At 44.8% G+C, this 72,089-nt stretch overlaps 1 protein-coding gene across 1 annotated transcript; it reads right to left on the reverse strand.

Moving 5' to 3' along the window:
* Positions 1-19,944: 19,944 nt before the first annotated feature.
* On the reverse strand, positions 19,945-47,519 carry LOC142829316 (uncharacterized). The gene is made up of 4 exons (XM_075928785.1): positions 47,070-47,519; positions 42,176-46,454; positions 22,009-22,112; positions 19,945-20,006 (listed from the first exon to the last, which is right to left on the reverse strand). Exons 2-4 carry the CDS (start codon positions 46,387-46,389, stop codon positions 19,945-19,947), a joined length of 4,380 nt encoding a protein of 1,459 aa, XP_075784900.1. The 5' UTR covers positions 46,390-46,454; positions 47,070-47,519.
* Between the last annotated feature and the right edge of the window lie 24,570 nt (positions 47,520-72,089).

A 72,089-nucleotide genomic window follows, 5' to 3' on the forward strand; every position in this document is an offset into this window, starting at 1 on the left:
TAAGCGCTTTGTTTAGAACAGAATATAGTCTAGGTATATTTTTGCACAGCTTTTAGTTCAATGACCTGTTCACATACATTTGATTTAAGTCAAGCAAGAAGTTTCTATTTTATGACTTTTGAAATTTGCTTACTAATTTCTTTTTCATCCACTCATTCATAATGAAGAAATCATTTCTTTCCTTAATTGAATTCAGTGTTCATATTTTTAAACTCTGACCATTCCTACCATAAGGCCAAAAATCATGATTGAAGGCACTAGACAAATATTCAGCATATGTTTCATATACTTTTTTCCCCTAAAATAAAGCAGACCTACATTTGAATAATTTCTCATCTGCACTTGGGTAGCTTCACCCCCACCATCTGTGGGGAATCAAGCTACTTTACCCACAAACATTGAACTTTATTTTCAGAAAAACTCAATGAATGGGTCTATGAATAGATCTTATGAATAAGTCATTATGCAAACATCTTTTTGCCCCAGATACATTTCCTACAAAAATGCAAGTTTCCATTTTGCATGATAAGTCAAATAATATCTGATTGTCTCACAAATAAAATTCTCTGTATAAAGAAATCAAGCAATGTATTTATTTAGTGGGTGAATTGATTAATGTATGATGTTATGCCAACTACTGTGCACAGTAATGATGTATGCTGTGCCAAAAGGAATGGCAATTTCTGTAAGGAGTAGAGAGAAAGAATTGGAAGAGTTTCCATTAGTAATCAGTGTACCAGTACAGTTTCACAGCAATAAAAGCAGAGAGGTGGTCCTTCACAAAAGGAGGCCCATACCACCAATCTGAAAGGATTTTCTTTCTATGCTACATACTTCTAAGCTCCAGCAAACACAGAACAGTTGCCAAACAAAGTAAATGTCAAACTCTCTCACTGAAAGAAGTTATTGGTCTAAAAATCAGTTTTGTGCTGCTATAAAAGTTGAGATGAGCACTTTTGAATTGTACTTATAGGAAGAGTTTAGCCAATTGTATGACAATAATAAGCATATGTTGGTTTTCTATTGGCTTCTACTGTAGTTTTAAAAGCACAGAAAATAAAAATCAAATTAAGTAATAGCAACCATTAAGCATACAGCTATTTTATGTTAAAATATGTGAGATATATTTTACATTGTTTTTGCCTTTCTAACATTGAATTTCTCACTGTATTTCATGTATATAGATGTGGTCTTTTCCAAACAAGAACATACGTGTGTGTGTGTACATTATCCATAGTTCAGATTCCATCCAAGTTTCTATTACAAGCTCAATTTTGGACCACACTAAAATTGACACTAGATAGATAGATAGACAGACAGAGGCTCCAGTATTCTGGAAAAGCTCTCCTGCATCCAAGGAATGCGTCTGCTTTTTCGGAACAGTTTCCAAAAAAGCGGACGTGTTCTTTTGGCATCCCTATATTCCTCTCAGGGTTCATCTAGACTACGAGGGGGGGGGGGGGGGGTTGTCAGAAAAATGGTCATTTTTTTGAAAAAACTTAATCTACAACCATACTGCAATTGCATTCTTTCAAAAGAAAATCAAAAGAACGCAGAGGGGTTTCCAACATTAGTACAGCTCATTCTACAAGGAAGAATGCCTTTTCCGAAAGAGCTCTTTTGGAAAAAGGCATGTGTGGGTGGGGAAGAGGGAGTTTTTTGAAAAAAGAGGCTTCCAGGAAAAAGCACGTGCCCTAGTGGACACTCCATCCACACTAATCACAGCTCTATAGTTGCTGTCTCCAGCCACCTCTTAAAGCTGCAGGCACCCGGGGCAAGCGTTGTGGCAGGAAGCTGGCCTCTGAGCAGCACCCTGACCACGTGGCTCTCCCTGCCACATGAATTAAGAGCCATGGCACAGACACAAGCCCCCTTGACACCTTCCTGGCCCCAGGAACTCCAGTCGCACCACAGATGTCCGTGTCTCTCGCCCAGAGAGGACACCCCCTCTCCCCCGTACACTTGACCAAGTGAGGAACAAGGTGAAGGAGCTGCAGAAAGGCTATGCATGGGCCAGGGAGCGCAGCTCCTGCCCGTTATGAACAGATCCACCAGATTCTGGGTGGTGGGCAAGCCCTGTCCCCAGCTGCTCTGGTGGACTCAGGCTTCAAGACACCCAGGGTCGCCCAGCCGGAGCTGCTGGAGGAGCAGGTGGAGGAGGAGGACAAGGAGGAGGAACAGCAGCTGCTGGTTGAGGAGGACAGCTGCAGTGTCGTCACCACCGCCCTCAGGCCAGTACCCCAGGGCCTGGACATCTTCCAGGCATCATCTGACACCAGGGAGGGAACATCAGGTGAGTGCTTTCAGGTTGGCACACACACAGGGCAGGGGAGGTGGAAGCACAGGAGATGGGGCACGATCGTTGCTCGATGTGTTCAGCTTGGACAGCGTGTCACTGGCTGTGCACATGCAAGTACATGCAGCAGCAGTGTGCACCATGTGGTCTCCAGAGCCAGGCACAGAGCACATATGGGCTGTTGCTCACAGCCTGGGGGGAGGCCCCACACACATCCGACACCTGGGAGGGGCACTGCTGGAAGCAGACTGGCCAAAGGGCGCACGCATAACCCCACACAGACCAAGGAGAGTCGCATATAGCACACGGCCATTCCTGCATGCACGAGGCTCCCGCAGACAACGCTGCCAGATGAAGGTGTGGGGGAAGAGGGCAGAGAGGGCCAGGCTACTTCAGGCCCCTTTCCCACCCATGGGAGGCCACTCTGGCTGGACACTTCTCTGGCTGCTTGTCCATGGCAGCAGAGGATGGGGGGGAAATGGGCAGGATGATCCCCTGGGCACTTCGAGGCCCCTGTGAGGCTAGGTGTGTCAGCAGGCACCTGAACCAGGCGTTGAGGTGCCCGAAGGCACAGTCTACCTGCAGGCAAGCCCGGTTCAGGTGTGCATTACTTTGTTCCCTGCTCGGGTCCTGGTGGCCAGTGTAGGGATTCATGAGCCACGGCATCAGTGGATATGCCTCATTGCCCACAATGCAAATTGGCATCTGCACGTCCCCAACCGCAAAGTCCCACTGGAGGAAGAATGTTCCAGCTTGCAGCCTGTGGAAGAGGCTAAAGTTCCTAAATATGCGGGCCTCGTGTGCCCGGCCCAACCACCCAACAAATATGTCTAAAAACTGTCCCCAGTGGTCGACCAGGGCCTATAGCACCATTGAGAAATAGCCCTTCCTATTAATATACTGAGCCACTCGATGGTGTCGTACATGGATCAGGATGTGTGTCCCATTGATTGCTCCTCCACAGTTCAGGAATCCAAGGGCAGCAAATCTGGCCACGATGGGGTCCAGGTCTACAAGGCGGATGACCCTGCCTAGCAGGATGGAGTTGATGACCCTCACCACCTGCCGAAGGAGACATAGAAACACACAAAACAGGGAATGAGAGGGGGTGCCTGAGCCCTTGGGAGGTGCCCGGCCCCCGCCTCCACCTCCAAACGCTCCCACAGACACCCTCTATGAGGCTGCTCGCCCCCCCCCCCCCCCCAGCATCAGGGCTGTGTGAGGGCAGGATGGCACAACTCTCCCCAGGGATGGGCCTTACCCCACCCCCACTCCACCTCTCAAACTCCCTCCCCTTTCCCAATGATCCCCCTTTTCCAGTCCCTCCCCGAGGGAATGTACCCCGAGAGTGCCTTACTTCCATAAAGACCCCAATGGTGGACTTCCCCACATGTAACTTGTGTCCCACCGAGCGGTAACTGTTGGGGGTCGTGAGCTTCCACACAACAATTGTGACCCTCTTCTCCAGGGGGATGGCGGGCCACAGGTGGGTGTCCTGTCGTCGGAGGGCAGGGGCAAGCCAGGCACACGGCTCCAAGAAGATGGTCTTCTGCATGCGGAAGTTGCTGAGCCACTGTTGGTCGTCCCACCGCTCCATGACGAGGTGGTCCCACCAGTCAGAACTGGTGTCCAGCATCCAAAATCATCTCTCAACCATGGGGTACAGGGGCAAGGTCCTTGCTCCCGCATCCAGACAGAGGTTCTCAATGATGAGCTCAGATTCAAACCGGGGTAGGACCATCATGACGGTCTGCTGAAACTGCTGCAGAAGCTGTAGCATGACAGTGTGGGGCCATTGCCTGCCCAGCGGCAGCTCCGGCTCCATGGCAAAAAGAGAAAAGAAATGCTGTGGCATCCAGCAAAGCTAGGCAACCAAAGCACACACTGCAAAAGCTTTGCTGTCCCTCAGAGAGATAGGCAATCCCGCAGCAGAAGCTGAGAAACGGCTGTCTAGGAGGTTCTTTTAGGCACACATCTCTGGGTACGTCTACACTACATGCCTCTGTCGGCAGAGGCATGTAGATTTGTTTATTCAGCAAAGGTAAATGAAGCCGCGATTTAAATGATTGCGGCTTCATTTACATTTACATGGCTGCCGCGCTGAGCCGACAAACAGCTGATCATCTGTTTGTCGGCTCGCCGCTAGTCTGGACGCTCCCCCGTCGACATCAAAGCCCTTTGTCGGCAGCCCCGGTAAACCTCATTCCACGAGGAATAACGGGGCTGCCGACAAAGGGCTTTGATGTCGACAGGGGGAACGTCCAGATTAGCGGCGAGCCGACAAACAGCTGATCAGCTGTTTGTCGGCTCAGCGCGGCAGCCATGTAAATGTAAATGAAGCCGCGATCATTTAAATCGCGGCTTCATTTACCTTTGCCTACAACCCTAATCTACATGCCTCTGCTGACAGAGGCATGTAGTCTAGACACAGCCTCAGATAGCCTTAGGCAACAGCACCAGGAAGTAACAGCTGACATAATGCCCTGCCAGAAATGGTTCTGGGTAGCCTTTTATGTGACAGAGCATCCAATGAGGGTGGATGCTTTCTTTTGAAAAAGCAGAATGCTTTTTCGATGCACTTTTGAACTGTGGATGCTCTCTTTTGAAAGAAGATTTTTCAGAAGATCTTTTCCAAAAAAGCATCTTTCGAAAGAAGCTGGCAGTGTAGACATACCCTCGGTGAGAGGAATAAAAGATATTCTGAATGAGGTTTTTCCAAAATTTGGCCCTGTGTACACGGGGCCAAATTTTGGAAAAGCCTCTTTTGGAAAAAAAGCTGAAAAAGATACTCAAATTGCGAGCCGCAATTTGTGTATCTTTTTTTTTTTACTTTCCTCTGCAGTGTAGACATAGTCTCTAGACAGACATAGTGGCAGATTATTAGAGTGTGGGAACGTTAGATTGTAAATTAGTTTATTCAGAGACGATCTTTTTTGTTCTGTGATTTTAAAGCACTCAGCACAATGGGGTCTGAATTCATGATGAGAGCTCTTAAGTAGAATGGAAGTACAAATAATAAATAAAAAGAAGTAAGCTGCAGAGACAACACCCTTCAAATATAGAACCTTTCTACATGACTGAGTTTTAAATGAATGGGAGGTAGCACTGGTAGAAAGCGAGAAAAATAATTTCACAATAAAGTGTTAAACTTCAAAGCATTTATCATCTGTTTTCAAAATGACCCCTTTTTCATTTTTGACCAGAAAAGGCATTCTTCATTTTCAAAAAATAAAACTTTCAGAGAAATCTTAAAATAAAATTCTATCCATGTAACCGAGCTGATGAATCAAAACCAGCAATCCAATTTATACATAAATAAACCATAAAATTATTTAAAACATTTTGCAAAACCAACTATAATTGTTTTTTCCTTTAAAGTCTCCACTGAAGATTTTCAATATTTACCAAGCATTGAGGAGGGGTAACTCACTGATTTGAGCATTGGCTTGCTAAACTCAGGGTTGTGAATTCACTCCTTAAGGGGGCCATTTAAGGATCTGGGGCAAATCTGTCAGGGATGGTACTTGGTCCTGCTGTGAAGGCAGAGTACTGGACTTGATGATCTCTCAAGGTACCTTCCAGCTCCATGAGACAAGTAGATCTCTCTCTATATATATATGTGTGTGTTTGTGTTTTTATTTTCAAGCTACATCCATTTTATAATGAAGGTCTCATTCACTGAGCAAGTTTGAGCCATTTATGGTGTTATTTTATTTTTCTTTCTGTGTTCAGTCTGACAAAAGTAAGGTCCTAATTCTGTAAAATCTTACACACCTGATTAAATGTACTCACATGCTGAATCTCTTTGAAGGTAATGGGATTTTTCATATGATTAAAATTAAACATGTGCTTGTTTGTGGAATAAGGGTCTAGTAAGTCGTCATAATTAACATTAAAAAAATTAGCTTATTGGCTTTTGGGAGAACAAAAAATTGTAGGTGGTGAGGATAGGTTTGTGAATGAGAATGCTTTGAAGCAGCAGGAAGGATGATGAATGTGGCAATCAACAGGGAAACCAGAGGCCTCTTAAAAAGAAACTTACAAATGTCAGTGTTGGGAAAATGAACGAATTTTACATGTCTCTGTTACGGCTTCAGAAATATTTTATGCCAGTGACCTTGGGGAGAGTTATAAGAATCACAATATATTCCCCTGACTTTAACTGGAAAAGAAATATTTTGGGAGCGCGCACACATAGGGTTTCCAATGTGTCCAGTATTCACCCGGACAGTCCGGTATTTTCGGCTCCTGTCCAATAAAAAAATTCAGAGAATACCGGACACCTAAAATGTCTGGTATTTTCTGAATTTTTCCCCAGCCATGAGGTGAAAATGCTGGGCACCTGGCAATCCTACAATCACTCAGTGCCCAGCCTCCCCCCACCCCCGATCCCTTCCCCGGCTCCCAGCTCCCCGACCCCAGCCCCCATGCTTACCTGGTTCCCCAAGGCTGCCGGCACAAAATGGCTGCTGGCCAAAAGATCTAGGGAAAGCAATGCTTCCTGTGGGTCTTAGTGCTCAGCTGCTCCCCTGTTCCTATCCCTGCACTCACTCTTAAAGGAGACATGCTGTTTTAATGTTGTTTTATTTTAATTTTTGGACTTGGGGGCAGGTTAGAATTTTTGGAGTCCTTTTTTTTCTCAACAACTTTGGTCTGCCCTTTTCCCTTCAACAGAATTTTTTACCATTATTTTGTGGGGGGGTCGGTATTTTTGTTTCAACCATCTGGCAACCCTACACACACAACTCATAATAAAGAGCCAGTAGAGGGTTTCCTGTGCTACTCAGAGTAAGGATGTGAACAGATAACAGGTTACCTGGAAGCAGCCCCCTGTCCATGGAGTAGGCAGCTTCATACGGGGTTGGGGGGAGCTAGCAGCCCAGCACAGCATCAGAAATATAGTAAACTTCCGATTATCTGGCACCTTTAGGACCTAGGGGGTGCCGGATTATCGGCTATGCCAGAGTACCGGAAGAGGGGCTATGAGGGGTCTGGGGTGAGGGGAGGGGTCGGCGGGGAACTGCGCAGTGTAGGAGAGGGCAACACTACGGGACCAACCTGGCAGCACCCCAGCTGCTCTGCCCCTGGCTTCCGCAAGTCAGCCGCTGGTCAGTTTCAGCAGTGACTGACTTGGGGAAGCCGGGGGCAGAGCAGCTCCAATTGTCTGGCTGGCCGGAGCACTTCCAGGCTCCAGTTGGTGCCGGACTATCAGGAGTGCCGGACCACTGGATGCCGGACAGTTAGAGTTTTACTGTATCTGGGGGTACAGGTTCTACTTCCTCCTCCCTGTTTAATCAGTTAACTGAGTAAATGTTAAGTTTAACCAGTTAACTGATTAAATGGAATGTCACGTCTCTAGGTCCTAAGCAATTTCTTAATCTGCTTATTCCTAGGGCAGGCTCTGAGTGAGGATTGCTATCTGAAAAACAGCCACTCATTTCTCACATGCACTCAGCTGCAGGTGACAAATTTCAAACACAAATAGTAGAATTTAGAGGTGAAATCCTGGCCACAGTGAAATCAATGGCAAACTCAAATTGACTTCAGTGAAGCCAGGATTTACTGTAAGTGCCTACCTTATTGTACTCACAAATTGACTAGATAGCTAACACTAGATTCTCAGCTGAAAGTAAACTGATATACAAAATGAAAGTGCTGGAGCTATGGAAATGTACATCAGCTGAAGCCAGCAAGTCTTAAGATTTGTTGCTAGTTCATTGTATCTGCAATTGACTGTGGGTGGAAAATGAGAGGCTGAATTGAGACCCTTTTAAAAAAATTGGCTTGAGAGTAGAACAACCAGCAGTAAGTGCATTCATATGTTTCTGTGATGATAGAATAGAGTGTATATTTTTTTAAAAAAATCCCCAAAGCCAGAAAATAAAAAAGTTAATCAAATCTACCACTAAAGTCACCCCAAAGTGAAAAGTTGTCATATTAATACCAGCATGAACATGAAATATTAGCCAGAGCTAGCTTCCTCAGCCATCCATGTAGGGCATCAAAAATAACAGCAACTAAAAATCTATTTCAGCCTTGCAACTGTTTCATACACTGACCCTAGGAAGTCTTGGTGCGCTGTTTGCACAGCTTGCTATAGGACCAGGGAGAAGGCACACTAGAGGACTTGATTCTTAAGACATTGTTTAGGAAATGAGAGCACTGACTTTGGTAAAAAGGAGGACAGTGGTGGTGAAAGAGAATGAAAGGGTTATAGGCTGGGAATAAAAGTTACCCAAAAGCCCAAGACAGAAGACAAGACAAGAGGGATTTCTAAATCCCTCATTCTCCCAATCGTTCTCAGCACTCCACAGAGGTCATTCTAATTTGACACTCTCTCAGGCCACATCTACACTGCAGGCTTGCGCAAGAAGCTTTTTGCAGAAGAGATCTTCTGCAAAAACTTCTTGCGCAAGAGTATATCCACACTACAAAAGTGCATCGCAATAGCGATGTCCTTTTGCGCAAGAGAATGTACAGATTGCATGGATGCTCTCTCCCAAGAAAGCTCTGATGGCCATTCACAGAATGGCCACCAGGGCACCTGTGCTTCTTTCAATAGGTTGATTTTGCGTAAAAAAATCCCTGTTTCCTATCCCCACACACCTTTTTATGGAAGAGTTCTTGCGCAAAAAGGAGTTATTCCTCATAGAAAGCGGAATACCTACACCACAAAAGCCCTTTGTTCTGTCAATTCACTGTAAATTTACTTGCACAAAAACGCACTTGAGGTGTGGATGCTCCGTGGGCTTTTTGCACAAAAACAACTGCCTCAGGCTCAAATTCTTTCCTCCATGTGAGGTGGAGGCCACTGAGAGAAAGAATTGAAAGTCAAAAATAAAGTCTCCCAGATGATGATGATCATCTCTGAACTGCCTCCTGACTTTGGAAACAAAACAGATGACACATATGTCAGAAACCACCCATCTACCAAAACAGAGAACAAGAAAAGTGCATATTACACATGATTGGTCTTCGGCTGAGAAAACCAAGGCCTACACGTTAGTAGCAATTTTAGAATTTCTTACAAGATTCTTTTCCAGGTTACACAACAGTTTAATAAAGCTAATGAAAACATACAATGATGATCATGGATTGATGATGATGACAGCTGAATTGAAATAGTATAGGAGAGCATGAACAATGATTCATAGTGCACAATATGGGACCTGTTTTTATATCAGCTACCCTAGTAAAAATCTGAGTAAATCCATTGAAGTCAATGGCTATAATGGCCGAGGTAAGTTTAGGTCAAATTCTGCCCTCAAGGATGTTTTGGGCTTTCTTTGGCATCAGAAGGTGTCCTGCATATACACCCAAGGGTAGCGCTTGATCCTTAAGTAGGAAGTGTATTCACAATGCAACCACTTGCCTAGCTAAGTAGTAATGGCTCAGTCTTAAGAACCATTTAAGGCAAGATGAAATAAGCTGAGGGAGGAAGCTTTATAGAATCTTTCCTAGTTACGGCAGGCTCCTTCCAAATTAGTATTCATGATTATGGTGAACAGCTGCTCCATGACCTGCTTTAAACACTCTTTTATTAAGACAAAAAGGAATCAGCAGGATGATGCCAGTTGCTTCTGTTGTGCTAATCGCCAAGTAATATATACACAGAATGGTATTCAGCAAAGGAGGAGGCAAATATTCTCCATGTTATTTTATGAGGGTAAAAATTACTTTGTGGCTTGTCACTTGGAGATTATTCTGCTTTTGGCACAACTTCAAGCTGTAGCAGCTCAGGCACATTGTAATCCAGATGTCAGGTTTACTCCCGCAGAAAGGCTGGGTCAACAGGAACAACTCTGCCATAGAATCTCTCACCAACTTCATTTCAGACACCAGCAGCAGTTCTGCTTCCATTGTTGTGGAAGGGGGATTAACTGGCTGAGCTTTTCAATGCTGATGAGGGGCAGTAGCCACACATCCTCTCAACTGTCTTTACAGAAACAAGCACAAGAGGAGAGTGTAATAGTTTAGAAAAAAACAGAATGCATTCTGAACATCCGTCATATTACATTATTGGTAAGGTCAGTTGGGAGATGGATTATTTGTCTTACAGACAGCAGCGGAGGTGAAGATGTACAGATCTGATGAGTAAAGTATGTGACTCATGTAATTCATTTGACTTTCCCATTATGTTTGGAAAACACAAGTTAATTTATTCTCATATGTCTGCATAATGTTAAATATGTAATCAGGAACCAAGAATCTATGAAAGTCTATGGGAGATTTTCCACTAATCACCACAATTGCTGGATGAAGCACAAATTTAGTTTAATTGGACTGCAAACAATAGTTAAAACTTGAGATAATAACTCTTATCAGTATCCACAATTATAAGTTTGAAGCAATCATTTATTTTCCCAGACATACTGTAACTCTCTAGCCAGTAAATCTGGACACCATGTGAGAACACCTCATTCATCACAGCATGAGACCATTGCCTTCTTGCATAGAAAGAGCATGATTTGAGTCCAAAAACCAGTTAAAAAAGAGTTACTCTCTCTCCTCCTCCTCTTTATAAATGAAAGTTTAACTTTGAACAGATAATTGTTTATGGAAAAGTGCTGCCAATAAGACTGTCTGTGAGCAATCATGCTCACTTAACTGTGCCATGCTGTCTGATACACAAAGTTCTAAGCTTTCACAAAATAAACATTTGTAAAATACATACAAGACTTTTCTATGTATTTATTTTCTCAAACACATTGTAAGGCTAAGTGTGGTAGTGTGGACATTTGAGTTAGTGCTGTTTATTTAACACAGCCAGATCCAGCTGCCTTTAGAGAATATTATATCTGGATCCTTTCCGAAGTACAACAATTGACCCACGACAGTTAATTTATAAGTCTAAAAATAGATATACCTTCTGTTTTGTGTAAGAAGCTATCTTTGTACCATTAGGGATGTTTGTGGAATCTATAGAACATTGTCAAGCCATGGCTGGCTCTCCATCCCTGTTTGTAAAGAGAACTAGAGCTCACATAACAGCTCTATATATCAATGAGCTGAGACAACAGGACTCTTAAAACTCACTAAATTCCAGCCACTCCCTTCTCCATGGAAAAACTGACTCTGTCTGCTTGTATGTTTATGAAGAGTGAGGCAAAAAAGATTTTTATAATGGAATTCCCAAGGGAGTGGGAAAATTCAGTAGAAAGTAGACGATGGTTAAGAGAAAGCTACTGCAGGAATGTTTTGAATTTATCGAGATGGGTAAATTCTGATCACACATGCAATACACTTTTTTTTAGACGTGCGAGAGATGTATCATCATCATGAACATTATTTCTGCAGCTGATCTAGGTTGGCATCCCATGGTGTCAATCTCCGTGCAAACATATTGCAGACGGCAGGCCTTACCACAAACCACTTACAGTAAAAATAAGAGATGAAACTGGTGGAAATAATAAACAAACAAGTGGGCAGAAAGGAGATTGGGGTGACAACAAACACACTTTTGAGTACAGCCACCAAGCCTTGTTCCACAAATAAAGGAAGCAACTGCACTTCTTAGGTAAGTCACTGCAGGAAGCTATTTAAATAAAAGAGGACAAAATCCTTATGCACAATGGGTCAAATTCTGCAGTCTTTGCTCAGCCAAAACTCCCACTGAGTTCAATAAGAATTTTTATTGACTAAAGATTGAAAGATTTGCATCAACAATTATTTTCCATTAATGCAAACTTTCAGAAAGTTACCATGCAGTATGCAGGCAAATGTAAATGTGCTTATCCAGCATACTGATTCATATAGAAGATACTGTATTCAGTAAGATGAACCTAAATTCTGTGCCAAGGTCTTACTTTGGATTCTGCATACAGGAAACTGAATTTGCTACAGAAGCTTCTTTTATATTAAAAAATTACATAGATTATATTGAATTAAATGTAAAATGAATAATGCAATCACTTGGGCACCACTCGTGTTATTTAATGTGGTATTGAATTCAGGATACTTTGTGCTGTGCCTGCATTTTCAGGGGGAAACTCATTTTTGCAAAGGCAATACATGCTTCCATTGTAGGAACTGTCAGGCAAAAAAAGTGGCAGGTGCCAACTGGTAGACAGAAGTCAGTTGGATCTTTTGACATCTTGGGAGAAGGTGGCAAATTGGAATTGTGACATAAGCACGATAAGTAGATGTTTCTGCTAAAATGATCAGCAATTACAGATAAAAATGCTGGTGTTTAGTCCGTATTCCTGAAATTGGATGGGTGGCCTGGGCTGATCTCACTGAAGATCTGGGGCCTGAAATAGTCATGTGTTAATTTCAGAAGTCTGAAATTATTGCAATTAACAGGGCAAGTCAGATCGTAATGGAACTAGTGCTGCAAACTCAAGGAGGCAACACTACATCAGATCATGTGTTCAACTTCTCTGTAAAGAGGGCTGTCTCTCTCTGGCTGCCTCCCTCTTTCTCCTTATATTCACAGCTATCCATAGATATTAGAAAGCTTTGTTTCTGGGACCCAGATCTGCAGCAAGGAATTAACAGGGGGTGGAATCAATAGCAAATTCTGCAGCTACAGAATTGCTAAATGCATTGAGCACCAACCATTGATCTCTAAGGGTATGTCTACACTACAACGTTAATTCGAACTAACTTAGTTCGAATTAGTTAATTCGAACTAAGTTAATTCGAACTAACGGATCCAGACTAAAAACCTAGTTCAAATTAGCGTTTTGCTAATTCGAATTAGCATGTCCACATTAAGTGGACCCTGAACCAGGGTTAAGGATGGCCGGAAGCTGTGCCGGCAGGGCATCAGAGGAGAACTTAGAGCGTGGAGATGCTGTCTCAGGCTAGCCGAGGGCTGTGCTTAAAGGGACCCGACCCCCACCCCGGACAGACAGTTCTCAGGGGTGCCCCGCTTGCAAAGCAGTCCTGGCTTGGAGTGCCCTGAGTGCCCACACTGGGCACATTACAGCACTCGGCCATCAGACCGGCTGCACTTGCCGCAGGCTGCCATCTGGGGAGAGGGGGCAATTGGGGGGCTGCAGGAGAGCTTCCACCCCCAGAAGCCCGCGGAGCCAGCCCAGTCCTCCCCATCGGGGTCTCGTACCCCATTCCTCCCTCACCTCCTTCCACTTACCCTTCCCTAGCCCCCCTTCCTGATGTACAAAATAAAGAAAACGTGTGGTCAAAAATAGAATCTCTCTTTATTGAACAAAACTCGGGGAGACTGGGAAAAGGAGGTGGGAGAGGGGAAAAGAGAGGCTGGGAGAGGGGAGGGCAACTACAATGATGAGGGGTTTGGAACAGGTCCCATATGAAGAGAGGCTAAAGAGACTGGGACTTTTCAGCTTAGAAAAGAGGAGACTGAGGGGGGATATGATAGAGGTCTATAAAAGCATGAGTGGTGTGGAGAGGGTGCATCAAAAAAAGTTCTTCATTAGTTCACATAATAGAAGGACTAGAGGACACCAAAGGAAAGGAATGGGTAGTAGGCTTCAAACTAGTAAGAGAAAGTTGTTCTTCACAAAGCAAAGAGTCAACCTGTGGCACTCCTTGCTGCAGGAGGCTGTGAAGGATAGAACTAGAACAGAGTTTAAAGAGAAGTGAGATAAAGTGAAGGAGGTTGGGTCCATGGAGTGCTATTAGCCAGGGGGTAGGAGTGGTGTCCCTTCCCAAAGTTTGTGGAAGGCTGGAGAAGGATGGCACGAGACAAATGGCTTGGTCACTGTTTTTGGTCCATCCCCTCCAGGGTCCCTAGGGTTGGCTGCTGTCGGCAGACAGGCTACTGGGCTAGATGGACCTTTGGTCTGACCCAGTACGGCCATTGTAAGCTCAGGGCTCAGGGTCGGGGGTCTCAGTGGACCCCCTTGATTTTCATGCACACCTGCTCCTTGGTGGCCAGGCTGGCAGCTCTCCTGCCCAAGCCGGCCACTTTCCTGTGCCTAGTGCGGAGATCGTGGACGAGGTCCACGATGTCCGCACTAGACCAGGCGGGTGCCCGCCTCTTGCGGTCCCGGGCAAGCTCCCGGGAGCCGCCAGCCTGGTCCCGGGAAGAGGGGGAGGGCTGGGGGGCATCGGGTGGCTGGCTCGAGCCGTTCCAGGTGCAGGGTCTGCTGGCTGGGTGCTGGCAGGCTTGCACCTGGCACGGGCATCGAAGCGAGCCCGTGCCCCTTTAAGGGGTCCGGGGCCGGGAGGAGGGCAGTAGCGTTTCCCTGGTGTTGGCCAGAGTGGCCACCAGGGAAAGCTGGGGAGGGCTAGCCTCCCATTAGTTCGAATTAAGGGGCTACACACCCCTTAATTCGAACTAGTAAGTTCGAATTAGGCGTTAGTCCTCGTAGAATGAGGTTTACTTAGTTCGAACTAACGGAGCGCTAGTGTAGTGCATATCAAAGTTAATTCGAACTAACGTCCATTAGTTCAAATTAACTTTGTAGTGTAGACATACCCTGAGTGCTTTAGGATAGGGGAAAATCAACCTTTCTAATTTTAATGATTAAAATAATTAAAGTATGTTCCCTATAAGGCATGAAAGAGAACAAGAAAGAGAGGGATGTTTTTCTCTGTTTTATTCACTGATCACAAGCTTGTATGATCTTAGAGTGCACTGAATAGTTCTGCTGATAATTATTGTAGTTCAGTATATACAGATAAGAACATGGTCTGATGTTTACAAATGTTGGCTTCCTGCAAAGGCAGACATTTGGTCATTATCATTGAAGTGATCTCTTTTCCTATTTTAATGAATAGGAATTACATGAATTTTTTTAAATAAAAGTGCTCGTTACTGTATGTGTTGCCTTGGGGAACTCTAGTCCTATGGCTGAAATAGCAACAGTCAAGTTTAAACAAATAGAAACAAGGATTGTAGCACAAAATAAAACTTCAGGCTGACCGCATTTCATGCTCTCATAATGTGTGAGTCTAACTGCAAGGATATCACTTGGAGGGATTACTAAAACAACCGGTCAGACCCTTTAGGGTTTTGTCATGAAGCTAAATAAAAACAACAAACCTACAGTAAATAGCTGAATCCTGGTCAGGGGTATATCTAGGTAAGCACTGTAAATGGATCTCACCCCCGCCCTCCGCCGCCGCTGCCCCATGCTCATTGAAGTTAATAGTAAAGCTCCCCTTGACTTCATAATCAAGGTGCACAATCAAGCACTAAATAAATTATCAATAAGAAGTAGAACTCCTTGCCAGAGGATGTTGTGAAGACCCGGACTTTATCAGGATTCAAAAAAGAACTAGATACATTCATGGAGGTTAGGTCCATCCATAGCTATTAGCCAGGATGAGTGGGAATGGTGTGCCTAGCCTCTGTTTGTCAGAGGCTTTAAATGGGTGACAGGAGAGGATCACGTGATGATTACCTGTTCTGTTCACTCCCTCTGGGGCATCTGGTATTGGCTACTGTCAGCAGACAGGATACTGGGCTAGATGGACCTTTGGTCTGACCCAGTATGGCCGTTCTTAGGACTTGCTATTTGTAGTAAGATGAAGGCCTAAAACATAAGCGCATGCAGCACAGGCCTGGTTTGAGGCCTGAGGCCTTGGTAACAATAGGCAAAACATGGCTAACGTAAAGCAAAGCTAAGCTATGAGCAAGAGGCAGGCCCTTGCTCACAGAATTTGGCAAAGCTGAGAGCGCAAAACATTAATTGGTGCTAGGTATGGACTGCAGAGCAATAATTTATACTGGTCATAAGCTGAAATCACCTGGTACCACCAGCTCATTAAAAAAGACCTTGGTACCCACTCCTCACAGATACAGACCCAAGTTCATGACAGCATGATGGATAGAGATGATCTAATCAAACCACAAGGTACAGGTGGTATCTAAGTAGTGTCAGTGGGTGGTAACCTGACGTCAGAGGGTGGCAACCTGATATGTAAGCAGTGAGGTGTGACTTGTTGTACCTGTGTATAAGGTGGTGTCTTGGGGGGACAACTTTTAAATGACCTAGGGGGCAGTGGGACCTCCCACTGATTGAGTCATTCCATTGTGGCAAGTACATATACGTAGAGGTTCAATAGCATCTACTAACAGCAATGACTCTACTTCGCTCTACAGTAAACCTGGCCTGGCACCTTTGATCCTTATCTGGTTTGTGGTCTTTTGGGGGCTCTCTTGGGGTCTGCTGTGGAGACTAAGTGCATGAGTCGACATGGCACACATCACTGAGCACACGCACAAGCAGACTCCTGGTTATCATCATCAAAGGAGCCAGAGACCTGTGAAGACACCTCGGCAGTAAATCCCAACCGGTCCCTGAATAACTACACTATTGTTCTCTAACGTTCATATCTCATATACAGATATATGCATATCCTCCTGTTTGGCTGAAAATACTAAAGCTCACACAAATATAACATTTGACTGGCTTGCTGTTCTTCATCCAGTGCATAAAACAATGGTATTGTTTGAGTAGCAACTTTGTTAGTCTTGGAGTATTTTGGAGATGATGCTCTAAGACTCCCTGCCTTGCAGCCTATTTTATAGATGTGACTTATGCTCCTGGCTTCAAGATTCAGATAAAAAATACAAATTAATATCAACTATTTGATTTTTTTCACCTGAGACTTCTGTATTATTTTCTCCATAGTCTGAAGAACTAAGGCCGCATCTCTACTTATCCACAGATCAACACACTGGAGATCGATCGCCTGGCATTCGATATAGCAGGTCTAGTAAAGACCCACTAAATTGAACACTGAGGGCACCCCATTGATGTCAGTACGCCTACTCCTCGTGAGGAGTAAGGGAAGTTGATGGGAGTGTATCTCCCATAAAAATCCTGCTGTGGGAATGCAATTAATGTAGCAGGAGTTACATATCTTAATTTGCACTTATCCCTTAGTGTAGACCTCACCTAAGATCCAGATAAACTTGCTAAAATTCATACCTTACCCCATGACTAATCCCACTGAAATTAGTGGACCAATTTGTACAGTAAGGTGCTAATCAATGGGATTAAGGCAATCAGAATCTAGTCCTAAAGGTGAAATTCACCTTTGTGAATGGGCCTTGTGCAAGTTATCTGCACAGGAATGAATTTTACTCTAAATTATGATACCGATCAAACCGGTCCATCTGTTTAGTCCTGACAAATAATAACACTGACCAAACTAGATGCAAGAAGAATAGACATTAAAGACAACCAGTACCAATCCAACACTCAGGACATCTTACATAGGGTTAAGCCTAAATACAATTTTTCGGTTCCATCCAGCCTTTACCCAGAGGCTATGGTTTAATTAAGTTACCCTTGAGCTGAATTTGGCCTTTACTTTAAGTAACTGTATAATTAACTGTTCAAGTAATCAGTACCTCAAACACAGAACAGAAACAACCAAAATATATTTAATCAGAACAAACCTACATTACTTCTAACATGAATGGAAAAATATTGAAGCAGCTACAGATTAATACTTTCCTTTGAAATTCTAAGAGACTGACTGCACCATTCTATATGACTTACTCTAACCCTTTCTGACATACATGTATTATCACTTCTTATTTGCATGGGATGGCACTACACAGAGGCCCCAACCAACCTTGGGGCCCCATATGCTCAACACATGGCAAACTTAAAGAAAAAGGCAGCCCCGATCCCCAAAAGCTTCTTACTCTAAGGGTATGTCTACTAATGTATGCATACCGAACTTGCTAACGAAGCCCGGGAAATTCAAATCCCGGGCTTCATTAGCAAGTTCGGTATGCATATATTACCCCCCTAGTTCGGACTAGGGGGGTAGTGTAGACATACCCGGATAGAACAAAACTCAGCATGTGGAGGGAAAGGAACTATCACCCCCCCCCCCACACACACACACACCATTTTATAGATAGAGAAATGAAACAGACACATTAAGGGTGCATCTACTCCGCACCCTTACCGCAAAATAAGCAATTTTGTAGCTTATTTCAAGGTAATATCAAAATAGTTCCAGACACCCTGTGAGCCAGAGCAAAGGGTCCTTTGTTTCAGCCGCCTGGGGCTGTGTGCCCTGGACTGGCAGTTCACATGCACCCACGGGCACAGGTTGTTACATGATCCACAGGTCAAGAAAGCTGAGCGAGACATGCTCAGCCACCCACCCCCTCCACCAGTGTGAGCCTAGGGAAAGTAATGGCACTCACCCGAGGGACCTTCGCTGGCTTCGGACAAAGCCTGAGAGACATCCTGGGTGGGGGATACTGGCTCCAGAGCAAGGATAGCCCCACTGGTTGGTGGGCATTAAGATGGTGCTGGCCGCGTCCAGCTCCACCTCTTCCTCCTCCTCTGCACAAGCCCTGCCCCCGGGATGCTAATGATGGACCTCTCCAGCCCAGAGTCCACAACAAGGGAAGGGGAAGGGACTGACCCATCCCCCAGGATGAGGTGGAGCTGGTCATAATAAGGGTAGGTCTGCGGTGCCACCCCGGAATGAGAGCGGCACTCCCTGGCTTAAGCCTAGGCCTGCCTGAGCTCATTGATCTTCATGAACACCAGCTCCTGGGTGAGTAAGGCACCTGTGGGAAGCCCTGAAGGCCACTTATTTCATAATAACCACAACTACACTGTCTACACACACACTATACCAAAATAGCTATTTTGATATAGGCATTATTCCTCGTGAAATGAGGTTTACAGAATTCGGAATAAGATGCTTGTTATTTCCATATTATTTCAAGATAACAGGCTTGCTGTGTAAATGCTCACATAGTTATTTAGAAATAATGGTGCTGTGTAGATGTGTCCACGGTGAGTCTCTGGAACACACAGGAATTGAATCGAGAGCCAGCATAGCCCACTTCAGTGCATTAACCACAAGGCCATCTCCTTTTCTCGATAGAAATCTCTCTCTTACTCCATGCATACACATGGGAACTACTGATTCTCCTCCTAGGTCCACCGGTCCTTCTCATTTCTCTAGCTTCCAGGAGTAACTGCTAACCTTACTGATTTCCCCCTACCACCACCACTAATCACATTCTGGAGTGCACTCTGCATGGTGCACGTCTTATGAATGAACTGCCCAGGATGGTATGAGTGCATATAGTGTAATCTATTTCCACCCATTATCTCACCAGGTCTATACAGATTCTATGCAAAATTTCTCACATTCTAGCCATGTCTGTGCTAAATAAAAAACAAACAAGCTATAGCAATACAATGCATCTGTCACATTTTTATCAGAAAAGCTTTGGAAGTTATTTCCATTATAATTTTCTGTCTCACAGACAGTTAAAAAGTAAATTAAATGGAGAATAAATCTCAAGATTAGCTCTTTCACCCAAGAAGCTACCAAATTAATGGACTGGGCCAGTGTATTGTGAGACAAAGGGTAATGCACCATGAGTAACAACAAGATATTACAAGACAACCAAAGGTCAAGAGCAGAAGAAAAAAAAACCCATCCAAACCCATAAACATGTTTATGTTTAGAAAACAGCTTACTGGCAGATTACTAAAAGACCAAGACATGTTACCACACAGCTAAACACTTAAAAGAGCTCAGTATACGATTTTCAGCAGTGATGTCTGACTCTAACGTTAAAGTGAGATATTCCTCAGCAAGATACTAGTGTGTGAAAAATTAAGGGCAACATCTTTTCTCTCATAACAGTCCACATAGATATCTCCCAATTGCCTGTTTCTTTGATCATAGTCAGACCAGAGACCCCATTGGATTCCATGTCTACCTCACTTTTCAATTTTGGTGTTGTGGATCTGGAACTGGAAGGGTAGATCTGAAGTAGTTACACCTATAAGAGAGTTTCAAGGTGATAATCATAGTACATGCTCTGTAAATATTCTCAAACCACAATGGACATAGACTACCGTGTCTTGTCTTTTCTTCCCACTGACCATAGGGTTCCTGTTTCAGGGGCCAGACTGTAAATGAACATTAGAAGAGGATGGGAGTAGAAATAAGAAAGGAGGCAAGAACATGAATAAATGATAGTATGAGATGAAATTAGGGAATAATACCAAAAGATTTGAGTGGGAAGGATATATATACAGGCCGATATTTGCGGGTTTATACAGGCCGATATTTGCTGTCTATAGTTATCCCCACCTTTGCTGGCTTGACTTTGGAGTAAATTGTAATAATCTGAGCAGAGATGTGTCCTCATTCATAAAGAGATTAAAATGGCTCTATATCTGCAATATTTAGAGAAAACCCAACTGATCTGTAGCCAGTCTAGATTTTATATCATAAGTGCACTTTGACCTTTGAGCTCTGATTCTTCCAATCTGTTCTTTTTTTTTCAGTACTGATAGAAGTCTCCTGTTAAAATAATAGAGAGAGAGAGAGAATTTATATAATTTATTTACAGATGAGGTTTAATTTTCAGATTAGGTTTGTTTGCTTTGTCTCGATATTTATAAAACACTTTGAGAACCACCAATAAAAGTCACTAAAGGAATGCAAAGTACTATTAGTATTGTGTTGTAGCATATGGTTGGAATAGAAAATGGTACTGATTACCTTGAAAATCTTGAGCAAACCTGTGTAACACCTTCATACCCTCAGACACAACCACTCCATCTGAACTGTAAAAGGATTTTTAACAATACTATACACAACCCCCCCTAAAGTAAATTGTACAGATAATAAATCTTCAGCAATTTGCAGCTACAGTGTTTCTATGGTAGATCAACACTGGCCATAGAATAGCATACATGTTTCATGCTGGAGGAAACTCATTTGGGGCATTCATGTGGTCTAGTGTTATTGCACTATAATAGTAATGCACGTCATGTAAAATAAAATATTGATCCTTCGTTTTGTTGTCAAATTGCCAACGAGAATATGTAGCTACAACTATCATTTAACTTAGGGCTCAGGATTAATTCAAACTGACAAGGCATTAAAAGACAGATGTTTCTGGTTAGCTTGAAAGAGAAACATAACCAGGGGTATCACAGACAACTACTACAATGTCTTTTGTGTTCATTCTTAATAAATGACCATGTTCTACAGAACTCAATTACTTCCTTCAGTTTTATTCAGAATTTCACAGGCTACATAATGTTCGGAAAGAAACATAAAATCATAAACTCAAGTTGACCCAGTTCATCTGACTGAGGAGTGCTACTGGCTTCTCCTTCCAAAGCCTATTAACAATCTCCTTGGTTTGGCCATGGGTACTCACTCAGTCGTAACTTAAGCTTCTGTGTCTTAACATGCGCTGACTGCATTGAATATGCAGTGTCTTCTGATCTAGATACAAAGGTCTGACAGTGTTAGTCTGAACTTGGTACCTCAGTTTAGAAGTGTACTTGTAAACCACAGGACCTGACCTGTACTAGTGATGTATTACACCAGGTTGTATCTTTAATACTATTCCTAGCTTCCCAGCTATGGTGATATCTCAATGGTTTTCTTCACCAACCTTTGGTTAAGAACTAACCCATTCTCTTGAACATGGGCATTGCCTTGGTCCACACTTTGGTCAAGTTCCAAGCTAAATCACTTGCAATATGCTATTCTTGGGGTTATTGGTGAAAAGGACCGATGCAGTATGCACTGATTTCCTAAAAGCAAAGCATAGGAATGGAGCACACCGCTCCTCACACTGCATTGCCTTTATCTGCTTGTTGTTAGAAAAATGTTGTGAACTCACCAGGAGTTCCTTTCCCAGAGTTGGTGCCAGACTGGGAGACATCCTGGGGGAAAGGGACTGATTGTCATGAACAGCTCCTGGGTATTGTTGATCACCAGCTAGCTAGTCTCTTTCTCCTCCTCCCCCTTCTCCTCACCTTCTGCCACCATGTTGTCTTCCAGAGTGACACCAGGCATGTCTTGGTTGGACTCCATGACACCGCTGGGGAAGCTGGCTGCCTGCCCCCCAAATGGCATCCAGCTGGTCATGGAAGTGGCACATGTGAAGTACTGCACCAGACCATCTGCTCTCCTCCTTCACCGTATGGATAAATTCATGGAGGTTAGGTCCATAAAAGGCTATTAGCCAGGGGATAAAATGGTGTCCTTGGCCTCTGTTTGTCAGAGGCTGGAGAGGGATGGCAGGAGACAAATCGCTTGATCACTGTCTTCGGTCAACCCTCTCTGGGGTACCTGGTGCTGGCCACTGTCGGCAGACAGGATACTGGGCTAGATGGACCTTTGGTCTGACCCAGTATGGCCGTTCTTATGTTCTTATGGTCTTATGGTAGGACTGGCACAACAACTTGAATTTCACTCTGCACTCCTGGGTGTCCATGGAATAGTCTTTAGCCACGAGGTAACTTGCAATCTTGCCATAAATCTTGACATTCCTCTTGCTGGTTTGGAGCTCAGTGACAATCGATTCATCTCCCCATACCTTGATGAGGTTCAAGATCTCCTGGACACACCACACTGGTGCTCTTCTGCACCCCTGGGAACTGGAGTCCAAGGGAGAAGAAGTCCTCAAAGTCGTTGTGTTGGTCGGATTACTCAAAGTCCTCTCCACGTGTGCTGCAATGTGCTGCTTGCTCAAGAATGGGCTTGCAACGCTGACCACATCGGAAAGCCCTTCTCCTCTTCCTGGGTCTTTTTGAGCTCACCAGGGACAGCAGTAGAGACACAAGTGCTGGCCAGAGTGGGAAGCTGCAGGAGGCCAATAGTACTGACTTCCCGGCAACACTGCATCTACACTAGTGTAAATTTGACTGAGCAAGTTCAGGCATAGTGTTGCTCCTGGTGAATAGCAGTGGTAATGAAATCAAAATCAGCAGCCCTTAAGGTTGATGAGACAGGTTTATAATGTGGACACATCACTTAGAAAATTGACCATATGAGGCTAAAGCAGATGTAAAGTCCTAGTGTAGACCAGGCCTAAGTCTCTATGGGTATGTCTACACTAGCTTGTTAATTCGAGCTACATAGGCAAATCAGGCAACCAGAGTTGCAAATGAAGCCCAGGATTTAAATATCCCGGGCTTTATTTGCATGTTCCCGTCTGGCTGCCATTTTTAAATCCCCCTCAGTTCGAATGAACTGCCCGCGGCTACACGTGGCAGTTTAAAGTTAATCCGAACTAAATCCTTAGTTAGGATTAACTGTTACACCTCATTCCACAAGGAGTAACAGTTAATCCGAACTAAGGATTTAGTTCGGATTAACTTCTGTCTGCCCAGTATAGCCACGGGCAGTCAGTTCGAACTAAGGGGATTTGAAAATGGCGCCTGCAAAGGAACATGCAAATGAAGCCCGGGATATTTAAATCCCGGGCTTCATTTGCAAGTTTGAATGCCTACATTAGCTACCCTAGTTCGAACTACGGGGTTAGTGTAGACATACCCTACAAGTTCTCAAGTTTCCTCATTGTTTTTGCAAATACAGACTAACATGGCTTCCCCTCTGAGACTTTTCAACTGCTTCAGCACTTTCTAAAACTAGCTGCACAACATTATCGGCTTAGAGACATTCACCCATGTCAAAGCATGAGTCTGGCAAACTTTAAGACCCAGTGAATTCAGTCAGTTATTTAATTAGTTAAATTCCAGTGACCAGACACATCCTAGGATTGGTGCCATTAATTAGTTCAGGCAAAAAAATGTTCAAAGGTGACTAAGTGGGTTAGGAGCTATGGCCCCATTTCTAAATGGCTTTAAGTATTTAGGAGCCTAAATCTCATTGACTTTGAAAGAAGGTGCTTTTGAAAATTATACGGTTTAGGAAAAAAGACCGATCCTTTATTGTCATATTCCTAGGAGCTGTCCAGGTAACAAGGAAATTGTAAATAAAACAGTAAATTAAATAATAAAATGGTCCCCAAGACAGCCTTTTAAACCAACCTGATTATGCCAAGACTTCGAGACACTTCACTAAATATATAGAAGAATAAAAATAAAAATCTGTAGTCCGAGCTATCACAGCTTATTTTAAAGGAGAATCAGGCTTTGTCTACACTACAAGTTTTTTGGGCAAAAACCGGCACAGCATCCATACCTCAAACACATTTTTGCACAAGAAAATCGACAGAACAGAGGGATTTTGCTGGTAGAGTTATTCCTCTCCCCACAAGGAATAACTCCTTTTTGCACTACAGCTATTGTGCAAAAAGGCAGGTGTGGACACTCTGGAGGGAGTTTTGCGCAAGAAACCCCTATTGAAAAAAGCACTGGTGCTCTGGTGGCCATTCTGTGAATGGCCATCAGAGTTTTCTTGTGCAAGAGTGTCCATCCAGTGTGGAAGCTTTCTTGTGCAAAAGCACATCACTTTGTGGTCTGGACGTGCTTTTGCACTAGAAGTTTTTGTGCAAGAATTCTTCCGCAAAAGGCTTCTTGTGCAAAAACCCTGCAGTGAAGACTAAGCCTCATTTACCTATCCCTATCTAAAGAAACTCTGCATTCCCTAATACGCTCCCTATGATGATGAGTGAAGCAACATCAGCACTATTACTTGAAATCGTTGGTGAATCTCAAGTCTGGCATCTCAGCTTAATTTAGCAAAGCACAATCAAAGTAGGTTACTCAGCTGAAACTCTTGGATCTGTGGGAAACACTTCCAAAGACCAAAATTGTGATGGATCTCTCATTAGAACAGGATATCTTGGGCGGTCTACTGCTTTTCATGTTCAGTTATCAACACTTTTTGAATTCTCACAAAACCCACCCTGAATTATTTCGAAAGTGGAGAAAAATTCAGTTATATCCATATTTTATTATAGGTGACTTTCCTCCTCAAGTTTATCTGATTTTAGAAAAAGCCAATGATGCATATGAAAGGAAAAATTTTAGTTCTAGGTGTTAATAGATTGTATGGATCCTAAGGAATATATAAATTATTTTTCAGATTTTTTTGTTTGACATTTGAGCACCATCTTTGAAGATATTGTTGTTCTACCAGAGAAAGGATCATTTCCACTCATTGGCTTAAGAAAAATGATGAATGTGTTAAGAAAATTAGACTAACTTGATTCCATATAGTTGAAAGAAACCACCTGTTTATTTGGTTTCTAAACACAATTTGTATTTGTAAGTATAAAGTGAAAAAGCACACTGCAGCAGATTCATTACATTAAATGGTAACAGAAAATTGATATGGTCATAAATCTTTAGGAACTGCAGCCTGGCAGGAAACATAATTTTTCTTAACGAAAAATAAAAATCCAGTATTTTGTACTCGTTCTTTTAACAGGCAAGCGCTCTCCTAAATGTGATTTATGTAGCATCACTGTTGGCCCAGTGAAGCATATTAAGCACCATGAATCACAAGCTTATCACTTGAAAACTCTTTTTGAAAACTTAGATGGATATGCAGCTAAATTCAGCTAACTTAGGCTGGCTCCTGCTAAGTGCTACACGCATTTTTTAACTCAACTCCTACAGGTAAACGTCTAAGGCTGGAATTTTCAAAGGAACCTACAAAAGCTGGGCACCTCATTCCCATAAACCTAACTTCCTCAGCTGCCTTCAAAAAAATCACAACCTAAATCTATATTTAGGAACCAACATAAAAAGGGATTGTGTTTCTGTGGTGCTTCAGCAATTGCAACTCGTATTAGGAGATGAGAGCACTCAATAGTACGCAGGATCAGCTTCTCATCCACCTGACTTGAAAACACTTCTAAACTCTAGAGCCATAGGCAAGATCCAGTTTTATAGTGAAATTCCCTAGGTCAGGTTCAATGCCATTTTATTGTGATAAATGGACTTGCTCTCTCTTGCAGCAGGATAGCGATACTTCACTTCCTTAAAATGGCTTCAGGTGAAATATAGTTTCACCTCATGTTGTCCCAAGGGTAGAGAAATCAATTCCCAGTTCTACTATATGAATCAGAGAATTCAGAAAATGTACAGAAGGAAAAAATGGATTGATTCTGAAGACAGTAATGAACCTGAAAACACTCACCTGCTGGCCAGCAAGCTGGCTTTTTGAAACTAATTCTCCCTAGAATTTTGAACTGCTTTTGCTGCTGTTCATTTGTTTAATCAGATAAACTACAAAGTATTGAATCGCATAGTATCACAACAGTATTGTTAAAGCCTCCCCTTTATTTGAATAATGCACTAATGTATTTTGCTTATAATTATTATTATTTATTTATTTAATCGTAATTTATTACCAGCTTGTTAACTACTAGCAGTTTATTTTACTGCTTTGTGTTCATCATACAGTTCTGTATATTCTAACAAAATGGAATGATGATGGTCATGATTGGATCAAAGAAATGAGCTGTTAAGGTAGAAACTCCATTAGTCATATTTAACTGGGAAATCATTTTAATATTTCTTTTTTTATGAGGCTAGTGGACACATGCTATCAGCTGTAGTTCCCTCATCCTTTATCTTTGGTCTATTTCATTTCTTTTAACAATGATTACTAGCATCAGAATTTTGTGGCTCTTGGCATAGGGTTTGCTGCCTTGTCCCTGGCTAGATGGTTTGTATGAGTACAGGATACATTTTAAAAACAACAAATGGTCTGGTAGCACTTTATAGACTAACAAAACATGTAGATGATATCACGAGCTTTCGTGGGCACAGCCCACTTCTTCAGATGACTAGAGTTTTGAGGTTAGGATGTGCAGACTCAAAATAAATAGGGGAGAAAGGAGAGAGGGGAAGGGAAAAAAGGAAGGGGGCGGAAAACAAGGCGCAGAGGGTATGAAAATGTCAAAGGGAAAAACAAGTAGGCAAACTGGTAAGCTATAAGCACCTAAAGACTGGATAGTTAAAAAGAAGCAGATAAGGATCATAGGATAGCAGTTAAATAGGAAGGCTACTAACGAAAGAATCTACACAGACAAAGAGCTGTTGGCACCTTCATTGAATATTAGGTTGATATGAGAACAGTCTGTAAAGTGATTTAAAAAAATAAAAATGTGATAGTAGGGATAACGTGCAATAGGATCCCTAAGACGGCAATCAGAACCACTCGACTATATGCCATAGGTCCAGTACTGTTGCTTTCTTCCATTTGAGTAACAGGGGCTTTGGGGACATAATGTTTAATGGTATTGAATCCTCTGGCCTTGATTCAGTAAAGCATTTAAGTACATGCTCAGCTTTTAGCATGTGTTAGAGGTTGAACCTCTCTAGTCGGGCACACTGACTGGTGCCGAACCAGAGAATTTGCCAGAATACAGGAGATCAGTATTGATTAGCAGCATTATCAACACTTCCGCTGTTAAGTGGGCTCTTAGAAGACATGTACGGGTAAATTAGAGCTAAATAACAACACAAAACACTAAGAGCCAGGACTGGTGGCTGTAAACAAACATTATGGGAATGGAGGAAACTTGACCACACCCATGATAAGTGAACATCCAGCTAAAAAAAATCTTGCCGGACCACAGATGTTGCTGGACCAGAGAGTGCCAGACTATATAGATTCAACCTGTAGTCAATTCTCATATGATTAAGTCCAGAATGTACTTAAATACATTCATTGGTCAAAGGAATGTTACGTGTTTTTAAAATCCTGCTCTGTCTTCACTAAGGAATCAGATTAGCAAAGTATTTAATAGTGCTGTTCTCTTGTAGAAATCATCACCACCACCATCAGGAGCTTAATGCTCTGGTACCTAGCTATGACCACTTTCTACTTCTTATGGACAGAGGTACATTTCCTTTCAGTTTGGCATATAACACATAGCATATTTTATTTCATTCTTATCCTCTTCCTTGGTTATTAATTCCTACATGGTACTGAGCTGTTAAAAAGACATAAATCCTCCAGGAGCATATTGTTCCTTGGCAGACTCTTCATACGTAATTAGTTCAGTATTAGCTGTCAGGTGGTTGAGTTACTAACTGTGGTCCAGTCAGTTAGGCTTGGGTCTAAGACTTCATTCTATAACATGAGATGTATCCAGGGATCAATAGGACATATCCAAAGTTTTCATGGGGAGTGGAAAGATTTTTTTTTAAACTTATTTCTGTGGCAAATGTCCCTTTTTACCACAACTCCCTCCTAGTCTAACCCTAGAGAAAGTAGTCAGCATTACTTTACAACTCAATTTTCTACCCTGACTTTTTCACTCTTATCTTTTCTCTAGTGTCTGGATACCACTAGGAAGCAAAGTGTTTCCAAGGACAGTCTGTTACAACTACAGATCCAATACTCCCTTTCTGCTTCTTGTAAAAAGAAACACTGTGGCCTGTACATTGCCTTCTAATCTATGAAAGTGTGTAATGTCACAACTTGTACTGCTATGACCTAGATGCAACATTATATAAGGGTGCCTCATACAGAATTTTAGTTTTCCATCACTTAAAGTTCAGCCAAAGAAAGGATATTTTCCAAAATGAAGCTTCTATGTCATTGCCATATTGATATATCTGTTAACACACAAGAAAATACTCCACCTAGCTGTTTTCATTGTTGTGAACCATAGCAGGTAATTCCTTTTAATAAATACCAGTTCCTTAAGTTGTAGAAATGTCAGACCTACAAATTATTATCATTGGGCCAAGTCCTTAGCTGGTGTATGTAGTAGTTCAGGTCAGCAATATAGTAAATTCAGAATTCCCTGGTGTGGTGTCCTGACAGGTGATGATAAACATTCAGCTGCGTGCATTTTCGTAGGTTCCCTCAGTATATCATGCCAACTCTGCACAGGTAGCTAGCACAATAGACTTTATGAGAGCTCCTAAAGACCACAGATTCAGATAAGATATGAAGGCACCTGAGCAGGGGCGGCCCGTGCGTATAGGCCGACTCAGCCGCCACCTAGGGCGCTGCATTAAACAGGGCACCCAATGATGACATCACACCATTGAGAGCTGTGGAGGCAGGGGCACCAATCGCGCATTCCACCTGGGGCACAGGGATGCTGATCGCACATTCCTCCTGGGGAGACAGCAGCTGGCAGCCCGCCTTGGGCCGCTCCTGCGCCTGAGTCAGGTTTATTGTCAAACAAAGTACATTAATAGTTGTTGGTAGCCAGATGGCCTCCGAGCCCCTATGTATTTGTACCTGGGAGAATGGACGTGGCTCAATCAATAGTATGGATTTTACAATCACCCCCGAGGCCAGCCAAAGAATTAAATCAAGGTACCCCAACATTTATAGACAGAAACGGAAAACCTATGTTACATACTGTTTGTATCATTTTATACACTAACAATATGTTTGGGAGCTCCCCTTGTACTTTCGTCCAAAGCCTTCACTACCCCTTGTTGTGCTTTCACTCTTGTTGTTTCCAACTATTTTATCATGTACTCAGCTGGGTGTCCCTGTACTGTCCTGATGGAAGGTATTTGCATACTTCATGTGCTTGTATCAGTGCTAGCAGTTCTAGTGCTGAGAGACACTGACTTGCAGGCAAACATCTACTTTTGACATGGCCTGTCTACTTCTTATATTATAACTCTTGCTTACTTTGGTTTAGGCTGTTTCTTTCTCCTATGGTGTAAATTTGCGTAGAGAACATATGATGTCAGGGGCGCTACACAAAAATTGTACTTGCAGATCTTTTACATGCACAAAGAGCTAGAATTACAAAGGAATTTGGTCCTTTGTAAAATCACTGGGAGTCACAAAACTGAGGTGAGGTATGTAGGTTCCCTTTACAATTACAAAGTGAATAGATGCCTCAGAATGTGGTTCAAATAAATCAACCTACTAGACAGCTCCCCCTGTAAAGTAGCCAATGGGAGATGCCAGGCCTGGGATGGGAGCATGTGTGTTCTGAACCCAGCTCACTCTGAGGGATGGGCACCTAAAACCTTGGTAAGACTTTGCTTTTGTAAGAAACTGAAGGAGGAAGAGACAGTTCTCCTCACAGCCTTCAGGGTAGTGGTTGGTTTGGCTATTCACCTGGGCTGTGAGAGACACCCCAGTTCAAGCCTCCCCACCCCCCACAAGAGCAGAAAGGAGGGATCTGAATAAGTATCTGCCACCAGTTAGTTGAGAGAGCCAGAAAAAAACAGAAAAGGAGAATGGCCCTGCTAGTCAGAGCACTCGCCTGGGCTGTGGGAGACCCAGGCTTAAGTCCCCTTCCACCAATGAGTATTTAAAAGTTATAGTGGAACAGCTTCAACAGAAGAGACTGAGGGAGCCCTGCCTCAGAATAGCCCAGAGCCCAGTGGCTAGGGCACCCATCTGAGAGGTGGCGGAGCCCTATTATAATCCTTTCTCCCACAAAGGGGAGACATAAATTCAAGAGTTTCTCACACCCCAGGGGTATGTCTACACTGCTCCTGTTTTGTGCACAAAATATGCGAATGAGGCAAAGTGTGGAATATTGCTGCACCTCATTTGCATAATTAACGAGGCTCTATTTTTGTGCAAGATGCTTTTGCACAAAACCCCCCTCTTGCGCAAGAGACATTCTTCCTGAAAAAAATGCGGAAAAAAAAGCCTCTTGCACAAAAATGGAGCCTAATTAATTATGCAAATGTGGCACGGCGATATTCCATGCTTTGCCTCATTTGCATATTATTTGTGCAAAACGGGGTCAGTGTAGACATAGCCCAGATGTATATCGCAAGGCGTGGACTAAAACGTATGAGAGAACTCCTCCCTATCTCCAGGCAGCTTTGTGTTCCCCCAGCTGTGGAGGTCCAGTGCAGTAGACAAGCTCTGAATACACTTATTAGATCAGGTCTCATGGGTCAGTTAGGCAGAGAAATGCCTGTGTTCCCCCAGTTCCTGCATCCTTCTGGAGCATCCCATGCCTCAGTGAGGCTGCAGTGCACATGCTGGACAGGCCTACACTGCAAAATAAGGTCAATTTCTGGGCACCTGATTTTGAGAAGTCGAAGGGCCATGTCCTCACTATGGGCAAGAATCGAATGTTGTCCAAAGTAGTGCGTCCACATTACAGAGCCTTCCATCAACTCAGAGTGAGGCACCTTGGGTAGCTCAGCAGTCTGGGCTACACTTCTGATGTCTGCTGGATCCAAAGTGCGGCAGCGGCTGGTTAGAGGCCTTTGTACCTCCGGCATCCCATAAGGCAGTCCGCTAGTTCCTCCCCCATCATGCGAGTTTAAAAGGGACAGAGTGTTTTTGTGCCTTTTCATGCCCTGGTTACCTGCATGGATGCCAGAGCACTGCAACCATGGAGCCCTCTGTTCTGGAAAGCATTATCTTGTTCATGAGTGTATAGGTGCACCTCATGGCACTGTACTTTGAGAACCTACGCATGGTGCTCCACCAGAAACAGGATGAGGGCAAAGCTTGGCATGGGACAGAGTACCTGCTCTCGCAAGCCCTGGCATCCATGCTAGCGCAGCCACCAGTCAGTCTGCTGGACAAAGTGCAATGATGGTTCTGGCATCGGCAGGTGAATTTAGACTGTCGGTACCACATTGTCATGCAGACATGGGACGACCAGTGGTAGTTGCAGAACTTCAGCATGTGCAAGGCCATGTTCCTGGAATTCTGCGAATGGCTTGACCCTGCTGTGGGGCACCAGGATTCCCTCATGAGATCCATTCTGACCATAGAGGAGTGTGTGGCAATTTCCCTCTGGAAGCTTGCCATTCCAGACAGCTACCAGTCAGTCCGGAATCAGTTTGGGATAGGGAAATCTACAGTCGTGAGCGGATCTCATACAAGTAGCCAAGACCATCAACAACATCCTGCTAGTGAGGCTTGTGACTCTGAGGAATGTGGACAACACCTCCCATGAGCTTTACCACCATCAGCATAGACAGCATGCACATCTCCATCCTGGTCCTGAAACACCGTGCCTAAGAGTAAATCAACTGCAGGCACTCATGGATTAAGTGATGGGGCGTCTGCCCCACACAGGCTCTTTAAGGTTAAAACCTAGCCCTGAGTTAGGGCTGGAGGGCTGAAGCCATGGAGCAAGCAGCTGCGGCAGTTAGGTGCCAATTAGGGCCCAGCCGTGGGCTGTATAAATAAGGGCTCCAGGAGAGAGGAAGGAAAAGACACTCTTGCTCTGGCTGGGGAGTAGGTGGGACCTAGCTGCCAGGGAAGCTAGAAGCTTCCTGATTTAGAGCAGGGCTGGGGAAGTTCTGTCCAGGCAAGCTCCCAGGCTGTGGGGCCTGAAGCAAGGCCTGAGGCTACTAAGGAAGCAGGGAGGCAGCCAGAGTAGGCAAAAGCAGCAGTAGGTCCACACCCTCTTGCCAGTGATGAGTGGCCATGTCAAACTGGAGTTTGCTCCTGTGGCAGGGGCCAGATAAACACTGGAGGTGGGTCACTGAGGCAAGATGGGCATAGGGGGATTGAGGGTCTCCAGAGGGGGAGTACTCCAGTGTGCGGGGTCACTATGATAGGACAGTACCCCAGTAGGAGGGTGCGACAGTCTGGGAGAGATGTGGGCCCTGATATAGAGTGGTGGAGAATAACAAGTAACAGCGGGTGAGACACCAACCAGAAGGGGATGCTCTGGCACCAAAATGCTAATTCTCTGAGGGTATGTCTACACTACAGCGCTAATTCAAACTAGCTTAGTTCGAATTAGTTAATTCGAACTAAGCTAATTCGAACTAACGCATCTAGAACTAAAAACTGGTTCGAATTAGCGTTTTGCTAATTCGAACTAGCGCGTCCACATTAAGTGGACCCTGAACCGGGGTCAAGGATGGCCGGAAGCTGTGCCGGCAGGGCATCAGATGAGGACTTAGAGCATGGAGCTGCTGTCTCAAGCTAGCCGAGGGCTGTGCTTAAAGGGTCCCGAACCCCATCCCGGACAGACAGTTCTCAGGGGTGCCCCGCTTGCAAAGCAGTCCTGGCTTGGAGTGCCCGGAGTACCCACACTGGGCACATCACAGCACTCGGCCATCAGACCGGCTGCACTTGCCGCAGGCTGCCATCTGGGGAGAGGGGCCAATCGGGGGGCTGCAGGAGAGCTTCCACCCCCAGAAGCCCGCAGAGCCAGCCCAGTCCTCCCCATCGGGGGATCGTGCCCCATTCCTCCCTCACCTCCTTCCACTTACCCTTCCCTAGCCCCCCTTCCTGATGTACAAAATAAAGATAACGTGTCTTCCAAAATGGAATCTATCTTTATTGAACAAAACTGGGGGAGACTGGGAAAAGGAGGTGGAAGAGGGGAAGAGAGAGGCTGGGAGAGGGGAGGGCAACTAAAATGATCAGGGGTTGGGAACAGGTCCCATATGAAGAGAGGCTAAAGAGACTGGGACTTTTCAGCTTAGAAAAGAGGAGACGGAGGGGGGACAGGATAGAGGTCTCTAAAAGCAGGAGTTGGGTGGAGACGGTGCATACAGAAAAGTTCTTCATTAGTTGCCATAAAGAAGGACTAGAGGACACCAAAGGAAAGGAATGGGTAGCAGGCTTCAAACTAGCAACAGAAAGTTCTTCTTCAGAAAGCAAAGAGTCAACCTGTGGAACTCCTTGCTGCAGGAGACTGTGAAGGCTAGAACTGGAACAGAGTTTAAAAGGAAGTGAGAGGTCATGGAAGTTGGGTCCATGGAGTGCTATTAGCCAGGGGGTAGGAGTGGTGTCCCTGCCCAAGGTTTGTGGAAGGCTGGAGAGGGATGGCACGAAACAAATGCCTTGGTCACTGTCTTCGGTCCATCCCCTCCAGGGTCCCTAGGGTTGGCCACTGTTGGCAGACAGGCTACTGGGCTAGATGGACCTTTGGTCTGACCCAGGATGTCCATTGTAAGTTCAGGGCTCAGGGTCGGGGGTCTCAGTGGACCCCCTTGATTTTTTTGCACACCTGTTCCTGGGTGGCCAGGCTGGCAGCTCTCCTGCCCAAGCCGGCCACTTTCCTGTGTCTAGTGCGGAGATCGTGGACAAGGTCCACGATGTCCACACTAGCCCAGGCGGGTGCCTGCCTCTTGCGGTCCCAGGCAAGCTCCCGGGAGCCATCAGCCTGGTCCCGGGAAGAGGGGGAGGGCTGGGGGCATCGGGTGGCTGACTCGATCTGTGCCACGTGCAGGGTCTGCTGGCTGGGGGCTGGCAGGCTTGCACCTGGCACGGGCACCGTAGCCAGCCCGTGCCCCTTTAAGGGGTCCATGGCTGGGAGGGGGGCAGTAGATTTTCCCTGGTGTTGGCCAGAGTGGCCACCAGGGAAAGCTGGGGAGGGCTAGCCTCCCACTAGTTCGAATTAAGGGGCTACACACCCCTTAATTCAAACTAGCTAGTTCGAACTAGGCTTAATCCTCGTGGAATGAGGTTTACCTAGTTCGAACTAAGCGCTCCGTTAATTCGAATTAAATTCGAACTAGCAGAGCGCTAGTGTAGCGCCTATGAAAGTTAGTTCTAACTAACGTCCGTTAGTTCGAACTAACTTTGTAGTGTAGACATACCCTGAGTGACCAGCAGGAGGTGCCTTTGGTGGTGAGGCCCACTTTGTTACAGATAACAAGGGTCATGTCATTGACATCAGCGTTGGTTGGTCAGTTGGGTTGGTCGGGAACGATGCATGATGCCCTCATCTTTTGGAACTCCTGCCTCTTCCAAAAGATTCACGCCAGAAAATTTTTTCCCAACAGGAACAACAGAGTTGGAGAAGTGAACATACCCATTGTGATCCTGGGCAAACCAGCCTACCCCTTACTCCCATGGCTCATGAAGCCCTACAAGGGCAGCCTGGACCCCAGCAAGGAGGAATTCAATGCCAGGTTGAGAGGTTGACCACAGGTGCAGAATGGTAGTGGAATGTACCTTTGGACATTTAGAGGGGAGGTTCAGGAGCCTCCTGACCCACTTGAACCTCAGTGAATGCAACATTCCTTTCACAGTGAGAGAAAAAAAGGGAACCTTTCCAGCAAGATGGGGGGTTGAGGCAAAGCACTTGACCTGAGAGTTTGAGCAGCCAGACACCGGTGCTATAAGGAGAGCACAGCAATGGGCAGTGTGAATTAGAGACACTTTGAAGGATAGTTTTTGCAAGTCCTCTTTTGAGACCCTTCTCCAAAAGGGGCCCCTGTATTCCCTGTATTTGCTTTTAATCCTCCATCCTCACCCCACTCCATCTCTGCAGTTGAGGCAATAAAAAGATTATTGTGCAAATAACAGGAGTTTTTATTTGTGGAAAAACAACAGAGAAAGGAATGAACTGGGAACCAGAAGGGTAGAGGGGGCTCAGGATTGGGAGTGGGACTGTTTCCTGCCTCCTGAGGGCCTGGAGGCTCTGGCTTCCCTTGAGGTCCCCTCCTCGGTGTGCTGGGGCCATGGTTGCCCTTGGGGACCCTGGGAGTGAAAGCCATGGGTAGGGAGGAGGAGGAAGCAGGGTTGTCATTGGGGCAGGCAGAGTTCTGGGCAGTGGCCTATTTGAGGCAGGTCACAACACGCTCCATGACAGCCGTCAGAGAGGCAAACATTGTCTTGTGCTGCCTCAAGAACTGCTCCCAGATGGCTCTGCTCTCCTGCTGTTCTGCAGTCCCATGCCCAGATCTCCGCACAGAAGTGTTCAGTGCACGGCCAAATGTTTGCTTTAAAGCAGGCACTTTCATAGAATCATAGAACCATAGAACTGGAAGAGACCTCAGAAGGTCATCAAGTCCAGCCCCCTGCTCTAGGCAGGACCAATCCCACTTTACAGCAGGTGCCCAGGTGTCTCAGGGGAGCATCGAGACTCAGTTGGTCCAGAGGCAGGAAGGCATGGTAAGAGGCCTGCCAGGCCAGAACCCTGCAGGTGGGAGGGGGCTGATGGCAGAGGGCAGCTTCCCACTGTGCCGAGCACACACTGGGTCCAGCACATGGGGCCTCCCAGAGCCAGTGCTACTTTCACAGTCAGACCAGGAGACTGCAGGCAGGAGGGAAGGGAAGGGGCAAGACAGCTTCCTGCTGTGTCTGGCACATGCCAGGTCTGTTGCGTGCGGCCATCCAGGGACACTGCTTCTTTTCCTGACCACAGGAGAGGTGTATGTGTGTCCGGCACTCACAGCCTCTTGGGGAGAATGCTGATAGGTTCCTCTTCTCTCCTCCCTTCAGGTTGCCATGAGAGATATCAGTCTTCACCGTGAGTGATTGGGAGCAAATGATGACTGTATGCGACCATAAACCTGGGCCTTATGCTGCCCTGCTTCATGGAGCCATGGTGCCAGACCTGCAGTGTGGGAAGGTGTCCTGCTGCAGAGGATGGAATAAGACTGGCCTCCCCAAAATCTTTGTGTGACGGGGCGGGCCGCCTCCACCCCGTGGATGCAGACCCACCCCACACTGAACCCGCGGTCGCCCTAACACTCCTCGGGACAGCCCGAGGGGTAAGGACAACGTGCGACGCGTGCTCTGCCGCCGCTGCCCAGCTGAGAAGCGCTGTGAAAAACCCGCTAGCGACAGAGAAATGGGGGATGGAGGAAGGGGCGGAGCTAATGTGTGCGGCGACCGACGTCACCGCGTCGGAATGCCGGCGCGCATGTTTAAAACCCAGCTGGGCCAGGAGAAGGGGGGAGAGGTGGTGGAGGACGCGGGAGTGGAGGAGGGAGAGACAAGAGGCTAGAGAGGGGAGTTGACGGACCCACGCGGCTGGGACCGAGACCGGGAGGGGAGTCATGAGGCAGCCGGAGACGGGGGGGTCTGATCGGAAGATGGGAATAGGAAGCAGCCCAGGGCAGGGCTAGGATGTCGGCGTGCTGGTGAGTTTCGGGCAAGCGCCCCACCGGCAGGACAGGTCCCAACGTACCTGTCCTCAGGGCCTTGGGCTGGGGTCCGGGAGAGAGGGTGGTCCCGGACCCCCCTTTTCCCCCATTGGAACAAAATCGAGGGTGTCACAGCAAATAACTGAGAGGAACAGAGGGTGGGCTAGCCACCTCTGTTACACTTTGTCAGAAGGATCAAAGAGTTCATATATGAGAGCTTCATGAAGCTGTGCAGACAAGACTCATCTCACAAACCTCAATGAGACCCAAGATTTCCTGGGCACTCCAAGCTGGTGCTTTTCCACACTTCTAGGAAGTAGAGACAGTGTGAACAGAAGTTCTCACTACCATCGGAGTGTCCTCATTTGCCGCAGTGTGCTGCTCGCTGGCAAGGCTGGCCACACGGGACAGTCCCTTCTACTGTTCCATGAGCTTTTTTAGTTCAGCGGGAGAGCAGTAGAGGTAGAAGTTGGTGCTAGAGTGTTCATAGTGGACAGCTGGAGGCCAATAGCATCAACTTTCCAGAAACTCTGTGTCTACACCAGCATGACTTTGACTGTGCAAGGACGGGGAAAGTGTTACTCCCGGTGAAAAGCTAGACAACAGAAATCGACTTCTGCTGTCCTTATAGACAAGTTTTGTATTGTTTCTTTCTCAGGGAGTAATCCTTTTTCCAGTCCAGGAACATTTTAATACATTATATGCCACCTGAGTTCGATTTCCAGGTGTTCTGGGAATAACCTTAAGCAGGTAACATCCCTTCTGGGCCTCAGTTTTTCCATCTGTAAAATGGAAATAATTCTGATCACTTTTTTAAAAATGCTTTGAGATCTATAGATGAAAAGCCCCATAGGGAGGAAGGTATTAATTTTGATCATTATTGTCTTTCCTAATTTTCCAAGAAGTCACACTTTCCTTCCATACAGTAAGCTTTGTGTGCTCATGGATATTTCTTTGAATACTGAGCTTTGGCCATAAATTACAATGTGCCAAAATCTGCAAAGTTATAACCTGCAACCTGACTGACAGAAAGGTAGTTTCACAGGTGGCACTGAGAGTTAGACTGGGTTCCATACACTTTTTACTCGTTAGTTATCAGCTTTAATTTCACATAGGAGGAAAGGAAATGTGTCAAAAATATTTCCTGGGTAAGTTAGTGCTGCAGTGTACGTGTAGTTATTAAAAGATCAGCTAAAGCTCTCACATGGCCCTGGCTGATAGAATCTCTTTTCTGCAGTGAGTGAATGTCTTGCCAGGAGGGCTAGATGATATCCCCTATCTTTAGTGGCTGTTCAAGGTGAGATGTTTCCTATGGCTGAGCAGAGACTAATCCTTTCAATAAGACTCTAACAACAGGCAAAAAGGTATAGGACTTAGCATCTCATCAAATGCAGTGTAAATGATGGTGTATTTCTCAAAGAAAGACCTTGGTTTTCAGTATATTTTCATTTCCTGAGACTGTTTTTCCAGCATTCTGACTCAACTGTCTAGAGCAAACATTCAATTATACCCTGCAGCTATTTCCAGAGAAATAAACAAGGTTAGCCTTCATTGGCAGAAACTTGAAATCATACAAAATGCTTTTGGCATTCGTTACTTGCAATCAACTGTTTGAGCACAAATAAAAATGCAGCCAGCATAAATAGCAAGTATTTGTGGCATTGTGGGACTCAAGTCAGAAAACAAAGCTAATATTTCAGAATGTAAAGGGTTAAATGAAATAGGGATCCTGGCTATGATGCATTTAAAGCAGAGAAAGTTTCCAGTAAGGTTGGTTGGTTAAAATAGTCATGAATCTTGGATGAGTCAAAGATACGCTGTTAGCTTTATGCTAGAAACAGCAAATTGCCTTAATTATGAGAATCAATAGCTAGCCGGCAGAGTTTCATCTTTGCATACATGCTTCAGTTACCATGTGTGTGCACTTCTTACTCCAAGCATACTGTTTCTTGGAGTTCAGTAACTTATTCATAATGAATTCTATAAGGGAACAATTTCACACCTTTTTCTGCTTGAAAATTACCCCCAAACCCATCAAGTCATTTGTGATTCAAAATTATTCCCTGAATAAAATCTGTGGATAAGTCTTGGTTTGTAGCATGTTAAGTTTTATAGTAAGTATTCAAGAACTGAATATCAAGCTATTTTGCTTGAAAGCACGGGTCCAACAGTTCTGCATACTGATTTGATGAGCACACTAGTTAGAATCAGGTTTCCAATATAAATTACGGTGATTACAAATGTTTACAGTTCTGCTCAGTGACCATTCTGCAACAGAGGCCAAATATTGCTTTTAATCTAAATATATCTGCTAGTAAATTAATTTGCAAGAATATTAGTGGTAAGTGACACAAAGGGTGTAATGACAAGCAAATGAATAGTCACAGAATGTAGAGATTTTTTCATTATTTTTCCTCTGGCTCTTATGATACCCATTTAAGCCTAACAGTTCAGAAATCTGCAGGTTTTATGCAGATGATACATCGACTCAATTTGCACACTTGATATGTTTTCTCCTTGTATACTGACACTTTATTTATTGAAAATGTGTTTTTTTTTCCATGGTGCTCCCACATTCATTTCAATTTCCTGCTGTTGCGATAGGCATAGTGTACAAATTGGTGAAAATAAAGTGTCTTAAAATGGGTTATGCGTCCTTAGGTTCTAGTAAAACTGAAGCAGAAATGCAAACTGAAGTTAAATATCTTGGCATATGATTTAAAAAATATTGTTGGCTACCAGATGGCATCTCTCCTAGCAAAATAAATGAAGGTGTGTAAGGAATCTTGACAGCATAAGAACAGCCATACTGGGTCAGACCAAAGGTCCATCTAGCCCAGTATTCTATCTGCCAACTGTGGTCAATACCAGATGCCCCCAGAGGGAGGGATCACAACAGGTAATCCTCACATGATCCCTCCCTTGTCACCCACCTCCAGAGAAACAGAGGCTAGGGATACCATTCCTACCCATTCTGGCTAATAGACATGAATGGACCTAACCTCCATGAATCTATCTAGCTCTTTTTTCAACCCTGTTAAAGTTCTAGCCTTTACCGCATCCTCTGGCAAGGAGTTCCACAAGTTGACTGTGTGCTGGGTGAAGAAAAACTTCCTTTTGTTTGTTTTAAATCTGCTGCCTATTAATTTCATTTGGTGACCCCTAGTTCTTTTCTTGTGGGAATAAGTAAATAACTTTTCCTTATTCACTTTTTCCACACCAGTCATGATTTTATAGACAGCACAGTGAGGGGCAAGAAGGGAATGCTCTGTCTCAGCCACATCAAGAAGAAAACTATGTTAACTTCCTTAATGATTTTACAGTGTCTACATCAGCAAAAGATGGGGGAGCCCAGGATCCTGGATCATTTTGGGGAGGCACACTTCTAGATCTCAGGTGCTTTTTGGATCTAGCTCACTGAAATCTAGAAATTCTTTCCAGCCCCTGCTTAGCCATTACTGCTGGTCCTGCTCCCACAGTGATAGCCCCCTCCTCACCATATAGTCTCCAAACTGAGGACTTATAGGATGTGGGGTAAGACACTCTACTCAGACTGGGACAAGAGAGCTGAGACCATAGACACAAGGCGCGTTTGTATGTAGATCCTCATTTTATCAACCATCATATAGCAGTGTGAAGGGGAAAATTCATCCCAGGTGCTCCTAGGTAAAATGAATGTAAAAGTGACCATGAGATGGAATTAACTCCCCAACTCTCTGAGAAGTCCATCTACACAGCACGGTTATTTCAGGATTCCGGAGGTCTCCCAAAATAGCTGCCCCGCGTCTTAACAAGCCGCCCGTTATTTCAAAATATTTTTCAAAATAACGAGACCACTATTTCGGCATCCCTGTAACCCTCATTGCACAAGAGTTAAGGGATGTCTCAAAATAGTGCATTGTTTCAAAATTTGGCAAATTTCAAAATAAGCTATTTTGAAATAGAATCTAAACAAGATATGCAATTTTCCTAGTGCAAATTGTGTATCTTATTTCGAGTTTAGAGTGCTGTGTAGACGCATGCCAGCAGACTAAAATGCTGTAACACAGTTGCTCATCTTCTCTGAATTTCAGTCACAATATTGTAAACCCCTGTGTTCAAAAAATCAGGCCCCAAAAGAATCGTGTTTTTGGTCTCACTGAAATCAACGGGAGTTTAGCAATTAGCTACCATGGAGACAGGATTTCCCCATAGTTCTTACAATCATCTGAACTTGTCAGGACTGCACACATCATGGTCATGTTATAGTTGATTTACATAGTAACATACCCAATAATCCACAATGTTGCAGGTGAAATTATTGCAACATCGGGTCGATAAGGAGTAGTCCAATGCCGTCCATATAAATATATTAACAAATTAAAATGCTATTGAAAATCTTACTTTTTCCAGAGTAACTTAATGTAATTTTGACTTTGCAATCTGAATGTACACCAATATAACTGTGGCGGGTTTTAAGGGTGCGAGCCTCGCACCCCCGAATCCCCCCGGACTGAGCCGGCGGGCTGGGGTGGGGCTCCGCGAACCCACCGCCTTCCAAATGCCCAGTTGTCCCGCCCCCGGGGGTTCGCGGGCAAGTCCGGCCCCGGGTGCGATCACCCCTCGCCCCAAGTAGGGCCGAGGGGGTTCAGCGGACCCGGACCTGTAACGTCCCGGGCGGCCCCCGGCCGGGGGCCCGACCGGGGCTCTTGAGCCGTCCCTCTACTCTTTGTCCCCTTGCTTCGTGGCCCCTCTCCGCGGGGGAGGGGAGGGGTGTTGCGTTCGACCGTCGCTGCCTTTTTGGGCTTGCGCCGCGGTCGGGGTGTGGGGGGGAGTGGGGGACCCGGGCCCGCCCTCACCACCGGGTCCCAGCCCGAGGCCCTAAGTGAGATGGGTGCTTTAAGGCGCTCCCCTCACGGCAGGCGGGGCAGCCGCCCGAAACTCGCCTGCCCACGGGCGCCAAAACGGCCCCGCCTCGGACTCCTTCCACCCCCGATGCTCCGGCCCACTGGGCCGGGGCAGAGTCGGGTCACTTACCCCGTCGTAGCCGCCGGGTTCGTCCCAGAGCGAGCCTCCAACTGCCGGGGTCGTCTCCCTTGGTCGCCCGGAAGGCCGGGTGCTTGGGGTGCCGGGAAGCCAGGGTGGCTGCCCGCTCGCTTCCCCTGTCTTGGGCGTCCCGGTGCCCTTGTTATGGGCGCAGCCGGGTGACGTCGGAGCCGTCAGCCCCGCCCCCTCCGGCGGATCCCCGCGCGGCTCCGGCCGGAGCAGGCCTGCGGCTCCTGCCCGGGGCGCGAACCGGGGCGCCCGCGCCGGACGTCTCCCGGGCCCCCGGTGCTTCCCCCGTCCCCTCCGGCGCGCGCCCGCCCCCGCCTTTAGCCGCTGCGGGGCCGGCGGCGCCGCGCCGAGCGGCTTCTGGCCGTCCTTGGCCGCCGCTTCCTGTCGGAGCGGGGGGGCCTCCCCCGCCCCTAGTGCGGACCCTGCCGGGTCCGTCACACACCTCCCCCCTTTGGAAGGGTCGCCGTCCGGGGGGGGTCCTCCTATCCGGGAAAAGAAGTCTGCGTTAAGGTGGGTGGCCCCGGGTCGGTGCACTATTTCAAAGCAATAGGGCTGCAGGGCCAGGTACCACCGCATAATCCGCGCATTGGTCTCTTTCATGGAGTTAAGCCAGACCAGTGGAGCGTGGTCCGTCACCAATTTGAATTTATTCCCCCACAAATAGTATCGCAAGGAGTCCACCGCCCATTTTACCGCCAATGCCTCCTTCTCAATGGTTGCGTAAGCTCGCTCCCGGGGCAGCAACTTGCGGCTAAGGTATAAGATGGGGTGGTCCCCATCTGGTCCCTCCTGCGTCAGTACGGCGCCAAGTCCCACCTCGGAGGCATCTGTATAGAGAATGAAGGGTTCATCAAAGTCTGGCTGCCTTAACACGGGGGCGGCGGCTAGTTTTTCTTTTAGCGTATAAAAAGCCCGCTCCGCCTGCGGGTTCCAACGTACTTTGGTGGGCTCTGAATTTCGTATCAGTTCAGTTAGGGGGGTCGCCACCGACGCGAACTGAGGTACGAACTTTCTGTAATACCCCGCGAGTCCCAAGAACTGGCGGACCTGTTTCTTGGTCGCCGGGATGGGGTATTCCCTCAGTGCCTGCACTTTGCTGACGATAGGTTTTAGCCTCCCCCTCCCCACCGTGTACCCCAGGTAAGAAACCTCATGCTGCGCGAAGCGGCATTTTTTTGGGTTGGCAGTGAGGCCGGCCTTCTGTAAGGCTGACAATACCGTTCGTAAATGTCCCAGGTGCTCTTCCCATGCCCGACTATAGATGACTATATCGTCGATGTAGGCGGCGGTGAACTCGGCGTAGGGGGCCAACACCCGGTCCATCACTCTTTGGAAGGTCGCCGCTGCCCCGTGGAGTCCGAACGGCATCGTCCGGAACTGGAACAAGCCGAACGGAGTCGAAAAGGCGGTCTTCTCTTGGGCCTGGGGGTCTAACGGAATTTGCCAATATCCCTTAGACAAGTCCAGTGTCGATATGTAGACCGCTTGTCCCAGCCGTTCTAACAGTTCGTCCACCCTTGGCATGGGGTACGCGTCGAACCGGGATATAGCGTTGACCTTCCGGAAGTCTATGCAGAAGCGTGTGGAGCCGTCCGCCTTGGGGACTAATACGATGGGACTGCGCCACTCGCTCACCGATTCCTCTATAACCCCCCATTGCCGCATCAACTGAATTTCCCGCCTTACGGTGTCCCACGCCTTTCGGGGGAGAGGGCGCAGAGGTTCCCGCACGGTTCGGCCTACCTCTGTGACGATCTGATGGACCCCCATCATGGTTCGGCCCGGGCGCGACGTGAGCGTCTCCTGGTACTGGTGGAGGAGGCTCCGCAGTTGCCCCTGCTGGGCAGGAGTCAGTTCGGGGTTCAGGCTAGCCTCTACGGGCCCCGTCTCGGCTCCTCCCCATGGTCCTAGGTCCTCCTCCTCGGACGGGGGTGCGATCAGTAGGGTGTCCCGGGGTACCCATTTCTTCAATAGATTAACGTGAAAGAGTTGGGTCCCCTGGCGTCGGCCCGACAGTCTGATCTCGTAATCGACCTCCCCTACTTTCTTGATAACCTCAAAGGGGCCTTGCCATTGCGCCAGGAGCTTCGACTCTTTTGTAGGTAAGAGTAGCATAACCCGGTCCCCCGGTTGGAACTCCCGACGCCGCGCGTTAGCGTCGTAGTACCTGGCTTGGCGATGTTGGGCGTCTTCCAGGTTCCGTCGGGCGTACTCCCCCAGCCGGCTCAGCTTCTCCCGGAGCTGCGTGATGTACTGCACTGTCCCTCGTCCGGTAGAAGCTTGGTTCTCCCATCCTTCCTTCAGGAGGTCCAGAATCCCGCGGCACCGGCGGCCGTACAGCAGCTCAAAGGGGGAGAAACCCGTGGAGGCTTGCGGGACCTCCCGCACTGCAAACATCAGGCTAGGTAACATCAAATCCCACCCCCGGGGGTCTTCCAGCACGAATCGGCGTAGCATTTCCTTGAGCGTTTTGTTGAACCGCTCAACTAATCCATCGGTTTGGGGGTGGTAGACTGAGGTCCGCAGCCGGTGGATTTTTAACATCTTGCACAACTCCTTAATGACCCTGGAGGTTACATTCGGGCCCTGGTCCGTAAGGATGGCCTGGGGTAGCCCTACCCTAGAGAAGATCCGGAGCAGTTCCCGCGCTAACGTCGGGGCTTTTGTGTTTCTTAACGGGATCGCCTCGGGGTACCGGGTGGCGTAATCGACAACTACCATAATGTAACGGTGCCCCCGCCCCGAGGGTTCCAGTGGCCCTACCAGGTCCATGGCAATCCGTTCAAACGGTACCGCCACTATTGGCATGGGGACAAGGGGGGCTTTTGGTACTCTGGCTGGGGCCGTCCTCTGGCATTCCGGGCAGGAGTCACAAAAGTCCCGCACAGCCCTGAAAATGCCGGGCCAGAAAAACCGCTGCAGGACCCGGTCTAAGGTTTTCTCCCGGCCGAGATGCCCTGCCCATGGGACGGCGTGCCCCAATTCCAGGACTTCCCGACGGAAGCGGGTGGGGACCACGAGTTGTTTCCGTACCCCCCCTGCGGCCTCCCTCGTGACCCGGTATAGGCGGTCACCCCATACCTGGAACTGTGGTCCCTGCGGTGCCCTCTCTTCGCCCTGCCTTTGCTCGTCGGGGGTGCCCGCTTGGTCCCAGGCATGTTGGAGGGTGGGGTCCATCCGTTGCTCGGTCAGGAAGTCCGGCGCTGTCTCGAGCTCCAGGCAGATCGCTCTCTCCTTCTCTGCTGCTGCCGGCGTCAAGTCGCCAGCCGCCCCCTCTCGGCCTCCTTCCTCCGCCGGAGGGTCCTGTCCTTTTAGGAACAGCTCGAACCCGGGCCAGTCGCGGCCGATGAGGACGGGGTACGGCAAGGTTTTGGCCTTCCCTATCGGCCAAACCCGGTCCTGTCCCCCCCCGGTCAGGCGGAGTTGGACCGTGGGGTACGCCTTCACGTCCCCGTGGACGCACCTCATCCACACGGGCTCGCCTTCTGGGTGTCCAGGGGGGACGAGGTCAGCCCTCACGAGTGTGACGGTGGAGCCCGAATCCACCAATGCCTGAACGGGGCGGCCCTCGAGCCACACTCGATGGACCAAGGGACCCCCTCTGGTTCCCCCGTCCCCTCGGGGCTCGGCCGCCGTCCCCTGGCTTAGGGTGCAGTCCATTAGGGGACATTCCCGCTTAAAATGCCCCTCCTGCCCGCACTGGAAGCAGGGCCCTCTTCCTCCTGGGCGGACCTCCCGTGGCCCCCCTTCGGGTCGCCGCTCCGCATCTGTTCTCTCGGGTGGGGGCCGGGGCCAGACCGGGGCCAACCGGGGGGGGGTATCGCGTCCCCTGCGCCCCCCTGATGAGGGTTCTCCCCCTGGAGGCTTCCCCTGGGGCCGGGACCCCCCTACCTTCGGGGTGGGCGGGTTGGCCCGTCCGGCGCCGCCCTCTTCCCTCTCCGCGAGGAGATGGGCTTCCATCAGCGTGACGGCCTCATTGAGCGTTGCGGGCTGGTTCCGGCGGACCCACCTTTGTCCGTCCCTCGGTAAAATGTGGATGAATTGCTCCATCACCACCATTTCTGAGACCTGGCTGCCCGTCTTGTGCTCGGGCTCTAGCCACCGGTTGGCCCATTCTTTTAGTCGCTGGGCTACCGCCCGAGGCCGGTCGCCACCTCTAAACACCTCCTGCCGAAACTTCTGCCTGCAAGTCTCGGGAGAGTGCCCCACCTGATCTAGAATCGCCTCGCGGACCTTCGGATAGTTCAAGGCGTCCGCTACGGCCAGGCTGCGGTAGGCGAGTTGGGCGGGCCCGCTTAAGTAGGGGGCCAACAGCGTCGCCCATTGGTCCGGCGGCCACCGAGCGGCCGTCGCCACCCTTTCAAAAGTCGTTAAGAATGCTTCTGGGTCGTCCTGAGGTCCCAACTTCGTCAGGCGCAGGGGCAAGTTGGGTCCTTCGCCCGATGTCCCCGGGGCTCCAGCCGGAGTTCCCCATCGCCTCTCCACTGTCTGCCGCCACCGCTCCTGTTGGGCTGCTAATTCTTGGATCAGCAGCCTCTGATGTTCCTGGAACTGCGTGGTCAGCTGTTGGACTAGTTGGGCCTGTTGTTCTTGCTGGGCCTGGCGTTGCTGCTGCTGGTTCTCACTGAACCATTCGAGGAACGGTCGAGGCTCCATCGGGTCGCCCGTTCCTTCTTCGCCCCACGCGGGCTCTGTCGGCCGGTTGGCCTGTTCACGTTCGTCTATGGGGAGGGAACTACCTCGATACCCACATTCTCCACCAGTGTGGCGGGTTTTAAGGGTGCGAGCCTCGCACCCCCGAATCCCCCCGGACTGAGCCGGCGGGCTGGGGTGGGGCTCCGCGAACCCACCGCCTTCCAAATGCCCAGTTGTCCCGCCCCCGGGGGTTCGCGGGCAAGTCCGGCCCCGGGTGCGATCACCCCTCGCCCCAAGTAGGGCCGAGGGGGTTCAGCGGACCCGGACCTGTAACGTCCCGGGCGGCCCCCGGCCGGGGGCCCGACCGGGGCTCTTGAGCCGTCCCTCTACTCTTTGTCCCCTTGCTTCGTGGCCCCTCTCCGCGGGGGAGGGGAGGGGTGTTGCGTTCGACCGTCGCTGCCTTTTTGGGCTTGCGCCGCGGTCGGGGTGTGGGGGGGAGTGGGGGACCCGGGCCCGCCCTCACCACCGGGTCCCAGCCCGAGGCCCTAAGTGAGATGGGTGCTTTAAGGCGCTCCCCTCACGGCAGGCGGGGCAGCCGCCCGAAACTCGCCTGCCCACGGGCGCCAAAACGGCCCCGCCTCGGACTCCTTCCACCCCCGATGCTCCGGCCCACTGGGCCGGGGCAGAGTCGGGTCACTTACCCCGTCGTAGCCGCCGGGTTCGTCCCAGAGCGAGCCTCCAACTGCCGGGGTCGTCTCCCTTGGTCGCCCGGAAGGCCGGGTGCTTGGGGTGCCGGGAAGCCAGGGTGGCTGCCCGCTCGCTTCCCCTGTCTTGGGCGTCCCGGTGCCCTTGTTATGGGCGCAGCCGGGTGACGTCGGAGCCGTCAGCCCCGCCCCCTCCGGCGGATCCCCGCGCGGCTCCGGCCGGAGCAGGCCTGCGGCTCCTGCCCGGGGCGCGAACCGGGGCGCCCGCGCCGGACGTCTCCCGGGCCCCCGGTGCTTCCCCCGTCCCCTCCGGCGCGCGCCCGCCCCCGCCTTTAGCCGCTGCGGGGCCGGCGGCGCCGCGCCGAGCGGCTTCTGGCCGTCCTTGGCCGCCGCTTCCTGTCGGAGCGGGGGGGCCTCCCCCGCCCCTAGTGCGGACCCTGCCGGGTCCGTCACACAAACACTTTAAAAAAGTAATCTCCCCATATATTTTTGCAGTTGTATAGTCAAAGGTTTAGGCTGCTATGGAACTCCAAAGGAAAACAACATCCTACAAATCACATCTGCTATATAACTACATATCATTGTTATATCATAGAATCATAGAATCCTCGGGCTGAAAGAGACCTCAGGAAAGTCATCGAGTCCAGTCCCCTATCCAAAGCAGGACCAACCCCAACTAAATGATCCCAGCCAAGGCTTTGTCAAGCTGAGACTTAAAAACCTCTAGAGATGGAGATTCCACCACCTCCCTAGGGAACCCATCCCAGTGCCTCACCACCCTCCTAGTGACATTTTCCAAATATCCAACCTAGACCTCCCCCACTGTAACTTGAGACCACTGCTCCTTGTTCTGCCATCCCTCACTACTGTGAACAGCCTCTCTCCATCCTCTTTGGAACCTACCGTCAGGAAGTTGAAGGCTGCTATCAAATCCCCCCTCACTCTTCTCTTCTGCAGACTAAATAAGCCCAAATCCCTCACCCTCTCCTGGTAGGTCATGTGTTCCACTCCCTTAATCATTTTGGTTACCCTCTGCTGGACCCTCACCATTACATCCACATTCTTTCCATGGTGGGGGGGGGGAGCATGTCCAGAAATGGACACATAATATATACAATGGTATCACATTATTGACCTATAAATACTGGGTCATATTCTCAAATTTTATACATTTCCACTGCCTTCAATACATACACCAGCTGGCATTCTGGCCCCGTAACCATAGTGGAACTTTTGCACCGTGCAAGTACCATGCAAACTATATTGTTTTTATTGCGAATCAAACTAGAAACTCATCCTCAGTGAGAATAAGCTGTTTGGAAAGCTTTGATTATTTTTTTTTTTAGCTCTGCCATTTTTTAGCTCTGAGTGCATGCAAAAAAATCTTAATCTTTTTCACAGACGGACAGAGGAATTATGACTGTGTCGCAGCAAACTGACAATGATAAATTTAAACCATTTGTAGATTTTCAGCAACGATTTGGCCTGTCCTGCTCCAGTGCATGAAAATATCTTAATTTAGAGCACTTACTTACAAAAGTATTTGGAACAGAGGCCTAAAACCCCCATAACTTTTTTTTAAAGGAAATGTTGATTTACTAAGCCAGAAGTACCCTTTCATGATTTTCTGGCCCCAAAAACTCTGCCAGTGTTTATTTGAGAATTGCTTGGAATAGAGATTAGAATACACAACCCAATGGAACACATTGGCTACGTCTACACTGGCCCCTTTTCCGGAAGGGGCATGTAAATTTCACGAGTCGTCGTAGGGAAATCCGCGGGGGATTTAAATATCCCCCGCGGCATTTAAATAAAAATGTCCGCCGCTTTTTTCCGGCTTTTAAAAAAGCCGGAAAAGAGCGTCTAGACTGGCCCCGATCCTCCGGAAAAAGTGCCCTTTTCCGGAGGCTCTTATTCTTACTTCAAAGTAAGAATAAGAGCCTCCGGAAAAGGGCACTTTTTCCGGAGGATCGGGGCCAGTCTAGACGCTCTTTTCCGGCTTTTTTAAAAGCCGGAAAAAAGCGGCGGACATTTTTATTTAAATGCCGCGGGGGATATTTAAATCCCCCGCGGATTTCCCTACGACGACTCGTGAAATTTACATGCCCCTTCCGGAAAAGGGGCCAGTGTAGACGTAGCCATTGTATCTAGTGTTTTTTAAAAGTAACTATAGCCGTGAGACTACAGTTTGGTTACCAAAAAAAACTTTTTTAAAATATATTGGCCCCTATACAGGTTAATGGTAATGGGCCTCATATATGCTAACCACTACTGGAAATAGTAGTAGAGATGTAGCCGTGTTAGTCTGGTCTTGCTGAAACAAAAGACAGGACTATGCAGCACTTTAAAGACTAACAAGATGGTTTACTAGGTGATGAGCTTTCGAGGGCTAGACCCACTTCCTCAGATCAAATTGTGGAAGAAAATTGACATGACCATATATACCAAAGGGATACAATAAAAAAAAGTGAACACATATAAAAAACAGACAAATCAGATTTTAGAACAGATGTGGGATGAAGGGGGGAGGTTAATGTCTATGAGGTAATGATATTAGAGGCGATAATTGGGGAAGCTATCTTTGTAAAGGGTGAGATAATTAGCATCTTTGTTAAGATCCATTCATAAAGTGTCAAATTTAAACATAAATGACAGTTCAGAGGCTTCTCTTTGAAGTCTTGTGTTAAAGCCTCTTTGAAGCAGGATGCAGGTAGTAGGGTCATTGAGACAATGCCCAGGCTGGTTGAAATGGCAAGAAACTGTTTTTTCTTTGTGAAACTGTCTGATGTCTGTTTCGTGTGCATTGATTCTTTGGCGAAGTGTTTGAGAAGTTTGTCCAATATACATAGCAGATGGACACTGTTGGCACATGATGGCATAAATTATATTTCTGGATGAGCAGGAATATTTGTTCTTGATCTTATAACTGAAATGGTTAGGTCCAATGATGATGTCAGCAAAGTAAATATGTGGACAAAGCTAGCAACGGGGTTTGTTGCAAGGGAAAGTTCCAGGGTTGGTATTAGTGTGGTATGTCCTGTGGTTGTTGGTAAGAATCATCCTGAGGTTAGGTGGTTGTCTATAGGAGACTATGGCTCTGTCTCCCAGAGCCTCTCGGAGGGTAATATCCTGTTCCAGTATAGGCTGTAGTTTATTGATAATGCATTGGACGGGTTTAAGTTGGGGGCTATAGGTGATGACAAGTGGTGTTCTATTGTTGGTTTTCTTGGGTCTGTCTTGAAGTAGATGGTTTCTGGGTATTCATCTGGCTCTTTCAATTTGTTTCTTTATTTCTCTGGGTGGGTAATTGAGGTTTATAAATGCTTGGTAGAGATCCTGAAGTTTCTGGTCTCTGTCAGTGGGATTAGAGCAGATGTGGTTGTATCGAAGGGCTTGGCTATACACGATGGATCGTATAGTGTGTTCTGGATGGGAGCTGGAGGCATGTAGGTAACTGTATGAGTCAGTGGGTTTTTTGTAGAGAGTGGTATCTAATTTACCATTGGTGATTTGTACTGTGGTGTCCAGGAAATGGATCTCTCATGTAGAATGGTCCAGGCTGAGATTGATGGTGGAGTGTAGGTTGTTCAAGTCTCTGTGGAATGTCTCCAGTGGCCATGGGTCCAGATCATACAGATGTCATTGATGTAGTGTAAGTAGAGAAGGGGCAAAAGGGGACAGGATCTGAGGAAACGTTGTTCTAAGTCGGCCATAAAGATGTTAGCATACTGTGGGGCCATGCGGGTACCCATGGCTGTGCCGCTGATCTGGAAGTATAAGTTGTCCTCAAATTGGAAATAATTGTGGGTGAGAACAAAGTTACATAGGTCTGCTGCCAGATTGGCAGTGGTATCCTCTGGGATAGTGTTTCTAATTGCTTGTAATCCCTCTTCACAACCAACACTCCCAGCTATCTCCGAGATACTACTGACTTCCTGAGAAAACGACAAAACATTGATAACTTCCCTGATAACACCATCCTTGCTACCATGGATGTAGAAGCTCTATACACCAACATCCCACATGAAGATTTAAAGTGCTTCATAGTCCTGTATTTTGTTTCACTACTGGAAATGTAACTCCCTTGGTCCTACACTAACTAATTTGTTTTGGGATTCCCTCATATCAGGAATTTCTGGTATGAGGAGGGTCAAAGAACTAGTTTATTCTGGATGCCAAAGTAGAGTCTTACCTCTTATGTTTCGTTCTTGGATATCTTCCTGATACCTAGAGGTTACCTGCTAACAAGGCAGCATGGTTCCAACATACAATTTTTACTACTAAAAAATTAATCCCACAAAAATGGAAAAGTCACTTCCAACCAACCAAACACTGATACCTAGCTCAGTGATATGATTGACTTTCCAGCTAATGAATGATTGGCATTTCTCCAAAGGGGAATGCTTGAAAAATCAAAGAAACTTAGGCTGGCTTTTTAAAGACTTCTGACTAATGTAGGACCTTGAAGATAGATATGTCACTTCTCCTCCTTTTACTCTTGTGTACTTTCTTGTATATTATGATGGATCTAGGTTGTGGTATATTTGTTGTATTTGGAAAACATCAAATAAATAAAAATCTTTTTGACATCAGCTACCCTCAGCTCTATAGTGTTCTCATGCTGTGCACCCAAATTTGTAAGACTCATCTTGCCTTAAGGAAACATCAAGTGCCTGAGATCACCCTGAAAGCAGAGGACTGGGCAGCAACTCAGCAAAGGAGCAGACTAGTAGGAACTCTAACAATAGTTCTTCCACATTTATCGAAATGGATCAAATCTTCAAAAGTCCTTGAGTTTCTCTATAAAGGAAATAATTCAGGCCTGGCTTACTCCGTTTATTTGATTTTTTTTCTTTCTGAATTAATTTTGTTAATGCTTCTCGTTAAATTATCACTTACATTTTTCACCCACAAGGTGAAAAGGGACTTCTGCAAATCCAAAATTTATGGGACCAGATCCTCAGCTGGGGTAAACAGGTAGAATACCATTCACTTCTGGGAAGCTGTCTCTTTTTGCACCAACTAAAAATGTGGCACATGGCAATTAAAAGATTTATAGCATTGAGCCATATATACCCGTGATATCCCGAAAAAAGACCTTATCAACCTAAAAATAATATTGTGTATAGGCTTTCTGCAAGTAAATTGTATCTGCCTGATATGAGGCCAAGCAAAACACATAAAGCCCCAATATCTGGAATTTTTGTACACAGCGGAATAATTAGTGTGTCATCCATAATATGTTGAAGAAAATTAAATAAACAATTCTAGTTTATAGGTCAATATTTACCAGGAATTACTGCATGGCTTCAGATACTACCATATTTCCCTTAGACAGAATAGAAAATACTTCTAGTTACATTATCTTTTTTAACTGTAACTGCTTTTTTAGCAGAAAACCTCGATGAGAAAGAAGTTCTGCATTTAGAGACTGATCAAAAATCCATTGAAATCCATAATTTCTACTCAAGATTTAAAACATCATTCTGGCTTTGGCTCTTGCCTTGTTCAGAACAAACTACTCCAGGGCTACATATAGGCTGGCATAATTTTCCGCAAATGCTTTTAATGGAAAAGCTTTCCGTTAAAAGCATTTTCGGAACAGAGCGTCTAGATTGGCATGGACGCTTTTCTGCAAAAGTACTTTTTGCGCAAAAGCGTCCGTGCCAGTCTAGACGCGCTTTTCCGCAAAAAAGCCCCGATTGCCATTTTCGCGATCGGGGCTTTTTTGCGGAAAACAAATCTAAACTGTCTACACTGGCCCTTTTGCACAAAAGGGACTTTTGCCTGAATGGGAGCAGAATAGTATTTCCGCAAGAAGCACTGATTTCTTACAGTAGGAAGTCAGTGCTTTTGCGGAAATTCAAGCAGCTAGTGTAGACAGCTGGCAAGTTTTTCCGGAAAAGTGGCTGATTTTCCGGAAAAACTGGCCAGTCTAGACACAGCCCAGATGTTTACTCTTAATCCATTTCACTTATTCTATAATATGATTTCTTGGATGTTTTGCTCTATATTTTTCACATCTTACTACTTGCATATGCACGTCATATTCATAACAGTTGGGTTTTTGACAGCTAGCTCTTTTTCTAAGAAAATTTATCTGAGAAGTTTGCCTTTTGAATTAAAATGAGCTAATTGCCACGTGCTGCCTCACCTTTTGCCTGTGTGCTTTATTATCGGTACTTTTATTTTGATTAGCAAAAAAAAAATGCTTAACAAACTGAAAGGGGTCACTGCATTAGGCAAGCTGATTTTCAACACTGCAAAACTACTAGCTTCTTTGAAAGCTAAGCTGAGCATTATTCAATGTTCTAGGTAGCTGCACTGCCCCAGGCAGGAATTGCTGTCCAGAGTCCAACTTCTCCCATTTCCATCATGCATCTGATGAGGGAAGGGGAAGAGAATGAGGGAGTTGTTACAGCTCTTCACTAGGTATATGTCTCTAAAGGTAGGACTGATTAGGCCAACAAAGTGGAGGTACAGCACTATTACTATATTTCATAGAGGGTACATCGAAACAACATCCCTTATCCAATAAAGGCATTTAAAAATGGCGGCGCCCGGGAACATGCAAATAAAGCCCAGGATATTTTAATCCCAGGCTTCATTTGCAAGTTCGAATGACTACATTAGCCACTCTAGTTCGAACTAGAGTGGCTAGTGTAGACATACCCTATTAGAGTTAGGACAAGACTATCATAGGAGGCAGGTTCTCCCACATCTGCCATCTGCATGGTTTCTTATATCTTCCTCTGATACATCTGAAACTGGCTTCTGTATCAGATTGGCTATTGTCTCAGACTCAAGTGTAATCCTGGTATGGCAAGTCCTATGCCCTTATGTATGACATACTCTACAGCTACAGCTACGTCTACACTGGCATTTTGTGCAAATACTTTTAACGCAAGAGTTTTTGCGTGAAAGTATTTGTGCAAGAGAGCATCTACACTGGCATGTGCCTTTGCTCAAGAGATGTGCTTTTGCGCAAAAGCATCCATGCCAGTGTAGATGCTTTCTTGCTCAAGAAAGCTCCGATGGCCATTTTAGCCATCGGGCTTTCTTGCGCAAAAATTGACGTTGCCTGTCTACACTGGCCTCTTGCACAAAAACAGTTGCACAAGAGGGCTTATCCCTGAGTGGGAGTGTCAGAATATTTGCACAAGATGCACTGATTTCCTACATTAGAACGTCAGTGTTCTTGCGCAAGTACTTGCAGCCAGTGTAGACAGATGGCAAGATTTTGCGCAAGTGTAAAATCTTGCCAATGTAGACACAGCCTACCACTCGTCCTGACTCAACTCCTCTGCAGGCCAGCATGTACAAGTAGGAAATGCACTCTTCACCATTTTTCACCTATGTGGAGAGGAGAATAGTACCAAGCATACATCCCCTGTTCATGGACACCATTCCAAGCATCACTAAAATGCAAAATACATAGGAAAATGTTTATTGAGAGAATTCTTACTTCCACTCACTCCCATGCATGGCCACGTTAGAGTCAATCACCGATTTGTTCAAACTGGTCCATATTCTGTCCTCAGGAGTGTGTATGCAACTTCCTTTGAAGGCACTGGACCAGATCTCACAGCTGACTAAAAAAATAAGAAAAAGGAACAAGGATTGCATTTGTACTGGCCTTCAGGTGTGGAAAGCGAAAGACTGGGGCCTTTCTGTTCAATAGTCCAGGACTTCTCCTTCCATGATCTCAAGCAGTGTTTTATTTAATCAGAATTTGGCTGCATAACAATTTGCATAGGACTTTGGTATGAAATGTTAAAATTGGGGTAATAATATTTATTTACATCACTGGTCTTTTAAATTTAATGTGTACCATCAGATCTTCAAATGAATGGCAATACACTAGAAAGCTATTATTTAGTTATATTTTCATTTCCACGGAGGATGTTTCTCTCACCCAACCCTATCCCTTAAGAGAACTACAGCTAAATCACAGACATGCTCATATACATGTGTCACAATATTTTTTAGTTTTTAGTTAATGTGTGCCACCCGTTTGTCAGAGGAAATGGGGTTAAATACATTTTAGTATTGTTTTCATTTCTAGTAACATAAATAATATGAATTGTTTTTCATGAAGAACCCTAACCAGTTTTAAAACAGTTAAAGAGACTGAAGAAATGGAAAGACTATCAGCTACAATGAGAAAGCAATAAGACACAGAGAGAGGTTTTTGAACGTATATCCTCATTGATTAATTTAAACGGATGGTATAAGCCTTCAACTGCATACTTGGCAGAGTTATCGTTTGTATCTGCCAATCTTATTGTGCTCTTTATACTGTCTGTATTACCTTGTATCTCGTGTGATGTTTTACAAATAGGAAATGAATATTTCCAGAATATTGTTAAAAAAAACCACACAAAACCCTGAAGTCATATTCTCTCTTGACCAATTTTAAGAGCAGTGATTTATCTTCCTCACACTCCCTGTCTGCCTTTCTTGGAACAGTCATACAGCAGCTTGTCAGACTCATAACAAACAGATGAAAAATTTGGATCTGAAGTATTTGTCACCTATGCGACAGAATTCAGAGAATAGACATCTGACCTATTTTTGCTAAGCAGTGTTGTGAAGCCATTTATATATATATATATATATATATATATATATATATATATATATATATATATATATATATATATATATATATATATATAAAACAAGTCATTTCCATGACCAGCAGTCAAATTACATTTCTATCACAGATTTAGAAAATCAGCTTTTTTTCAATACCTCAAATGAAATGTGATATGGAAACCTGTCAGACAATTTCCATTATGCTGTGCCATTTAAATTGGCTGCATTCATGACACTGTGTGTATCACAATTACAAGGCAGGCTAAGAACTATCATACACCACACATAAATTCTAATTGTTTTCAGGATAAATAGTGAGCGTGGCATGCCCTATCTCTCTGTTTTAAAATAATCATTTTTATTTCCAATGGCAAAAATATAGTAAATCAAACGAACTTTTTTTTTTTGTAGGTTTCAAAAACTGTAGGTTACACAAAGCAGCAAAATTAGACGTCCCTGTTTTGGCCTCTTTAAGGTTTCATCAGAAAACAGTAACAATAACTGTTCTCAGCAACAATGAAACAGTAACATACTTCCTGCTCTGATATTGTCATTGAACTTCATGTTGTGCTATCAATTATCACTTGAGATCACATTGGATTGCTACTATGTCATGGGTTTGCTTCATTATATCAAAGTCTCCTTTCCAATATCCCTCTTATTTTAAAGGCAAATATGCATTACAGATTGAATCTTTCTAGTCTGGCATTCTCTGATCCAGCAATATCTATGATCTGGAATTATTTTAGTTAGCCAGATGTCCTCTTGGTGTAGCCAAGTTTCCCATGTGCCCATAAAGTTTGTTTACAGCCACCAGTCCTGGCTCTCAGTGTTCTATGCTGTTAGTTAGCTGTAATTTACCCCTAAATGTCTTCTAAGAGCCCGGTAAGCAGTAAGAGTGTTGGTAATGCTGCTAGACAATATTAACCTCTGATGGTTTGGCAAATTCTCTGGTTTGACACCGGTAGGGTCCCAAAGGTGCCAAACAAGAGAGGTTCAACCTGTATTATCACTTCTCAAGGAACCTTTTAACTCAAGCGCATCCCAGCAGCAGTGGAAAGAAAATAAGAATTATACCTGACATTCTTTGTAAACTAATGTCGCAACAATTTGTGGCCATCAGGAAACCCAGGGCATTCTTTTGTCAGAATAGGAGCATTAATCCTGATGTCCTGGCCAATTCAAACTCAGGTATATTCTGCCTGCCTAAATTCCTTTTGCAGGTTCAACTGGATACAGTATTCTTTTCTCCCAGATTGCTCCTGCTCCCTAAAGTTAATGCAGCAGACTGGGCACATTATATCATAAACTACTACAGAGCTGGCTGCATCTGAGGTCAATGCTTATTGGAAGAGACTGGGAGTGTCTTTCGTGTGTCTGGGAGCAACCAAAACAAACCCACCTTGGGTGGAGAGGGGCACAGAGGTCTCAAGCAATCACCTGGATGGTGCTACTCATGCTGAGGAGATAGATGGGGCTGTGTCTGCGTGCTACTGGAGGTAAGTAGCTATTCTGGGCTCTGTCCCAACCTCACTATTACCTTGTGAGTGTGTTCTCTGATGATACTGGAGGGCTAGGGTAATTGCCTAATTTTAATTGAGATCTAAAATGACTTTTTTCCCATGTGGTAGAAATGACAAACTTGTGTGGGTTTCTTCATCTTCCACCTGGCATCCTGGAAGTTCCAAGGTTGACGTTTAAATGATTTAGTTGTAACTTAGCTGGATTGCAGCACGATTGGTGTGTTAACGGGGTCCAATATGAGGTCCCTGTAACCCAAAAGGTGATTTAGGCATGGATCCATAACACAACATTGCACAACAAAGGGCTACATCTCTATGTCACATGCATCACATGGCTTCTCTACTCCTACTTCTAACTCCTGTGTGGAGGAGAGAAGCAAATTGGGACTGTGACTTCCAGCAAAGATCCCTGGTATACTTAAGTGTGTGGAGAAGCCACTGCCTTCATACTCACCTAGAAGCTAAGGCCATTGGTGCCCAGTTCAAATCTGGACTAGAACTACTCTGCCAGGTAATCTGAAGAAGTGGTTATTTATTGTTTTAATAAAGTTGTGCCATCTGAATTTAACCATACGATGGGTACACAATTCAGGTCAGCATCAATGGGGGCCATGTACCAGGGCTGAAGTTATTCCTATTCCTGATCCCTTAACCTCAGAAATATTCTGAGGTTTTATTAGTGTTTTGGGACCCGCATATGAAAATGTCCTATTGTGTGGAAGAGCAAAATATTTTGATACCTAAAACCTATAGGTATCAAAATATTTTGATACCTAAAACCTATAAGGTTAAGGATTTAAAAGGTCACCTGAAAGACTCACACCTCAGAGATATGCCTATCCCAAAAAGTTAATTTTAGGATAAACACCGAATAGTCAAAGTGAGGACAAAGATGCTAACTCCTTATCTGGATAATGATAACGATGAGTTTGGGCTGCTTTCAGTTTCTTCCATGAATAAAAACAAATAAAGCCAATCCACATTTGTATTGCCTAACCAAAAAAATCAGAATCAGCCACAAATTGTTCCTAACAGATGGCTGAGATATATTAAGCTTGAGACTCTGTCATTTACCATAACCTCAGATCTGTGTTTCCTCTGAAAACCTACTTTCTGAACTGTGAAGAACTTCAGTAGTATATGAGACAGTTGACCTACTTGGCCTGTAAATGCCTGTTCCAGGAAGATAGAAATAGGGGGTACTGTCTGTTCTGTCATGGGTCTTCTCTTATTTATTTCCATTTTCCCCCTCCGTCTATACATGCCCAATAAGGAAAGTGAATGTTGTTCCTATTTGTTATGGATGGTGAAATCAAACGACATTTCTCCTTCTACTTGACAGCATTCATCTGCACACAATAGGAGTAAAATTAATTATCTTTCTATTTTCTCCTTCCCAGTCCTGAGATGAATATTGGCAGCCACATGTTTGCTGTAAAGCTCTCATGGATACAGAAGCACTCTGTTCCTTCAACCAGAAAATGAATTATTTCCCATATACAGTTATCTTTCGCTTGCTGTTATTCAAGCTATTGGGATCCAATAAAATGCACTATTTTTAAATTCATGGAACTAGAGAGGTGCTGAATGATCTGTGAGAAATGCATGCATCTCCAAGTAAGAAGAACAACCCAGGAGCAGAGAGTTTCAAATGTATTCATGCCAATTACATTCATTTTGAAAAGATTAAGGAGTCATATTCTCCCATGAGATCTACAGCAATAATGCAGGTAAGTAGCAGTTATGATGATTTATTTTGGCTTACAGTGGAAAAAGGTGTCTGTCCGGTATGATTCTGTTTTTTGAATGGGTGGCTTAGATGAGGGTGAGTTTAGAGATGTGAACAAGAGACTGAGATAAAGAATTCAGTTTTTTGGTTCTGAACTCTTACACCTATGATTGATCATTCAGAAGTCACTTAGAGCCAAACTGTGATTAACTTACTCATATGGAATAGCACCTTCTTTTCATAAAGTCTCTCTGAAGTCATCGGAAACACTGTTGGAATGAGGTACTGCTCAGTGTTAGTAAAGGCATGATACTATATCCCTTAACCTCTTGATTCCTCGCTTTCCCTTGTGAAATGGTACACACATATCTCTTAAGTGTACAGAGTTATTGGTTTGCTGATATGTGCAGAGTGCTTTAAATCCCCACATGAAAAGGATTACATAACTGCAACGTATTATCAATGCTATTATTTTGTTTCCCAGCCTAAACATCATAGCCACATTAATTCCAGTGGACCTTCAAAAGGTGGTGTATATTGTCCAAAATAGGTCATTGAAGCCATCACATCACAGCTGAAAATTCTTCATTCTCAAGAATTGTGAACAAGATTAGATATTTTAACAGTACATTTAGTGGAAATAGAGTTATGGGAGTGCGTAGTTGGTGGAACTCAAGAGTTTGTGCAAAGACTGAGGCTGTGTCCAGACTCAGGGGTTTTTTCGAAAAAAGTAGCCTTTTTTCGAAAAAAACCTCACCTGCGTCTAGACTGCAGCCGCGTTCTTTCGAAATTAAATCGAAAGAACGCGGCTTTTCTTTCAATGGCGGTAAACCTCATTTCACGAGGAAGAACGCCTTCTTTCGAAAGTTCCTCTTTCGAAAGAAGGCGTTCTTCAATGTAAATAGGGCTTCTTCGAAAGAGAGCATCCAGACTCACTGGATGCTTTCTTTCGAAAAAGCAAGCCGCTTTTTCGAAAGTTCAATGTGCAGTCTAGACGCTCTCTTTCGAAAGAGGCTCTTTCAAAAGTATCTTTCGAAAGAGCCTCTTTCGAAAGAGGCTTGCAGTCTAGACATAGCCTGAGTGAAAAGTTTAAATGGAAATCCAAACCCACCACTGGGTTTAGGTAGAAATTCTGCTGGCATTTGGATTCTTTAATATTCTATTTCTACAACCTTTGGGGGCTTTTAAAAGTGTTATCTTAAAATTGAATTTCTTGACTTAAACGTGTTTGATGTGTTTCATTAATTATACTAAAACATTCTATTAATCCTCTTCCTTAGTCATTGACCTATATTTAAACCCTAACACCAGCTTAATGAAGTTTTTATTTGGAAATAGTGAATTGTGGCTCAGCTGCATTAGCTGAATGAAGAGGACGTCTCTCTTTACAGTGCTCACTTAAAACTGCAAAATTGAAAGGAAAAAATTGCCAGAATCATGATTCATGGTAACACTTACAGTAGAAATCCAAAGCTGCTAAAATTATCTCTTCATATGAATCTCTGCCCCAGTTAATGTATTTAAAGCAATGAACAATAGGCCCAATTCTATTATATTCTTCATCTTTAGTGTGAGATGATTTTTGTTTGTTTATTTGTTTTTTGGTGGTATGTGAGTGGTTTTTTTGGGTTTCTTTTTTGCAACTAACGAAATAGTCACCAGATAGATTAAAGGGCCAATTTCCTCTGATGCGCCCACTCAGGAATAAGCCCTTTTGCACAACTGTTCTTGTGCAAGAAGCCCTGATATCATACATTAGAATGTCAGTTTACTTGCGCAAGAACATGCAGCCAGTGTAGACAGGCAGCAAGTTTTTGCGCAAGAGCGACTGCTTTTGCACAAGATCGCGCTAGTGTAGACACAGCCATTTAGTTTAATAGTGATAGAAATGTAGCCGTGTTAGTCTGGGGTAGCTGAAGCAAAATGCAGGACAATGTAGCACTTTAAAGACTAACAAGATGGTTTATTAGATGATGAGCTTTCGTGGGCCAGACCCACTTCCTCAGATCAAATAGTGGAAGAAAATAGTCACAACCATATATACCAAAGGATACAATTAAAAAAAATGAACACATATGAAAAGGACAAATCACATTGCAGAACAGGAGGGGGATACGGGGGAGGGAAGGAAGGAAGGTAAGTGTCTGTGAATTGATGATATTAGAGGTGGGGAGAGTGGGATGTTTGTGAGTTAATGGTATTAGAGGTGATAATTGGGGAAGCTATCTTGGTAATGGGTAAGAACCCATTTAGTTTAAGAACAATATTCTGTTACCACAAATAGAATTCAGCTCCTAATACTGAGAAGTTTGTCATTTAATGCACAAAAGACAACAGGTAAAACAATGGTGATCTGAGGTCAGGAGTAGTAATATGTAATTATAGATGCTGCCAATATACAATAATATTGAGAAATGTGAGTCCTCTTTATCATTAAAAGTGTCATATTTAGCTACTGTGTAGTGATAGGTAGTAAAAGCCAATGTTTAAGACTAAAATGAGGAGCAGTGAAATAAATAAGGGCTTAGTACTGTACATGAGGAGGGGCAAAAGCTCTTCTTTCACCCATGATAGTCAGTGCAGCTTTCCTGGCATGAGAAACAGGCATTTTCACTTTCTCTACGCCCTTCAGAGTTCCCAGAGACACTGTACGGCTGTGTCTACACTGGCATGAATTTCCGGAAATGCTTAAAACAGAATAGTTTTCGTTATAAGTATTTCCGGAAAAGGAGCGTCTACATTGGCAGGCTGCTTTTCCGGAAAAACCCTTTTTCCGGAAAAGCGTCTGTGGCCAATGTAGATGCGCTTTTCCGGAAAAGAGCCCCGAACGTCATTTTCGCGATCGGGGCTTTTTTCCAGAAAAGACTACTGGGCTGTCTACACTGGCCCTTTTCCGGAACAGTGTTCCGGAATAAGGACTTATGCCCGAGCGGGAGCAGAATAGTTTTTCCGGAATAGTGGCTGATTTTGTACAGTAGAGCATCGTTGCTTTTCCGGAAATTCAAGGGCCAGTGTAGACAGCTCGCAGCTTATTCCGGAAAAGCGGCCGATTTTCCGGAATAAGTGGCCCAGTGTAGACACAGCCTACCTGAGTTTGCAAGGCTGTATCTTAAGGGACAACATAACCCTAAAACTTCATGAATAGCGAGGTTGAATTAAAGTCCTTGTTTCAATGAACTCAGTGTTCAATGTGCAGGTTACTCTTAACCTCCACTTACAGTGAGTTGTCCGGTGGGAAAATCACTATTGTAACGGAAGCCGACTGAGAACCAGCAGGTAGATTTGCACCTAGAAGCCTGTCCCACTGAAGAAGTAGACTACTCCATTTTGCATTGAGCCAGAGTCATCATAACAGGGAGTCATCGTAGCAGAGCTGTCTTCTCCAACCTATGGACCACTTCCAGCAACTGAGATATCTGGATATTTTTGAGCACCACTTTGTTATTAACTGAATTCTCTCCACCAGTGCACAGAACAGCCTCATGCAGCAATACACAGTTGGAAGTAAACTTCTTCCTTAGCTCAACCTTTGGGGAAGGAGAGGCCAATCTGGAAATCTTGAGTTCCTGTTTCCCCAGACCTTTGCCAACCTTTCCCCTTGCACTTCTTTCCTGTCTTTTGACTGTTCCCAGATGATGGTTGATTATTTACATCAGCTCATCAACTACCTGCCTAATTAGGCCATTGAGCACCCAACTATCAATTAAGTCAACTCCAGGACTGAGAAATAGCTAGTACCTTAAGTCGACTTTCTCCTTTAGGCTGTGTCCAGACTCAGACTCAAACTTTACCTGCGTCCAGACTCAAGCCGCGTTCTTTCGAAATTAAATCGAAAGAACGCGGCTTTTCTTTCGATGGCAGTAAACCTCAATTTACGAGGAAGAACGCCTTCTTTCGAAAGTTCCTCTTTCGAAAGAAGGCGTTCTTGAATGTAAATAGGGCTTCTTCGAAAGAGAGCATCCAGACTCACTGGATGCTTTCTTTCAAAAAAGCAAGCCGCTTTTTCGAAAGTTCAACGTGCAGTCTAGACACTCTCTTTCGAAAGAGGCTCTTTCGAAAGTATCTTTCGAAAGACCCTCTTTCGAAAGAGGCTTGCAGTCTAGACATAGCCTTAGTGTAGACCTAGCCTAAGATACACAGCTCTAGCTACATTAATTATGTACAGTAAAACCTTTGTTATCTGGCAAGCTCAGGGCTTAGGGCATTCTGGTTATCTAAAATTTCCGGTTATCTGAGGGTCCCATCAACCTAGGAAAAACCAATGGACAATAATAGTAAAACTCAAGTTTTTAATATTGATAGTTTTGTAGTATGAGGCAGTTGGTCTCACATTTCTATTTTGAGTTAAAGATGATTAGTACTTCTTAAATAAAAAGTTGTTAAGCCAGTCATGGTAAACCAAGCCAGGCCTGTGCGCCTAAAGATGTGACAGTATTGTGGCTGGGGACAATGCAGGTAACAAAGTATTCTGGTTAACAGAGTGCTGGATAACAGAGGTTTGACTGTAGCTGGAATCAAATCACGTTTTGGTGCCATCTTCACAATGGGAGGTTGACGGGAGCACACCCTTCCATCAACTTCCCTTATTCGTTGTGAGGAACAGGACTACTGGCACCAACAGGAGTGCTCTCTCAGTTCAAATAAGTGTCTTCACTTGATCCACTAATTCGAACCCTGGAAAATCAACTACAGAAGCTTCGATCTTCTCTGTAGTGTAAACAAGCTCTTAGGGTATGTCTACACTACAGCATTATTTCAAAATATCTAATTTCAAAATAGTTATTTCGAAACAACGTGTCTACACACAAAATGCATTTCGAAATAGCGTTTCCACACTCATTGGATGCTGAATCACATTTAAGGCCAGCTGAAACCGGTTCCGGCAGGGCATCAGGTTACTTTGTGTGGCTGCTGCCTGAGGCTATCTGAGGCCTGGCTTAAAGTGACCCCCCTGTACAGCCAGTTCTCAGGTTTCCCTGCTTGCTTGCCTAGCTCGCTGAGGGACAGCAAAGCAATTTTTTTCTCTGTGTGCTCTGGTTGCCCTCACTCAGGACATCACAGCACTCTGCAGCAAGGAGCCGGAGCTGCCCCTGGGTACTCTGGTGCTTTGTTTGGATGTGTTGCTGCAAGCCTGGCAGCACTTTCTGGAGGCTGTCTTGCAGCATCTGCTGCAGCCCAACCCCCAGACCATCATCCAGACCCTCCTGGGGTGTGTGGAGGAGCAGCTGCAGCTCCTGGATGCCAGTAACCCCCGCTGTACCTGGCATCTGGACTCCAGCAGTGACTGGTGGGACCACATTGTCCTGGAGTGCTGGGGAAACCAACAATGGACCCAGAACTTTTGGATGAAGAAGGTCACCTTCCTCGAGCTCTGTGAGTGGCTCGCCCCTGCTCTGCAGTGACAGAACATGCATGTGAGGCCCGCCATTCCCCTTCACAAGCGTGTGGCCATCACCCTCTGGAAGCTCTCCACGCCAAAGAGCTACCGATCCATGGAGAACCAGTTTGGCATGGGGCAATCCAACGTGTAGATATACCCTTAGTGATCAGAGTGCTGGGTCAGTTCTAGGCTCCTAGCAGTATGTCACGGACCAATAAAGAGCTTTTGTTCAATGACTGAATTATTTCATAGTTCACTCTAATATAGAAGCTTTAACAGAAAGTTCTCCAAACATTGTCATTGTTAATCTATGAAGGCTTCTTTCCAGCATCAGAAACAAAAGGATGTGAATGCAACTCCTTGGGGGCCCCATTATGCTATCAAAATGAAATGATGCCAGTACAAAGCTGTGGAGTCCATGATAAATGTCACATTGAAAATATGTAAAAGCAAGTTGTGTTGCCACTGGGAAAAAATAGCAATTAAACAGAAAATTATATTTAAAGCATTCTAGTTTTCTGATTCCGTCTCCTTTGAGTTAGCCATTGCAGATGTCAGGGCCATAGTCAAGATTTAGAAAGCCCAGGATTAATTTAAAAATAGACCCATCTTTCTGGACCTATAGTTTTTTCACTACTTCACCATGTCTTTCCAGGCCTGCCGACAGAAGGGGGCGGGGCAGAGCTGAAGGAGACAAAGAGTGCAGTTGTCTTGGGGCCTGGCGATTCAAATGGGGCCTGGACTCCAGCCACAACCATGGTCACAGTAGCAGCAGCAACAGCTGGAGCTTCAGAACTCTGAAAGTGGGATGAGAGAGAGCAGCACCACTGCCCAGGCAGTGCTAAAAGCTGGCTGCCCCACCCCTTCTGCAAGAAGTCCTTCCCTTTCTGGGGGCACAGTACCAGTCCCTCTCCACACCTTGCCACATGGCCGATGGTGGCTACTGGCCCATCTCCTACTGATGTTTTCGTCCTTCAACCATTTCTTGTTCTTCACATGACAGTAATGCTTACAGGCCCCATGAGAAATCATAGCCTCCTTTTGTGTTTGCCCATGGGTCTTTTATCATTTTTCTGTGTAAGTTCATTCAAGAATCTAGAACTTGTCGGGTTTCACCCACATACTTATTATTGAAGCATTTAGTCCATCAGAGGGCAACAAAAATGTTTAGGGGGCTGGAGCACATGACTTACGAGGAGGAGCTGAGGGATTTGGGTTTATTTAGTCTACAGAAGAAAAGGGAGGCAGGGATTTGATAGCAGCATTCAATTACCTGAAGGGGAGTTCCAAAGAGGATGGAGAACGGCTGTTCCCATTGGTGAAAGATGACAGAATAAGGAGCAATGGTCTCAAGTTTCAGTGGGAGAGGTCTAAGTTGGATATTAGGAAAAAATATTTTACTAGGAGGGTGGTGAAGCCCTGGAATGGTTTAGTTAGGGAGGTGATGGAATCTCCATCCCTAGAGGTTTTGAATTCCCCGCTTGACAAATCCCTGGCTGAGATGATTTAGTTGGGATTGGTCCTGCTTTTAATAGGCGGGTTGGACTCAATGACCTCCGGAGGTCTCTTCTAACACTATGATTCTATATGGATGAGGTCTACCACATGTTGCAATATGCATATGTACGACACAGGGATCCTGAAAGTTGTGTTGTTGGGGAGTACTGACAATTGCAGCAGTGGAGATATGACTTCAAGTTTTGCATCTGTTGTTGTAGCTGAGTTTGATGCTATTTTGAGTTGGTGGTCCTGGTCTGTGAGGAGCTTGCTTCTGACAAGGGAGAGAAGAAGGGATGTTTGAAGACTAAAAGAGGCAATTCTGGAAAAATTTCTTTCAGCATATTAATTTCATTTGGTGACCCCTAGTTCTTTTGTTTTTTGTTTGCTGAATAGGATTTATTTAAATGAATGATCTTTAAGTTTTTCAGTACTCCAATTTTAGAAGAGATTGCCCTTCCAGAAAAAGATGAGAGAGTCATCAAGGTTAATGAGCATCCTCAGAGTTATGAGTCCCAAAGGTCAATATTACAGTAGTGATTTTCTTTTGTTTTTTAATCATAATTTCAAATGTATGGTTAGCAAATGTATGGTTAGCAACATAGAAGTGTGGTTTCAACTAGCATTGGCTCATGCAAACCTTTTGTATTCCTTAAAAAAGGGTGGGGGTGGGGGAAAGGCCAAATCTGGAAGTTGTGATTCCAGCTCAGACTAGTTAGAACTTTGGTATTTAAATAAAATGGAACCTGGATTCAAACCACTCTTAATTTTAGTTTTGTCAATTTAAACCTGATCAATGACATTTTGTCCTTTGGTAAACATCATACCTACCAATCAATATTTACAGTAGCCTTCTAGACTTTACCACCTGTGAAACCAACACTTCTAGGCCCATTTTTACTTCTGATCCATGCATATCGATTTTTATCCCATAGGGTTCTTTATTATCTGAAGCACCAGTTCTTCACATAGTTTGAAGTAAAAGCATAAATCAGCTGATACATACTTGCATGTGGGTAACTTTAGCAGACTTTTTGATAAACCTGGGCTGAATTTCAAATTTGGTACAAAGCCTAGAACCATAATAAAATATTCATGCAACTTTTATCACCACTGGGCATTTTCTTCCATTCTTGGGATCAATAGCCCGGAATAGGAGTTCTTTCAAACACCTTCTCTCCAACTAGTCTTTTAGGTTTCCCAGAATATTCTTTCATCTGTTGTGGCCAGAAGGCAAAACATACTTCAAAGTCCCTAAGACAGGGACAATTGGGAGTCAAATTCAACCCTGATGTTAGAGATCAACTCATTTTTAAGAGACAGTTTTCAGCAAAGAGTGCTGTCCTTTTGTGGGAAACTAAGAAGACACTAATGGCAGCAATACCACCATCAGCAGCTGCCCAAGTTTCAAACCCATCGCTATGCAATTGACCTGAGCTCTGACCAAAACTGTAGGGCCCCTTAGTTGTGGATTTCATGGATTCCCAAAGCCCGTCTGAACATGAAAATGGGAGGAGGCTATAAATATTTCTACCTGATATTTGGGAAAAACACTGACAGATGTCCAATCCTCGCAATCTGTGTGTTTACTCACCCAACACAATATAAACAAAGAAAATGGTTAGAAACTTCCCTTTTATTGAAGATTAATGTTACCCTTAAATTGTTGGTTTTGTCTTCTCTTCTCTGGGGAAAGAGGTATGTTCTTAACTTGAGTTAACTCACTTGAGTCAAAAATACAACTTTGTTCCTAATGAAGAGACATCTCTATAGATTCCAAAAAAATCAGGGTGAGTCTATGACTTTCTGCCTGTCCAGAACATGTTTAATTCTTCTATTTAATAAAAGTGGCATCAACCCTTACAATGTAATAATGAAAGCTGTGCAAATAACTGATTTTTCAGTTTGCTGGCAATTTAGAAAAGTTGGGTTGTACCAAAAAAAAGAAAAAGTTTGAAAAACGTTTTAAATAATTAATTAAAGGAATTTTGAAATAAAATGGCATTTCAAAACAAAAATGAGCCTGTTTCATTTTGAACATTCTGAAACGACTTTTTTTTCTGTTGCTTAAATGAACAATTGTGTAAACTTGGCATAACTTCACCAAATTTTGGTCCTGCTTTGGGCAGGAGGCTGGACTCAATGGCCTCCTGAGGTCTCGTCCAGACTGAGGATTCTATGATTTTATGAAATATTTCACAGTTGACAAATCTTAATTTTTGCCAAAATATGGCCTCAGGACTCCCAGGGCACAGAGGAAGTAACATTTCCTCTCCTAATAATCTCAGCTGGTTTTTCATAACGATGGATGAGTATGACTACTTTTCTCTACCATAGCCAAAACAGAGACAAGTGAGAAATGAAACCCATCAACTATTCAGTTCAAACACTGACATAAAACACACACTTTTATTTTTGATGGAATATTTTGGTATTATTTCAAAGATGCCAATGAATTCACAACCCGGAAAAACTCTGCAGTCTAGACTTAGCCATAATTACAGCATACTTTAGTCCTAACAGAGTTTTATGAATTATACCATAATCCTGACTTGTAACCAATTTCCAAAGGACTTCTGAACGTCTCACAATATCCAGACCTTTGCAACACATCTCCTTGGAAGTGATGCCTTCTAGAAGAATAATCTGTCATTCAGGCATGATGTTTTAAGTTGGTATGACACTGATTTATCTTTGAGACCATCTGAACTCATAAAAGGCTGCTGGCTGTAATTATTTTGTCTACAGAATATTCTGCAGGTCATTTTCCATTGGAGATAAGGACATCATTATCCAAAGCCCTAAGCCCACTGACCTCTTTGGCACTGTTCTGATTTCCATTAATCAGAGCTATCCTGTAACATTCTCTTTGAGGATGTTAAATGGGTGTAAGATAATGCTGCAGCTCCATGGAACAGCTTCTCTTTCATCCTGAACCAGACACTATTTCACTTGCAGATTGGATGGCAGACAGCCAATTTATAAAACAAATAAAGAATAAAAGACAATAAATTAGATTGGAAAGTATGGCATAGCAGGCGTTACAATGGCCTTTTGCATATGTCAAGATCTCCCTGGTAATCATCACTGAAGCTCATGTAGAATGGTTGATTACATTAGCTTGCCTTTTCCATGCTGAAAATTGTATTTTGGGTTCTTTGCTTCATTTCACATCCTGTGCAACTGCTAGCTGTTTCCAGCTCTGCCTAGTTTCTATGAGGATGCATTCTGCAGAACAGCTGCAAAAACATCCATCCCAAATGGAAAACAACAATGCTATTCCAAAATTCTCACCTTTTTCAGGCCTGATTTTCAAAAGTTTTGAACACGCACAAGCACTTTATTTATTTTATAACTATTTAGCCATCAAAGTAAGAATTTAATGGCCTGATTTTTTTAAGATAATGAGCACCTGGTTCTCTGATTCACTTCAGCAAGATTTGTGGGTGCTCAGTGATTTGGGGGAGGCGGGAACAGGATTTAGGAACCTAACTTATAACTATATTTTATAGTCTTGGGTTGGATTTTCAAAATCACCCACGTGATTTAAAAGCCCAAGTTCCATTGAAAGTCACGTGGATTTTCAAATGCACTGCACTCCTTGTTCCTTAAGTGTAAGCTGATGTTTAGCTGCCCAAATACATATTTAGGACCTAACATTAGGCATCCAGTATTAAACATAAACTATAACTCACAAACTAATGCAGAACTAAGGCTAATCAGCTAAGTGTTGATACACATGGGATTAGGCACTATTCCTATCCCATTAGAGCAAATGGATAAGAAACTGAATGCTAGTAACCAATGCACAGGAACTAAATGAAAACCTAGATTTAAATAATTGGCATGTGCACAAGAGGATTCTAGTAACTTTTTTTATTCCCACAACCACAGCAAATACACTGGATATAATACTATTACATTCTGATGCATTTTAAAAATTCAAATTTCCTTTTTTAAAGAAATAAAACTAATGCAGTACAGCAAAAGTATATCAGTAGTGATTCAAGGCAGAAGGAATAGCCTATAGAATTCAGTGAGAACTTGTACATCATCTACAATGGATTTTAGATCAAGACCATATTTTTACATATACAGCGAAAGCTTTGTTATCTGGCACTCTGTTAACCAGAAAACTTTGTTAACCAGCCACAATACTGTCACATCTTCAGGCACACAGGCCTGGCTTGGATTGGATTAACAATTTTTTATTTAAGAAGTGCTAATCAACTTTAACTCAAAATAGAAATGTGAGACCAACTGCCTCACACTACAAAACTACCAATATTAAAAACTTGAGTTTTACTATTATTGTCCATTGCTTTTTTCCTAGGTTGATGGGATAATAGGAATTTTTAGATAACCAGAATATCCTAATCCCCGAGTGTGCTAGATAACACAGGTTTTACTGTACATAGAAGAGAAAGGGCCAAACTGAGAATAAATAAAATAATAAACATGTGCAGTTTATGTTAATTGGACATGTCTTATTCATGGCTTAATCATGTCTTTACTACTTTCATTGTTTTGTTATTGATTTCAGTGATAATAGAATCAAACCTAAAGTCTGGAAAAAATTAGATTAAATTTTCACAGGAGTCTAACTTTCTGAGACTTTTGCATTATATATTTTCTGTTAATTACTCATCTGAGTAGATTTTGAGTGGATTATCTGACTATTAGGCCTCCTATATTTGTTCTATATTTTATTAATGACTCTATCTTTGTGAATCAATACCTCTTTCTTGAGCAATTGTGCACAAATGTAGGCCTACGATTATACACTCATTTTGGGATACACAAGTAGGATTTTTTAAAAATGCTACCTCTTAGCTCACAAGCTTGGAGAAATCACTTACAAGTTCTCACAGCTCTAAAAATAAACTGTGGGTAGCATCTACCCAAAGCTGTTGACAGTTGCTTTATCCACTACCTAAGTTAGAGTGGGTTGGATGACATTAATAAAACATTGGATAGCATCAAAGTCATTGACACTCTTCTTTCTGGAAAGCTTCTGGATAGGACAAAAAGCTACTCAGTAATATATTGGCAGATACAAGATAAACATAACTATGATCTTAATCTCATGGAAAGCTGCCCATAGCTCCTTCCCATTTTCTGTCAACAAACAATTGTCGCACAAGTCATAAGGGGAAAGACAAATTCTAGACAAGACAAATCATATTCTAATATGTCTTTTGAACAAATAAAGACTTGTGAAATAAAAAAAAAACCACAGGAATTGTACTGGGAAAGGACAATTTTCCACCCACAGCTGGCCTACACTAGAAACATTGCATTGATACAGCTGTAGTGTGTCTGATGAAGGCGCTCTGTGCTTATGGAAGAGCATTCTTCTGTTGGCATAATTACTCCGTCTCCTCAAGAGGTGGAAGCTATGTTGGCAGGAGAGAGTCTCCTGCTGACATAGCAGTAATATGAAGAGCATTTAGTACATCACCGGGGGCGGTGGGAGGGGTCCTTTTCACATGCCTTGAGAGATGTAAGCTAGAACGACTTAAGTGTTAGTGTAGACCTGCCCCCAGTCTGTTATTCTGCTTCTAAAAATGGCTAGTGACAGAAGCTTTGGATGATGGCATTAACTCCCCATAATTGAGCATTATTATACAATGGTGGGGGAGGATTTTTTTTCAGACTGCAGCTAGTAATCATCATGTACCACTAAGAAGGAGTATAGCATTTGATAAGTAGATGATAATACTGGTTTTTATTTGATTTGACAGAACTGCAGATACTATTATTATGCTGCAATGCTATCATGTCTCACAAACTAAGCAAGATTGGAATGAGTCAGTATTTGTATCGTAGGTCTCCAAAGAAAACATCGATGTGCAGGAAATTTTCTTACAATTCAGAATGGTAAGAATTATGTGCAATTCAGAACTGTCAGCAACTGTAGTAGGGGTGACCTGGCACAGAATTTGAATCGAGAGTCTTGCCTACCAGTTAGAGATTCACCCAAATGGGGCAGTGCTAACTGCATTTAGGAACTTAATTTGGGGATTATTTTAAAGAAAATCTATATTACTGATTAGCTAGTAGTCTTAGGGCCTGATTCTATCACAGAGTAGCACTTACTCCTGTGGATAACCCCATTGCTTGCATTGTGGCTATTCATGTAGTTGCAGCTCCAGATGAGTAACGGTTCTACAATCAGGCCCTTGATGAAATTAACAAAATAGAACTTTTTTACATTAGTATATACATCTTATGAAATCTAATAATTTTATGCTCTTGGAAATAGTAAATACAACCAAAAATCATTTTTA

Source organism: Pelodiscus sinensis, chromosome 4, assembly GCF_049634645.1.
Source record: "Pelodiscus sinensis isolate JC-2024 chromosome 4, ASM4963464v1, whole genome shotgun sequence".
NCBI classification, from domain to species: domain Eukaryota; kingdom Metazoa; phylum Chordata; order Testudines; family Trionychidae; genus Pelodiscus; species Pelodiscus sinensis.

Excerpts from the sequence above, each read along its gene's own strand:
- LOC142829316 (XM_075928785.1), bottom strand. The coding sequence starts at position 46,389 with ATGGAGCCTCGACCGTTCCTCGAATGGTTCAGTGAGAACCAGCAGCAG. Across the intron at positions 22,113-42,175 it reads GACCCTTCCAAAGGGGGGAG|CTGGATGCCATTTGGGGGGC; the intron begins GTGTGTGACGGA and ends TTCCATGACCAG. Across the intron at positions 20,007-22,008 it reads AGACAACATGGTGGCAGAAG|GTGTAACTACTTCAGATCTA; the intron begins GTGAGGAGAAGG and ends ACTCTCTTATAG.